Genomic DNA, 72,089 nt, shown 5'->3' on the forward strand with positions numbered 1-72,089 from the left:
TGTTCATCATGCTCATGAAGTAGGCAGGGGCGTTAGTCAGTCCAAATGACATGACCGTATATTCATACAACCCGTACCGTGTGGTGAATGCTGTCTTTGGTATATCCTTCTCTCGAATCTTCAACTGGTGATATCCTGATCGCAGATCGATCTTTGAAAACACCTTAGCTCCTTGAAGTTGGTCAAACAAATCATTGATCATCGGCAGTGGGTATTTGTTCTTGATCGTCACCTCATTTAACGCACGATAATCAACAACCATTCTTAGAGACTTATCCTTCTTCTCAACCAAAAGCACTGGGGCTCCCCATGGTGATGAACTTCGTCGAATGTAACCTTTCTCCAATAACTCCTTGATCTGCTTCTTAATCTCCTCCAGATCATTTGCGGGCATCCGATAGGGTCTCTTTGATATTGGCCCTGCACCTGGCAATAGCTCTATCAAAAACTCGATGTCTCGATCCGGTGGCATGCCTGGTAATTCCTCTGGAAAAACATCTGGGTAATCCTTCACTACAGGTACTTCCTCCTGAACAACTCCCGTGAGGGTATTTACTTGGCTCCTCCTAGGTGCATGCCTAGATACATACTTAATCCTTTTTCCCTCTGGGGTGGTGAGATAAATCGACTTACTTGCACAGTCAATGCTTCCTCCATACTTTGACATCCAGTCCATGCCTAATATCACATCCAATCCTTGTGACTCCAAGATTATTAGGTCGGACGGAAAAACATGGCTACCAATGGTTAGGGGTATCTGGTCGCACCATCGACTAGCCATATACTCTGCTCCAGGTGAACTCACTAACAGAGGGGTCCTAAGGGTTTGGGTTGGTAGTTTAAACTTATCCACGAATCCCCTTGATATGTATGAATGCGATGCACCAGTATCAAAAAGAACAAGGGCGGTAAAAGACTTAACCAAAAACTTACCTGTAACCGCATCTGGCTGCTCTTCAACCTCCTCCATGTTAACGTGGTTCACTTGTCCTTTGTTGAATGGATTGGGCTTCTTCCCAGCGCTCCCATTGCCGTTTCCATTCTTCACTTCAGGGCACTTCGTGGCATAGTGTCCAGTCTTCCGCACTTAAAGCAAGTAATGTGACTTAGATCTCTCTTGGCGGGTGTGGCTGGATTGGGGCGGTTCTGATTGTGGTTTGTTCCGTTCCCAGTCCCATTCTTAGAACCATTGTGGTTATGCGAACTTCCTCCGGTGTGGTTATGACCTCCATGGTTATGAACAAGTCCTCCCGAGTTCGGGGTTAGGCGAGGCTTCTGCTGAGCTCCTGAGTTATACCTCCCTTGCCCATACTTCCTCTTACGGCTCTCAATTTGCTGCTACTTCCCTTCAATCATAAGAGCCTTATCTATCAACTCCTGGTAGTTGTTGAATGTTGCCACCATCAACTGCATGCTCATCTCATCATTCAGCCCTTCCATAAACTTCTCCTGCTTCGCGACATCCGTGGCCACATCATCAGGGGCATAGCGAGATAACTTGCTAAACTCATCCACGTACTGAGCCACAGTACAGTTCCCCTGGCGTAAGTTGCGAAACTCACGCTTCTTCATATTCATAGCTCCAGTTGAGACATGGGTTGTGCGGAAAGCTTGCTGAAACTGATCCCAAGTGACGTTGGCTATGGGGAAAGTGGCCGTATAATCTCCCACCATGAGGCTGCTGGTCCATCCAATTGATGTGCGGCAAAGCGCACCTTCTCAGCATCTGTGCAACCTGCGGTGGTCAACTCCCTTCCAATACGGCGTAGCCAATCATCTGCAACTATAGGCTCGGTGCTACTGGAAAATACCGGCGGCTGCAACCTCAGAAAGCAAGCTAAGTTGTCAACTAGAGGTGGGTTGTTGTTGTTGTTGTTGCCTTGGTTCTGGACTAACAATTGCATCAAGGCATTCTGCTGCTGGATCAACTGGGTAAGCTCTGGCGGGAAGGCAAATCTGGTGTCACGTCTCGGAGGCATCTGGCGGGTTTAGAGGGAAGAGATTAGAATAGAAAAGGGGTCTAGTGAGAAAGCACTACCCATATGCACATGAGAAAAACACAATCATTTCACTCAATCAATCAAGCAAGGGCATACAAGCGGTCTAGAACTATCGTAAAAGTGCTCAACTACTACTATATACATGGGGGAATACTACTATTATTTGGTGGTCATCTAGAAATTTTGATCGGTAGAGGACTCCATGATGTCTGCTCCAGCTTCGTCTTCAAAGTCATCATCACTGGGGTCGGAGTCGGTGTCGTCGATGATGATGTAGTTCTCCGGGCAGGTGGAATCGTCGTCCTCTCCTCCCGGTGCGGGATCTCCCATGAATACTCCGATCTTCTTTATCAGGTCGTCATTCTTCTCCAATAGTGTTGCAATTTCCTCCTCATATCCATCGCGTGTAGACTTGAGTTCTTCTTCCAGCTCGATGATTCTAGTATTCGCCTTCTTCAAATCTATCATGTCTGCGCACATCTGATTCTCCTGGCGTCGAATGTGTTGTTTAACTCCTGGATAAAAGCTGCAATGGATCTGTCCTTCTTGGTGCTAATCATCTCCCATTGCTCATCTCGGCGCCCACATATCTGATAGATAGTGTCCTTAAGATCCTTGTTGTAGACTTCTCCAATGCGTCCCATGGTAATGTGAGCTGCCATGCTCTTGCCTAGACTCCAGGTGGGTGCTTCAAAAGAAAATTCTATGGGTTTGGTGGTTGGCGAGAACGTCCTTCCTGGAACTTGAACTTGAATCATCCAGCGCTCCTCTTCTGGTAAGGTGGCGTTGTACGTCCCGGTGAAGCTTGGTATTCCGATGTTCAAGTACCTAGTGACTTCCTTCAAGTGGCGTCCAAAGGGTGTGTCTTCATCCGGTTGTGCAAACTTGTTCTTCAAATCCGCCATCCTAAAGAGTAGAAAATGGAGAGGAGTCAGAAATGAGTAGAGAAGAGTGACCTATGGCTTATCTTAGTGGTCGTGTCCTACACTCAACATGTGCTCTGATACCATCTTGTAGCGAACCGACCTCAAATGGTCAAGTCTTTGTGCTTCAGTGTCATCCCTGGATCGGTAACGCTGACACACACAGTACTCGAAGAATTTATAATAGAGTAGCAATCACACACTTATTACATCGAATGTCTCAAAAGAGAACTTATTACAATAAATATGGCTTAAGGTCATCTAATACGATAACAGCGGAAGGCTTGGAAGATAAAGTGAGTCCATCAACTCCAACGGCATAGCTGAGCTGCACGGCAACGACCTAACGAACCTTACTCCCCGTCTAAAAAGTCTGCAACATAATACGTTGCAGCCCGAAAACGGGCCAACACATGGAATATGCTGGCAATATAACACAGTAGAGCAAGAACAGAATAATGCTATCACTACATGCATATTTGGCTGGTGGAAAGCTCTATGGTTATAGTTTTTGCGAAAAGCCAATTTTTCCCTACAACAAAGGAATATGTTTTATTTAACTATCATGGTAGTTGAAACATCATTGAGAAGGTTCCTCGAACTCAATCCCAATTAAAGTAATTATCAACCCAACAATATTAATTTAGAGTGATGAGATACTTAGGATACTCCAAGTACTAGATACTCAAGATTGTCCATAACCGGGGACATGGCTAACCATGATTAGATTGTACACTTTGCAGAGGTTTGCGCACTTTTCCCCACAAGACTCGATCTCCTCTGTTGGATTTCTCGCACTACAGGGTGTTTGAGAAACGGATGACCGAGACACAGTCTTTCAGAAACATTAACTCTTTACTCCGGGTGGACCATACCAAACCTACATCCCTCTACCTGCTGATCCACCTCTTCAAGAGCTCATGCAACTTACTCAACTATGCTAGAGCCCATAATAGCTTGTGGCTGCACACGGAAGTTTCTAGCATGAAAATATCTCATTTCCCTTTGAGCCTGGGTGGTGGACCTTAGGATGATCACACGGGTACTCCAGGATATCCTAGGACAACACTGGATTCTCCAGGTGCCCGACAAGCAATCCACCCAGATGTGTATTAAAGTTGCCACCTTAAGTTGAACCATTAATTAAGAATCTCACATCTGTCATGGATACACTCAAACCCAATCCACGTCTACGAGCATAGCATAGCAATATAAGCAATACGTAGAAGTAACTCCCAAGGTTTGAATATAATAGGGCAATAGGTTCTACCTCATCAACTACTTCCCAACCCACATGTTAATCACATCCTAATCATGCAATGTTTGAGGATTGAAACTAATGCATAAAAACTGGGTATGGAAGGAGTATGATCAATGTGTTACTTGCCTTGCTGACGATCCGCAAAACCTAGGGACTCGTAGTAGCACGCTTCGCACTCCGGGAATTCTATCGCAAACAAACAATAGCATACATAAGCAATCAAGCAAAGATGCACGGGCAAAACTCAAATAAGAAGAATTGACCAGAAAGTTCAACTTAAGAACTCCGGTTTGCAAAAAGAATCAAATCAAACGGAGCAACGAAACTCAAACTACGAAAGAAACAAGATCCATTTACTAATCTGAACTAAAGTCAAATTTTACATTACCAAAATCTTGTTCAAGTTGATTAAACAGAAATAGGGTTTCGAGACGAAGATCTAGGCACTTGAATCGCCTGATTCTGATAAATGAGCGAAAATATAAACTGAAACGAAAATCGGATCAGAAATCGCGATCGAAAAATAATCACGGAAAATCCGAGAAAAAGAAAACCGACGAACAAGCTAACGAACGAACGTTCGTTGTTTGTAACTAACGAGCGGAAATTGTTCGTTAAAATGAACGTACGGACGAACGTCCGCTATATAAACTAATTCGAGAAAACCGGCGAACCGAACGGCGGCGGTGGCGGCGTATACCTCCGGCGAGGCGGGGCGGCTCCGGCGAGGTGGGGTTGGCGGCTCGGGGTGCGCGGGGCGGCGCGGGGCGGCAACAGCGGCGCTAGGCGGCGGCAGCGGCGAAGGGCGGCGCGGGCGGCGAGGTTGCCGGCTCGGGTGGTGGTGGAGGGTGCGGGGGCGGGGTATTTAAAGGAGGGGGGCTGCTTGGGGGAGGGGGCAAGGCGGCGCGGGGAGGAGGAGTCCCGGCCGGACTCGGCTAGAGGCGGCGGCGCTCGCGGTCTCCAGGTCGGAGACGAGGCGCGGGGCGGTTGGGCCGGCTCGGCTGGGCTTCGGCCCAGTCGGGCGCTGAACTTTTTTTTAAAAAAATAATTCCGCCGAAACTTAAATAAATCCTAGAAAATAAAATAAAAATCTAAAAATACCAAAACAAATTTTCACCGTCTAAATAAAGTATTTAGAACAAGATGAACATTTTTTGGCCCTAAAATGCAATTTTGAAAAACGTGCTATTTTTCTAATGCAAATAAAATAGCAATAAAATCCGAATAAAATCAAATATTTGATTTTAATATTTTTCCTCCAATTTTTCAATTATTTTGGAGAAGTCATATTATCTCCTCTCATATATTTTAATATGAAATATTTTCGGAGAGAAAAATAATTAAAATCAAAATCCTCGTTTCAATATTTGATAAAATTCAAATATGAAAACAATGAAATCCCCAACTCTCTCCGAGGGTCCTTGAGTTGCTTTGGATTTCGAGGATCGCGAAATGAAATGCAATAAAATATGATATGCATGAATGATCTATGTATAACATTCCAAATTGAAAATTTGGGATGTTACAAAGATCAATGTAGTAGGCCAAACCAAACTGATAATTCGAAGAGACTTGCAAAGATAACCAATCATACATAAAAGAATTCAGAAAAGATTGAAATATTGTTCATAGATAAACTTGATCATAAACCCACAATTCATCGGTCTCAACAAACACACCGCAAAAGAAGATTCCATGGAATAGATCTCCACGAGAGAGGGGGAGAACATTATATTGAGATCCAAAGAGAGAGAAGAAGCCATCTAGCTAATAACTATGGAACCGAAGGTCTGAGGTAAACTACTCACACATCATCAGAGAGGCTATGGTGTTGATGTAGAAGCCCTCCGTGATCGATGCCCCCTCCGGCGGAGCTTCGGAACAGGCCCCAAGATGGGATCTCGCGGGTACAGAAGGTTTCGGGAGTGGAATTAGGTTTTTGGCTCCGTATCTGGTAGTTTTGGGGTGCGTAGGTATATATAGGAGGAAGGAGTACATCGGTTGAGCAACAGGGGCCCACGAGGGTGGAGGGCGCGCCCAGGGGGGTAGGCGCCCCCTACCTCGTGGCTTCCTGGTTGATGTCTTGACATAGGGTCCAAGTCCTCTGGATCACGTTCGTTCCGAAAATCACGTTCCCGAAGGTTTCATTCCGTTTGGTCTCTGTTTGATATTCTTTTTCTGCGGAACTCTGAAATAGGCAAAAAACAACAATTCTGGGCTGGGCCTCCGGTTAATAGGTTAGTCCCAAAAATAATATAAAAGTATATAATAAAGCCCAAGAATGTCCAAAACAGAATATAATATAGCATGGAGCAATAAAAAATTATAGATACGTTGGAGACGTATCAAGCATCCCCAAGCTTATTTCCTGCTCGCCCTCGAGTAGGTAAATGATAAAAACAGAATTTTTGATGCGGAATGCTACTTGGCATAAGTTCAATGTAATTTTCCTTAATTGTGGTATGAATATTCAGATCCGAAAGATTCAAGATAAAAGTTCAATATTGATATAAAAATAATAATACTTCAAGCATACTAACTAAGCAATTATGTATTCTCAAAATAACATGGCCAAAGAAAGTTCATCCCTACAAAATCATATAGTTTAGTCATGCTCCATTTTTGTCACACAAGAATGCTCTCATCATGCACAACCCCGATGACAAGCCAAGCAATTGTTTCATACTTTAGTAATCTCAAACTTTTTCAATTTTCACGCAATACATGAGCGTGAGCCATGGATATAGTACTATGGGTGGAATAGAATATAATGATGGGGGTTATGTGGAGAAGACAAAAAAGGAGAAAGTCTCACATCAACGAGGCTAATCAATGAGCTATGGAGATGCCCATCGATTGATGTTAATGCAAGGAGTAGGGATTGCCATGCAACGGATGCACTAGAGCTATAAATATATGAAAGCTCAACAAAAGAAACTAAGTGGGTGTGCATCCAACTTGCTTGCTCACGAAGACCTAGGGCACTTGAGGAGGCCCATTGTTGGAATATACAAGCCAAGTTCTATAATGAAATATTCCCACTAGTATATGAAAGTGAAAAAACAGGAGACTCTCTATCATGAAGATTATGGTGCTACTTTGAAGCACAAGTGTGGTAAAAGGATAGTACCATTGTCCCTTCTCTCTTTTTCTCTCATTATTTTGGGGGCCTTCCCTTTTTTTCTGGCCTTTCTCTTTTTTTATTCCTCACTTGGGACAATGCTCTAGAAAATGATGATCATCACACTTCTATTTATTTACAACTCAATGATTACAACTCGATACTAGAACAAAGTATGACTCTATATGAATGCCTCCGACGGTGTACCGGGATATGCAATGAACCAAGAGTGGCATGTATGAAAAATTATGAACGGTGGCTTTGCCACAAATACGATGTCAACTACATGATCATAAGCAACATGACAATGATGAACGTGTCATGATAAACGGAACGGTGGAAATTTGCATGGCAATATATCTCGGAATGGCTATGGAAATGCCATAATAGGTAGGTATGGTGGCTGTTTTGAGGAAGATATAAGGAGGTTTATGTGTGAAAGAGCGTATCATATCACGGGGTTTGGATGCACCGGCGAAGTTTGCACCAACTCTCAATGTGAGAAAGGGCAATGCACGGTACCGAAGAGGCTAGCAATGGTGGAAATGTGAGAGTGCGTATAATCCATGGACTCAACATTAGTCATAAAGAACTCACATACTTATTGCAAAAATCTACAAGTCATCAAAAACCAAGCACTACGCGCATGCTCCTAGGGGGATAGATTGGTAGGAAAAGACCATCGCTCGTCCCCGACCGCCACTCATAAGGAGGACAATCAAAGAACACCTCATGTTTCAAATTTGTGACATAACGTTTACCATACGTGCATGCTACGGGACTTGCAAACTTCAACACAAGTATTTCTCAAATTCAGAACTACTCAACTAGCACAACTTTGATATCACTACCTCCATGTCTTAAAACAATCATCAAGCATCAAACTTCTCTTAGTATTCAACACACTCATAAGAAAGTTTTTTTACTAGTCTTGAATACCTAGCATATTAAGATTATTTAAGCAAATTACCATGCTGTTTAAGACTCTCAAAATAATCTAAGTGAAGCATGAGAGAATAATAGTTTCTATAAAACAAATCCACCACCGTCCTCTAAAAGATATAAGTGAAGTGCTAGAGCAAAAACTATATAACTCAAAAGATATAAGTGAAGCACATAGAGTATTCTAATAATTTCCGAATCATGTGTGTCTCTCTCAAAAGGTGTGTACAGCAAAGATGATTGTGGTAAACTAAAAAATAAAGACTCAAATCATACAAGACGCTCCAAGCAAAACACATATCATGTGGTGAATAAAAATATAGCTCGAAGTAAAGTTACCGATGGAAGTAGACGAAAGAGGGGATGCCTTCCGGGGCATCCCCAAGCTTTGGCTTTTAGGTGTAATTAGATTATCTTGGGGGTGCCATGGGCATCCCCAAGCTTAGTCTCTTGCCACTCCTTGTTCCATAATCCATCAAATCTTTCACCCAAAACTTGAAAACTTCACAACACAAAACTTGAAAAAAATTCTCGTGAGCTCCGTTAGCGAAAGAAAACAAAAAACCAATTCAAGGTACTGTAATGAACTCATTCTTTATTTATATTGGTGTTAAACATACTGTATTCCAACTTCTCTATGGTTTATAAACTATTTTACTAGCCATAGATTCATCAAAAGAAGCAAACAACACACGAAAAACAGAATCTGTCAAAAACAGAACAGTCTGTAGTAATCTGTAACTAACGCAAACTTCTGGAACTCCAAAAATTCATCCAAAATAGGACGACCTAGAAAATTTGTTTATTGATCAGCAGCAATTGAAATAAATATTTTATCACGTTCTGATGATTTTTAACAATAGTTTTCGTGCACAGAAAGTTTCTGGAATTTACAGCAAGATCAAATAACTATCATCCAAGAAGATCCTATAGGTTTAACTTGGCACAAACACTAATTAAAACATAAAAACAAATCTAACCATAGGCTAGAACAAAGATTTATTCCTAAACAGAAGCAAAAAGCAAAAAACTAAAAATAAAATTGGGTTGCCTCCCAACAAGCGCCATCGTTTAACGCCCCTAGCTAGGCATAAAAGCAAGGATAGATCTAGGTATTGCCATCTTTGGTAGGCAATCCATAAGTGGCTCTCATGATAGATTCATAAGGTAATTTTATTTTCTTTCTAGGGAAGTGTTCCATGCCATTCCTTAACGGAAATTGGAATCTAATATTCCCTTCCTTCATATCAATAATTGCACCATGTCACACAATTTAGTATTATCTTGAGCCATCGTGACAAACAAGCAATCCAACACACGAGCAAACAAGAGACGGGCAAAAAGAGGCAAACGAAAAAGAGAGGGCGAATAAAACGGCAAGGGTGAAGTGGGGGAGAGGAAAACGAGAGGAAAATGGCAAATAATGTAATGTGGAAGATAAGGGTTTGTGATGGGTACTTGGTATGTTGACTTCTGCATAGACTCCCCGGCAACGGCGCCAGAAATCCTTCTTGCTACCTCTTGAGCACTGCATTGGTTTTCCCTTGAAGAGGAAAGGGTGATGCACCAAAGTAGCATAAGTATTTCCCTCAGTTTTTGAGAACCAAGGTATCAATCCAGTAGGAGGCCACGCACGAGTCCCTCGTACCTACACAAACAAGTAAATCCTCGCAACCAACGCGATAAGGGGTTGTCAATCCCTGCACGGTCACTTACGAGAGTGAGATCTGATAGATATGATAAGATAATATTTTTGGTATTTTTATGATAAAGATGCAAAGTTAAGAAAGTAAAATAAAAACGGCGCTAGAAATAGCTTGTTGTCGGGAGATTAATATGATGGAAAATAGACCCGGGGGCCATAGGTTTCACTAGTGGCTTCTCTCAAGAGCATAAGTATTTACGGTGGGTGAACAAATTACTGTTGAGCAATTGACAAAATTGAGCATAGTTATGAGAATATCTAGGTATGATCATGTAGATAGGCATCACGTCCGAGACAAGTAGACCGACTCCTGCCTGCATCTACTACTATTACTCCACATATCGACCGCTATCCAGCATGCATCTAGAGTATTAAGTTCATAAGAACAGAGTAAGGCTTTAAGCAAGATGACATGATGTAGAGGGATAAACTCATGCAATATGATATAAACCCCATCTTGTTATCCTCGATGGCAACAATACAATACGTGCCTTGCTGCCCCTACTGTCACCGGGAAAGGACACCGCAAGATTGAACCCAAAGCTAAGCACTTCTCCCATTGCAAGAAAGATCAATCTAGTAGGCCAAACCAAACTGATAATTCGAAGAGACTGGCAAAGATAACCAATCATACATAAAAGAATTCAGAAAAGATTCAAATATTGTTCATAGATAAACTTGATCATAAACCCACAATTCATCGGTCTCAACAAACACACCGCAAAAGAAGATTACATCGAATAGATCTCCACGAGAGAGGGGGAGAACATTGTATTGAGATCCAAAAAGAGAGAAGAAGCCATCTAGCTAATAACTATGGACCCGAAGGTCTGAGGTAAACTACTCACACATCATCGGAGAGGCTATGGTGTTGATTAGAAGCCCTCCGTGATTGATGCCCCCTCCGGCGGAGCTCCGGAACAGGCCCCAAGATGGGATCTCACGGGTACAGAAGGTTGGGGCAGTGGAATTAGGTTTTTGGCTCCGTATCTGGTAGTTTGTGGGTACGTAGGTATATATAGGAGGAAGGAGTACGTCGGTGGAGCAACAGGGGGCCCACGAGGGTGGAGGGCGCGCCCAGGGGGGTAGGCGCGCCCCCCTACCTCGTGGCTTCCTGGTTGATGTCTTGACGTAGGGTCCAAGTCCTGTGTATCACGTTCGTTCCGAAAATCACGTTCCCGAAGGTTTCATTCCGTTTGGACTGCGTTTGATATTCTTTTTCTGTGAAACTCTGAAATAGGCAAAAAACAGCATTTCTGGGCTGGGCCTCCGGTTAATAGGTTAGTCCCAAAAATAATATAAAAGTGTACAATAAAGCCCAATAATGTCCAAAACAGAATATAATATAGCATGGAGCAATAAAAAATTATGGATATGTTGGAGACGTATCATGACGACAAGAAATAAATGGACTAATACGCCCATCACCTTCGACGAGGAAGACGAGCCAAGGGCTCGCCCCGTCCGAGCACCTGCCGCCCTAGTCCTTGATCCCATAGTGGATGGCTTCTAACTCCACAAGGAGTTGATGGATGGGGCAGCGGTTTAAATCTCATTTATGAAGATACCCTGGACAAAATGCAATTTGATAGGTCATGCGTCGAACGAAGCCACACAATGTTTCGAGGGACCATCCCCGTAAAAGAGGCACGCTGCACCGGATAAGTTACGCTCGATGTAGTATTCGGCACCCCTGAGAACTACAGGTCCGAGGAGCTACTATTCCACATCTTGCCCTTCCATAGCGGCTATCACGCCCTATTTGGGCAGGACACATTCACAAGATTTCAGGCTATACCACATTACGGGTATATGAAGCTCAAAATGCTAGGGCCCAATGGCGTGATCACAGTTATAAGCGATCCGGATAGAGCTCTTCGGGCCGAAAACAAAACAACATCGCTTGCCCTCAAAGCATTGTCTGAGGCTCTCACAACCGAAGAATTAACAACACTGCATGCAACGGTGGACATGGATGATGTAATCCTCAGTAAAAGGCCCAAATCCACATCCTTCAAACCAGTAGATGAAATCGTCAAATTTCAGGTACATCCAACGGACCCCAATAAAATAGCATCCATTGGAGCTCAACTGGACACCGCGATCGATGAGGCATTGCGCACATTTTTGAGCAAAAACTGGGTCATATTTGCCTGGCACCCCTCAGATATGCCAGGAATCCCATGCAGACTAGTTGAACACAACCTGAACATAGTCAAAGGCTTTTAGCCAGTCAAACAGGCATTACGCCGATTTTCCAAACCCAAGCGTCAAGCTATTGGCGAAGAATTAGCAAAACTACTCGAAGCCAGATTCATCCGAGAAATCAAACACCCTAAGTGGTTGGCAAACCTGGTCATGGTGCCTAAGAAGGACAAATCCTGGCGGCTGTGTGTCGATTTCAAAGACCTAAATAAAGCTTGCCCTAATGATCCCTTTCCCTTACCTCGCATAGACCAGATCATTGACGTGACCGTCGGACACGACTCACTGTGTTTCCTCGACGCCTACTCCGAATACCATCAAATCAAAATGAAGGAGTCTGACCAAGCCGCAACCACCTACATCACCCCCTACGGGCCATTCTGCTTCAGCACAATGCCCTTCGGATTAAAAAATACAGGCACCACATACTAGCGCATGATTCAGACATGCCTGGAGAATCAAATCGGCAAGACAGTCGAGGCATACATGGACGACATGGTCATCAAGACCAGACATGTAGCTAGTTGGTGGACAACCTCTGTCAAACCTATGATAATCTGCGGGCTTACGATATACGGCTCAATCCGGACAAATGCGTCTTCGGAGTTCCCATTGGTAAACTGCTCAGATTTATTGTCCCCCATAGAGGAATAGAGGCCAATCAGGCTAAAATCTGAGCCCTATCCCAACTAGCGATCCCCACAGAACTGCAGCACATCCAAAAATTGGCAGGCTGCATGGTGGCCTTGAGCCGCTTTATTTCCCGTCTTGGTGAAAAGGCACTGCCGCTCTACAGATTGCTCAAGCAGACCAAAAACTTCGAGTGGACCGATGAAGCAACAGCGGCATTAGAAGAAATCAAAACGTTGTTGGCCGGCAACCCTATATTAGCAGCACCCGGCATAGGCGAACCAACACTGGTGCAGAGACGTCCTATATAAACAATTTTACCCCCTTTTCGCGACAGAGTTTTAAACCGTCGCCTCGTCAGTGTGTGCGATAGGGGCTCCTTCCCATACGACCCAGAAACCGTCGGGGATAGGCCCTCCGGTCACACACGCTACGCAAAATGAGCTCGTGTGCGATCAAAGGAGGCATCGAAGACTAATCATTTTCATTCGTATGTACATCCCACAAGTGAATCCCAGAAAAATGTTTCCGTTTGTATGTATATCACACACAATTTTTTATGTGGAAACGTTTGTGCAAGGTGGCCTAATGCAAACAGTTCACTGGCCGAAGTCGTGTGTGATTCTTCATTGATCTAACATGCCTACTTTCTAGAAACCATGTGGGTTGTTTGAGTTCATCACCCACGGTATTTTCTGAGAAACCGTCTGCAATATAAAACCCAAATAAGCAGTGTAATTGGCCTATTATTGACAATCCATGTAGTAATCAAATTGGCATTTCTTATAAAACACACCATATATTTGATATCCGTATAATGCAACCTGGATTACATAATCAAAATACATCAGATAGCTTCAGCACTCAGTTACACCATATAGGGATATAGCTAGCTACGCCATTACACAGCAGCACCAAGTTTCACATGCAGCATCGAAAACCTTTGGAAAGTAGCATCATACACGGTAAATAGACAGATGAATCTCGTCTGGGAAACTGCAGAAGCGGAAGGGGAATACTGAGCCTTCAGTGATGTTGAATGTCCTTGCAACTTTAGGCCAGTGGCTATGGATAATTGCCCGCCAAACCTTCGTCCTCTTGAGGAAGACTTCAATATTGTACCATGGGTATTGAATGAATACCTTCCTCGCCTCTTAACCATGCAGGTGGTTTGAGAGGTAATCATCGGTGAACTGCTTTGGAAAGTACTGGAAACAAACATATGCATAAATCGTTGTTATAAATTTTGTAATGGCACAAGGGGAAAAACAAGGTAAAAGAGTTAGTACCATCCTATAGTTGATCGATGTCTTCTTCATTGTGCAAACAAAGATCTTGCTATTATTCATCGCAAGTTTCTTTATCCTAACAATCTTTCTGAGTTTCTTGACTTGACTGATATTCATGGACATCTCATTTCCCCATATGCAAAATGGGTCGAACAGTGGGTCTAAGCCTCTGACAATAGGACCTACATGCGCAAGACCAAAATTTAAGGAACCTAAATATTAGAATGATTCCTGCAACTGCGCAATAATGTGCTATTAGCGAAAGGATCATGCATGATCAAACCTCGATGGTAAACCGCAGTGCCTCCCATTGTTTCCTTGCAACACATATAAGGAAGATCTTGATCAGGTAAACTGAGAGTTGCCATACTATCAGTAGAATATGTTAGTGAAAAATAAACAAATTGCAGATCCAACAGATTAACTTGAGACACATGGAAAGGCCAGTTAACGTAACCAAGCATGCTAAACGACATGGAAATTGAGCAATTATACATGTTTCTTGTGTATTGAGTACATCCAAATTCGATTTATTTCTCACATGCATAACAATACAAAATTGTACCCACAACAAATGAAAATCAAATTGCAGAATTGAACCAAACAGTGAACAGGACAGCAGAACAAATAAACCAAAACAGTTAACTCAGCATGACATTGCAGAATAGAACATATACTAGAAGATAAGACAGTTAATGAAACCAAGAATGCTTGAGAACTACTATGAAATGTAGCAATTCTTGGACCAAACTGTTAATTGAACATTACATTTCAGAATATCAGATTGCATATTGACATTACAGAGTATAAATCACTAGAAGGCACTGGCGGTGGCCTCGAGAAAACAACACAAACTGTATTTTAAAGTACACAACCGTGTGGCGGTGTCGACGGTGGCCACGAAGACAGGGTGCTCCTCCAAGATCTGGCGATCGGTACGCTTGGCAGCTATTGCGACCTCATCCGCGCGTGCGGCCGCGATTTGCTTCTCCGCTGCCAGATGCTACCGAGCTCCATGCTATACTGCGTGCAAAATGGCTGTGTGCGGCGCTTAATTGGAAGACAGGGCAGTGATTTGGGCAGAAGGTGTCGCATCGTCGGTCAGGGCATGTGGGATGGGGAATGAGGATGATGGTGTGGGTGGGGTGTGGATTACCTGACCATATCAACGAGGCCGCGCAGCAAGAAGAAGGGTCACCTGCGAGGAGGTGTCATTGCAAGAAGGGTCACCAGCGAGTTGGCAGCACTGCCAGTAACCAGCAGTGAAGGTTTGAACTTGGAAAGCAAGGAGGAACAGGGGAAATGTGGCTTTTGGTGGGGGTAGATAGATATTTCCATGGTGGCAGAATTTTTTTCGCTCGGTGCCATGAGAAACTAGCGCGCAGGTGTGGTTCAAGCACGGGCGGTGGACTGTAGACGATGAAGCTTCCTGGGTAAGCCAGACAAGATGGTACGCCAAGATATTTTATATTGCATCCCACATGATTCTTGCTAGTAAACTGTTTGTGGTATACCTGATTTTTTCATTCTGTTTTCAAAGACAAAATGGTGTTACGGAGGGAAAGGATGGTGTTTGAATTGCTAGAATATTTATCTGCAGTGAACATGCAACTATATGAGTGTCGTGTTAAAATTTGGAATTATTTTGGGTTCGTTTGGCCTTTTTATGCATTAATTGAGTTTCTAGGCATTTAATGTGCATAATTCAAATTTGAACCGCGAGCACATGCTCCAGTGCACCAAAGTTTGTTGAAAAATCACATGTGTGTCTTTGGGTGAATTTACAGGTCCCTTTCAAGAAATGGGAATGAAATTCAAACATCTAGGCGTCGTGGCTCGGCCGAAAACATTGAGAAACTTGGTTTTTAAATTCCTATAAATACAAAACTTGCCTGAAAATCATGAAACTTGGTATGGTGTCATGTCATGGCACCAACATGTTGTGCTGATTTTTGGCCGAATTGGGACAAGTTTTGGTATAAGCTTCTTGCAAACCTGAGCTTCTCTCAAGAAGGCTCATGGTTCCAAGAGGGAACGTGTCACCTTTGTGTGCGAAACGACATATGCTTCCCCCCTCTTGATTTTTTTACAGAGCCAACATAGAACTATATGAGTGTCATGTTAAAATTCAGAATTATTCTGGGTTCGTTTGGCCTTTTTTATACATTAATTGAGTTTTTGGGCATTTAATGTGCATAATTCAAATTTGAACTACAAGCACATGTTCCAATGCACTAAAGTTGGTTGAAAAATCACATGTTTGTCCTTGGGTGAATTTCTAGGTCACATGCAAGAAATGGGAATGAAATTCAAACATCTGGGCGTTGTGGCTCGGCCGGGAAACATTGAGAAACTTGGTTTTTAAGTTCCTGTAAATCCAAAACACGCATGAAAATCATGAAACTTGGCATGGTGTCATGTCATGGCACCAACATGATGTGGTAATATTTTTGGCCGAATTGGGGCAAGTTTTGGTATAAGCTTCTCGCAAACCGGAGCTTCTCTCAAGAAGGCTTGTGGTTCCGAGAGGGAACGAGCCACCTTTGTGTGCAAAATGACATACGCTTCCCCCTCTTGATTTTTTTTACAGATCCAATATAGAACTATATGAGTGTCGTGTTAAAATTGGAATTATTCTGGGTTTATTTGGCCTTTTTATACATTAATTGAGTTTCTAGGCATTTAATGTGCATAATTCAAATTTGAACTACAAGCACATGCTCCAGTGCACCAAAGTTGGTTGGAAAATCACATGTGTGTCCTTGGGTGAATTTCTAGGCCCCATGCAAGAAATGGGGATGAAATTCAAACATCTAGGCATCGTGGCTCGACCGGAAACATTGAGAAACTTGGTTTTTAAATTCATTTAAATCCAAAACACGCATGAAAATCATGAAACTTGGCATGTTGTCATGACATGGCACCAACATGTTGTGGTAATCTTTTGGCCGAATTGGGACAAGCTTTGGTATAAGCTTCTTGCAAACCAGAGCTTCTCTCAAGAAGGCTCGTGGTTCCGAGAGGGAATGTGTCACCTTCGTGTGTGAAATGACATACGCTGCCTCCCCCCCTTGATTTTTTTACAGAGGCAACATAGACCAATAGGATTTTCGTGCTAAATCTTGGAATTATTCTGGGTTTGTTTGGCCTTTTTTCTATTAAAAGGAGTTTCTGGGCATTTAATGTGCATAATTTAAATTTGAACTACAAGCACATGCTCCAGTGCGCCAAAGTTGGTTAAAAATCATTTATGTGTACTTGGGTGAATTTCTAGGTCCCATGCAAGAAATGGGAATGGAATTCAAACATCTGGGCATTGTGGCTCGGCCAGAAACATCGAGAAACTTGGTTTTTAAATTCCTGTAAATCCAAATTTCGCCTGGAAATCATCAAACTTGGCATTGTGTCATGACATGGCACCAGCATGATGTGGTAAGCTTTTGTCCGATTTGCGAAGGCGCACACATTAACAACCAACAAAGTCATTTTGGAACAAGTGTTGTCATGTTACAATCGGAAACACAAGTATTATTGAAACCGTGGGCGTTCTACTTACTATTTACGTGCCGCCACGCGTCTCCTTTTTTTATTGGCTAGGAGGCGCCGTGCGGGGTAGCTATTTGAGTACGGGAGGCGTGTGATCAGACCCCTGCGCGTGCTTATCGGGGGGAGAGCCCTTTGACCCCCATGTGCCGCCCACCTCTCTCCCAACGTCTCCATTAATGGCGCCCGAGCCCCTGTATGGTGTGGCTATGTCTCACTCGACTGAGATTTAAGAAGAAAAAAGAAAATTTGAAAATAAAATTTTGCCCGAATATTGATGTAAGATCTGACGGACATATATAGCATCGACTGCGACTTATAGCAAGACTGATATGAATATATAAGGACGATGATAGTGGATAATAATTGTCTTACATATTTAGGAAGATAATAAAAAATGCCACATGCGGCAACGCCCAAAATACACAAGGGCAAAAGAAGGAAGACACAAACAACGACCTGGCTCGCTGATCTTGATATGTCTCCAATGTATCTATAATTTATGAAGTATTCATGTTGTTATATTATCATTCTTGGATGTTTTACAATCATTTTATAGCAACTTTATATCATTTTTTGGGACTAACCTATTGACCTAGTGCCCAGTGCCAGTTGCTGTTTTTTGCTTGTTTTTACATCGCAGGAAATCAATATCAAACGGAGTCCAAACACCGGGAAACTTTTTGTGGATTTTTTATGGACCAGAAGACATCCAGTGGACCAGAGAAGTACCTGGGGGTGCCCCGAGGGGGGCACAACCCACCAGGGCGCGCCTGGGGGCCCAGGTGGGTTGTTCCCACCTCGGTGGCCTCCCACACCCCCTCTTTGCCCTATAAATTGCCAAATATTCCAAAACCCTCGAGGGTAACCCTAGATGAGAAGTTCCGCCGCCGCAAGCCTCTGTAGCCACCGAAAACTAATCTAGATCCCGTTCCGGCACTCCGCCGGAGGGGAAATCATCACCGGTGGCCATCTTCATCATCCCGGCGGCCACCATGATGAGGAGGGAGTAGTCCACCCTTGGGGCTGAGGGTTTGTACCAGTAGCTATGTGTTTAATCTCTCTCTCTCTCTCTCGTGTTCTTAGATGTCACGATCTTGATGTATCGCGGGCTTTGTTAATATAGTCGGATCATATGGTGTTTTCCCCTCTCTATCTTGTGATGAATTGAGTTTTCCCTTTGAGATTTTGTTTTATCAGATTGAATATTTTTATGGATTTGAGAGCACTTGATATATGTCTTGCAAATCAATACTCGTGGTGACAATGGGGTATCATATTGATTCACTTGATGTATGTTTTGGCACTCAACTCGCGGATTCCCGAGGTGACATTTGGGTAATCTATGCATAGGGGTTGATGCACGTTCTTGTCTTTGTTTCTTCGGTAGAAATCTTGGGGCACTCTTTGAGGTTCTTTGTGTTGGATTGAGTATTATGAATCTGAAATTATTTGGTATTATTTTAGTACGAACTCTTGGGTAGATTGATCGGAAAGAATAGCTTCGAGGTGGTTTCATACCCTACAAACGATTTCTTCTTATGTTCTCCGCTAGATATGAACTTTGGAGTGATTCTTCATTGCACATTGAGGGATGGTTATATGATCCAATTATATTAGCATTGTTGAGAGATTGCACTAGCGAAAGTACGGACCCTAGGCCTCATTTTCAAGCATTGCAATACCGTTTTTGCTCCGTTTTATCAATTTCTACCTTGCTATTTTTATTTATTCAGATTATAAAAATATATTTATACCATCAATATTACACTTTTATCACCATATCTTCGCCGAAATAGTGCACCTATACAAATTTCCATTGTATTTGGTGTGTTGGGGACAGAAGAGACTTTTTATTATTTGGTTGCAGGGTTGTTTGAGAGAGACCATCTTCATCCTACACATCCCACGGATTGATAAACCTTAGGTCATCCACTTGAGGGAAAATTGCTATTGTCCTACAAAACTCTGCGCTTGGAGGCCCAACACGTGTCTACAAGAATAAAGTTGCGTAGTAGACATCAAGCTCTTTTCTGGCACCGTTGCCGGGGAGGTTAGGTAAGCAACACTCACACCCCATCAACGAAGTTCTTTTCTGGCGCCGTTGCCGAGGAGGTGAGTGCTTGAAAGTATATCTTTAGATCTTGCAATTGAATCTTTTAGTTTCTTGTTTTATCAGTAGTTTGGATTCTAAAAATAAAACTAAATGGAATTGAGGTTGCATCATATTATTCATCTTTATAATGTCTTTCGTGAAAATGATGGAAATGAAAATTGTGCTCAATTGATAGAAGAAGAATTCTATAAAATGTTTGATAAAAAATCTTTGAATGATGAGCATGATTGCAATGTTGTTGGTATGAACTCTTTTAATATCCATGATGCTAGCGATATGCAAAGCCTTAAGCCTGGGGATGCGATATTTGATGAAGATGATATTTTTAGTCCCCCAAGATTTGATGTGCACATTTGTTATAATGATTGCGTGCCTCCTATTTATGATGATTATATTGATTAAAGTGGGTTTGGAAGAGTGTCAACTCTAGGTAATGATCCCACTATTTTGGAGGATGTTGAATCTTGTTACAATATTGAAAAAAGTGGATTTGGAGAGGTCATGACTTTATTAGTGATGAATCCACTATTTTGGAAGAGGTTTCAATTGATTATGACAACAAAGTTGCTATCTATTATGATTATGGTGATGACATGTATGCTATAAAGAATAATGATAACCATGAAACTTGTCATCATGATTTTGATTTTCAATCCCATGATATTTATTTTGTTGAGTTTGCTCCCACTAGTATTCATGAGAATAAATTTGCTCATGTGGAGAGTAACAAAATTTCTATGCTTATGTATCATGAAAAGAATGCTTTATGTGATAGTTATATTGTTCAATTCATTCATGATGCTACTGAAAATTACTATGAGGGAGGAACATATGCTTGTAGGAATTGCAATAATATCAAGTTTCCTCTCTATGTGTTGAAAATCTTGAAGTTATGTTTGTTTTGCCTTCCTATGCTAGTTGATTCTTGCTCCCAAAAGTTATTTGCTCACAAAATCCCTATGCATAGGAAGTGGGTTAGGCTTAAATGTGCTTGCCATGTGTTTCATGATGCTCTTGTAATGTTTCAATTCTTATCTTTTATGAGAGCATCATTGAAATCTTCATGCCTAGCTAAAAGGCATTAAAGAAAAGCGCTTGTTGGGAGACAACCCAACATTTACCCCTACTATTTTTGTGTGTTCACATTATTATGCTACTGTAATAATCATGTTTTATTGCTTTTGTTTTAATAAAGTTCCAAGTAAAGCCTTTGGGATAGTCTGGATGATAGTTGACTTGAATCTATGCAAAAACAGAAACTTTTGCGCTCAGTCTAGGAATTTTGAAAATTCACTGGAATGAAATTTTGATCTGAATTTTCTACAGGTGATAGATATACAAATCCCTATGTTGTGCTAATTTTCAGAATTTTTGGATTAGCAGAAGTATGGTTGGAGTACAGATTACTACAGACTGTTCTATTTTTGACAGATTATGTTTTCAATGCATAGTTTGCTTGTTTCCTAGTTTCTATGGCTTATATTGCTCAATATAAATTGTGGAAATGATATGCTACAGTAGGAATTTTGTGGAAACAATTATGAATCTTGTCTTCGATAGTACCAAAGTGAAATGGTTTGCTCTTTATCATACTAACCTATCTCACGAAGTTCCGTTAAGTTTTGTGTGATTGAAGTTTTCAAGTTTTGGGTGAGATGTCAGTATGAGGAGAATAAGGAGTGACAAGACCCTAAGCTTGGGGATGCCCAAGGCACCCCCAAGGTAATATTCAAGGAAGATCCAATCAACTAAGCTTGGGGATGCCCCGGAAGGCATCCCCTCTTTCGTCTCCAACACTATCGGTAACCTCACAGGGAGCTATGTTTTCATTCGTCACATGATATGTGGTTTAATTGGAGCATCATTTTATTTTGCTGGGATTTTATTCTGTTATTTATAATAATTTTTTCATCTTTATTTTCAATAAAAATGTCAAGAATAGCCTTTACCATGCTTATTTTGCAAGTATACATGTTGCTGTTTCAAAACAGAAAGTTTATCGCTGTTGCAAAAATTCCCGACAAAAGTCAGAATGTGATAAATTGTTGAAACTTTTTGCACAATAATATCTGATAAATTTTCTACAGTGTGTTAAATTTTCAGAACTTTTTAAGTTGAATAAGTATGGATCCTATTGCACTCTTTACACACTGTACTATTTTGGAAGATTGCTGTTATGGTTGCATTGTTTGCATATGTTTGCTTGTTTAATGATTCTATTTGAGGATATGAGTATTAAATATGTAGAGGCATTTAGTATGCAATGTTGAATAATAATTTTAGTGATTTGCTACAGTAGATAATGATAAGGTTTTTGCATTGGTTTATACTAACTTATCTCACGAGTTCTTGTTGAGTTTTGTGTGGATGAAGTTTTTAAGATTTAGGGAAACCGTGATATAAAAGGAATTAAGGAGACACAAAAGCTCAAGCTTGGGGATGCCCAAGGCATACCAGTTAATATTTCAAGAAGTCTCAAGCATCTAAGCTTGGGGATGCCCCGGTAGGCATCCCACCTTTCTTCATCAATAATTATCGGTTAGTATCGGTTGATCCTAAGTTTTTACTTCTTCACATGAGTTGTGCTATTCTTGGAATGCCATTTTGTTTTGTTTTGCTTGCTGTTTTAATAAAATACTTAGATCTGAAAGTTTCAAATAAAAGAGAGTCCTCAAATAGCTACCCATTTACATAACTACTCGCTTGATCTTCACTTATATCTTTTTGGGAGTAGTTTATCATTTACTCTTGTGCTTCACTTATATCCTATGAGTAAATTGTTGAATATATTGAATATCATGAAGTTGAAATTATATGTTCATATCATGCCTAGTGGTAGCTTCACATTGGGTTTAGAAAGTGAAATCTTTTGAAGCTTGACAATCACAATATTGGTCATACAAACAATTCATGAATGATTAGTAGAAGGAAGAGAACTTTCACATGCAAATACACTATCTTGGAAATCTTTTGTGATTGTGAGCCCCCATCAAAATATTATATGCCAAAATTGTTGACATTGGACAAGGAAGACATCGTAATGATTTATGTTTGTTCATATTCACATAGAAGTTATATTGTCATAGATCCTTCAACATGTGGTGCTTGCCCCCCATCTTTGCTAGCCCAAAATTCCGCACCAAGTAGAGATACTACTTGTGCATCCAAAAACCCTTAAACCCAAATCTTATTTTCAGGAGTCCACCATACCTACCTAAGGATTGAGTAAGATCCTTCAAGTAAGTTGTCCTCGGTGCAATAAGGCAATAAAAATTGCTTCTAAAAGTGTTAGATCATTTAGTGTAAGAGAAAATTGAGCATTGTACGAACTTGTGATGGTAAAGAATAAAAGCGATAGACTGCATAATAAAAGTTGCCATCACAAGGGGCAATATAACGTGACGTTGTATTGCACTAAGGGGTTGAGCATACAAACAATTAAGCGCATGGCAACCTCTGCTTCCCTCTGCGAAGGGCCTATCTTTTACTTTATGGATTTACTTTTATGCAAGAGTCAAAGTTTTTCTCTCTATTCCTTTCTCCTTTGGCAAGCATCATGTGGTGAGGAACGATCTAGGCAGATATGTCCAGTTGAATATGGGTAGCATGAGTTATTATTGTTGACATCACCCTTGAGGTGAATACGTTGGGAGGCGAAACTATGAGCCCCTATCTTTCTATGTGTCTAGTTGAAACGTTTTGCTCATGTGTATGCGGTGAGTGTTAGTAATCATAGAAGACTATATGATGGTTGGGTATGTGGAGCTCTTACTTAGACTCTGTTGAATAAGTTGAATTGCAATTGTTTGCTGACTAAGAATATAGGTTGTTGAGTTTCAAGAGAATTCATTGTCTGAACCTTAACATGTGAATTGGTTGCTACTTTAACATGATGAGTTCTGTGAGAAAGAATTGCTATTATGATGCTAGGAAAAGTGATCGAAATTATCGTTGATCAGACTTATGCACTTTGCTAGCATTCACACTTCATACATTATTTCCTTTATCATTTACCTACTCGAGGACGAGTAGGAATTAAGCTTGGGGATGCTGATACGTCTCCAACATATCTGTAATTTATGAAGTATTCATGCTATTATATTATCATTCTTGGATGTTTTACAATCATTTTATAGCAACTTTATATCATTTTTGGGACTAACCTATTGACCCAGTGCCCAGTGCCAGTTGCTGTTTTTTGCTTGTTTTTACATCAGAGGAAATCAATATCAAACGAAGTCCAAACACCGCGAAACTTTTTGTGGATTTTTTATGGACCAGAAGACATCCAGTGGGCCAAAGAAGCACCTGGGGGGGGGGGGTGCCCCGAGGGGGGCACAACCCACCACGGCGCGCCTGGGGGCCCAGGTGCGCCTAGGTGGGTTGTGCCCACCTCGGTGGCCTCCCGCACCCCTCTTTGCCCTATAAATTGCCAAATATTCCGAAACCCTCGAGGGTAACCCTAGATGAGAAGTTCCACCACTGCAAGCCTCTGTAGCCACCGAAAACCAATCTAGACCCTGTTCTGGCTCTCCGCCAGAGGAGGAAATCATCACCGGTGGCCATCTTCAACATCTCGGCGGCCACCATGATGAGGAGGGAGTAGTCCACCCTCGGGGCTGAGGGTTTGTACTAGCAGCTATGTGTTTAATCTCTCTCTCTCTCTGTCGTGTTCTTGAGATGTCACGATCTTGATGTATCGCGGGCTTTGTTAATATAGTCAGATCATATGGTGTTTTCCCCTCTCTATCTTGTGATGAATTGAGTTTTCCCTTTGAGATTTTGTTTTATTGGATTGAATACTTTTATGGATTTGAGAGCACTCGATATATGTCTTGCAAATGAATACTCGTGGTGACAATGGGGTATCATATTGATTCACTTGATGTATGTTTTGGCACTCAACTCGCGGATTCCTGAGGTGACATTGGGGTAATCTATGTATAGGGGTTGATGCACGTTATTGTCTTTGTTTCCCCGATAGAAATCTTAGGGCACTCTTTGAGGTTCTTTGTGTTGGATTGAGTATTATGAATCTGAAATTATTTGGTGTTATTTTAGTACGAACTCTTGGATAGATCGATCGGAAAGAATAGCTTCGAGGTGGTTTCGTACCCTACAAATGATTTCTTCTTATGTTCTCCACTAGATATGAACTTTGGAGTGATTCTTCATCGCACATTGAGGGATGGTTATACGATCCAATTATATTAGCATTATTGAGAGATTGCACTAGAAAAAGTACGGACCCTAGGCCTCATTTTCAAGCATTACAATACCTTTTTTGCTCTGTTTTATCAATTGTACCTTGTTGTTTTTATTTATTCAGATTATAAAAATATATTTCTACCATCAATATTACACTTTTATCACCATCTCTTCGCCGAAATAGTGCACCTATACAAATTTCCATTGTATTTGGTGTGTTGGGGACACAAGAGACTTTTTATTATTTGGTTGTAGGTTGTTTGAGAGAGACCATCTTCATCCTACACCTCCCACGGATTGATAAACCTTAGGTCATCCACTTGAGGGAAAATTGCTACTGTCCTACGAAACTTTGCGCTTGGAGGCCCAACACGTGTCTACAAGAATAAAGTTGCATAGTAGACATCAGATCTCTATTTTCTTGATGCGTTGCTGCAGGCGCGAAGACTAGTTCTGGCGGCGAGCGGCGATGAAATCTTTCGTGTCCTCAATACGCTGCTTGAGAGCATCCACAGATTCCTCCACCAGCCTTTCGCGCTCGATGTGGAGCATGGCATTCTCGTCCATAAGTTTCTTGACGATGACGCCCGCCCTCTTCAACAAGGCAGTGGTCTCCTCGTGCTGCTTCGTCCTTCCGGCGATCTTCGCCCTAAGCAGGTCGCGCTCAGTGTGGGGCTTCACCTTGTCCTCCCCTAGTCCCCGGATGAGGCCGGTAGCATTTTCAAATGAGGCATTCATCTCGTCCTGCAGCTTCATCCAGCTGGAGATCCGATCCATCAGGTCATCGAGCATAGCGCAAACGCGCCTGTAAGAGTGCTCGCCTGCCCGCGAGACATTTTCCCAGGCCGCCATGGCACGGGAGGACGTCTCTGCTGCATTCACGGTGTGGCGGGACATCTCTGCTGCTTCCGCAGCGCAGCCTGACCAGTCTGCTGCATCGACGGTGTGACGACACCTCTGTGCCGTTTCGACGGTGCTGCGGGATCTTTGTGCTGCTATGGCGGTGTGATGGGACATGTCGGCTGCTTTCGCGGCGAGGCGGGACATCTCTCATGCTTCCGCTTCCATGCTCGCCTCTCGGTAGTAATCTCTCGACCCAGAACTCATACGAACCATGGTAGACGCAAGGGAACGACAATGAAAGACTTGTTTGTTTTTGTGGATGAGGAGTTGAGGAGGAATGTGCAATCATCTTGGAGTAGATAGTATTTATATCTGAGTACTAATATGCTCCTTAGTGGGAAACCGCTTAGGTTTTGATTGGTGTGAACAGGTTTGCAATTAAATATAGCGTGGTAGTAATTTGGAGTGTGACGGGACATAATCTCAAAATTTATTGACGGTTCTAGTTTCGAAGTGCGGCACTATTCCTGGATGGCGTAACGTGGGCATGCGTTCTCGGCCGCGTACGTGGCATTTGCACCATAGGGTGCACGCAATAGGCGATGTCAGCACATGTCGTGTTCCATCAACCGTGCGCGCTCCTTATTACCATCGCACACGCTTATTTTAATTAGAATGTGTGCTCGTCTAGCGCACACACCTTGATATGTCTAACTGTTTCTGTTTGTTGTGGCTAATCGCAAATAGTTCATCCGTGTGAAGTGTATGCCGTTAATCACACACACCTTGATCTGGCTGACCATTTCTGTTATGTTGCCTAATCGCATACAGTTCATTTGAGTGAACTGTATACTGTCAATCGCACACACACCTTGATCTACCCGACCGTTTCTGTTGTGTTTCCTAATCACAAACGGTTCATCCGGGTGAACGGTATACCGTATATCACACATACCTTCATCTGGTCGCTCGTTTCTGTTGTTAAGCTCATCGCAAACAGTTCATTCGAGTGAACTGTATGCCACGCATCGCACACACAATTCTAATCTGAAACGTGTTTGTTGTCTCCTCCATCGCAAACGTTTTGTATCTTTTTTGACGGTTTTATTACATCACCATTTGTGATTAATGCATCGCACACAGTTTCGTCGAAGGGTCTCTGGTTGTAGTGTCGCATTAGCAACATCCTACAGTACTGCAATGATGTTGTAGATCTTGGCAACAAATCAAGTGGTAAGTGTGGTTCCCGTCGTAGAACGAGAAGCGGAGGGTCACAAGTTCCGGGTGCAGAAGCCAATCTACTACGTATCAGAGGTGCTCACCCCATGCAAATCTTGGTATCTGCATTACCAGAAGATAGATTATACAGTTTTTATGGCATCCCGAAAACTCCAACACTACTTTCAAGAGTGTTCGGTTACGGTGGCATTCAAAGTACCACTAAATGACATTATCAACAATAGGGACGCCACTGGCCGCATTGCCAAACGGGTCATAGAGCTCCTTCCTTTCGAAATCGCGTATAAACCACGCTGAGCTATTAAATCTCAGGTGCTCGCGGACTTTCTCGCCGAATGGACGGAAGCCGAGCTCCCCAGAGAATACAAGACATACTCACACTAGACGATGTACTTCGACGGCTGAAAGATGCTTGCCGGACTAGGGGCTAGAGTGATCCTTACATCCCCCACTAGCGAAAATATGCGGTATGTATTAGAAATCATGTATAACGACTCCAACAATGCGGCCAAATACGAGGCCCTGCTGCATGGACTTTGGATAGCAACATCAATGGGTGTACAATGACTCGACGTCCGGGGAGACTCTAACCTCGCCATTTCTCAAGTCAATGGCGAATTCGACGCTAAAGACCCAAAGATGGCAGCATATCAAAATGTCGTCCTTAAAATATCCACTCGGTTTGAAGGATTGGAATTCCTTCATGTCTCCAGAGATAGAAACCAAGGTGCCAATGTCCTCGCCTATATGGGTGCCAAACGTGACCTAGTCCCTAAAATCACCTTTCTGGAATGGCTCTTTAAGCCATCCGTGGTGTGGCAGGACGAGAACAAGGACGCGGGAGCCACTGGCCCAGAGCAGATCATCCCTCCTGCCATCGAACCAAATGAAGAAATTATAGGAGGCTTTGTACTAGAAGAAACGCCTTCGGCTCACAATGTCATGGCAGTAATCGCGCCTTGGACTGAGCCCCTCCTAACCTACTTGCTCCGTCAAGAGCTCCCTCGTGACCAGACCGAGGCCCGACGCATAATCCGGCGCCGTAAAGCTTATAATGTCCACGAGGATGAACTATGCAAGAAAAGCACAACCAGAGTCCTCCAGAGATGCATATCCGAAGATGAGGGGCGGTAACTTTTGGCCAAGATACACACCGACATGGGTGGTCATCACGCAGCAGCCCGGGCCCTGGTCAGCAAGGCTTTTTGAGCTAGGTTCTTTTGGCCCACCGCTCGCGTAGATGCCTACACGTTGGTCCAACATAGTGTCGGATGCCAGCCTTTTGCAAATTATAGCCACATTGTCGGTGTACTAAAGTTTGGGCCCTTTAGCACCCCATACTTGTGCCACAGGCAGTCATAGCCCCATGCACGGCGAGGCATGAAGAGGGCGATCAAGGATAAAAACGAGATACAAGGCGAAGAGAAGCGGCCAAGCCAGAGACTAGAGAACAGAGGACGAGCTGGACCCCCGACAAGATCCTTGCCGAGACGGCTTGCGAGACCCCGGCAAGATTCTTGCCAGGACGATTTATAGAGCACTAACAAGAGCACCACCCTTGATGTTGAGAGCTCTGACACCATCGACAACGTTAAGGCCCAGACCCAGGGGCGCGCACGTAGTGGCATGCAGATCTTTGTGAAGGCTAGAAGACAAAGTACCCAGCAAGATCCTTGTCAAGGACATCTGCGAGGCCCCGGCAAGATCCTTGTCGGGGACATTGGCAAGACCGCGGCAAGACTCCGCCACCCTGTCACCACTCCAGCACAGTGGCCGGCCAGCCAGCCTAGCAAGCACCTGCGTGGTGGCATGCAGATCTTCATCAAGATCCTGTCACCTCTCCAGCGCAGCAGCTGGCCAGCCAACTTGGCACTGCATGCCTATCGGCATGGACGCATGTCAAGACGGAGTGGGGCGGCGACGGACGGGACGGGTTCTCCTCCCATCCCCGATAAAGCTGAAGGGCACGTAAGCAACACATTTAATGCGTTTGTCCTAAGACGCCGATGATAAACATCGACACTGTAGCTACTTTACACCTCCTGTATGCCACTGTGGCAGCCCCTTGGACATATAAAAGGAGGCCTACAGCGTACTGGAGGGGGATTCAGACTTTTGTACCTCTCGGCCCAGCTCACATGCATAGCAGCTAGCCGAAGCTCAAGAACACAGAATATACACTCAAGCAGGATAGGGTTTTACGCTTCCGAGCAGCCCGAACCTGGGTTAAAATCCGTTGTGTTGATCATTAGATCTGCTCTTTGCTCTACCCCTCTTCCCTGCCAAACCTTAGAAGGGATCCGCGTGATCCCGTAGGTGTCGTTCTCCCCGACACACATGACCCCACGGCTCTTCGGACAATACCAATTACTTGGCCTTTTGTGGTATGGGGGTTGGACATGGTCGGACCACTTAAAGGGGGGACCAAGAAAAAGAAATACTTATGGGTCATGGTCGACAAATTCACTAAGTGGATAGAGGCGAAGCTAGTAACCTCGGCTAAGTCCGGACCGATCATTGCCTTTATATCCAGCGTGGTCCATCGTTACGGTGTCCCCCACAACATAATAATGGACAAAGGATCAAATTTCACAGCCCAGGAGGTAAAGAACTAGTGCGCTAACATGGGCATTAAGCTCGATTATGCTTCGGTATATCACCCACAGACCAATGGACAGTTCGAACGGGCCAATGGACTAATCATGAGCGGCATCAAGCCTCGCCTGGTCCGTTCCCTGAAAGAATCTGATTCTCACTGGGTGGAGGAGCTCGACTCCGTACTATGGGGTCTATGCACCACCCTAATCTATCAATGGGATACACACTGTTCTTTATTGTGTACGGGGCAGAAGCAGTCCTCCCCCGCGATCTCATCCATGACGCGCCTAGAGTGCACATGTACGAAGAAAAGGAAGCCGAGCTGGATCGGAAGAACAACCTTGATGCCTTGGAGGGAGAGCGCAACATAGCTCAAGCCCGCTCTACCTTTTATCAACAGCAGGCTCGGCGCTACCACAGTAGGGAAGTTCGGGCGAAGGCAAACAATGTGGGCGAACTAGTTTTATGCCTCCCCGAGAAGTAGAAGAATAAGCTCTTGCCCAAATGGGAGGGCCCCTTCATAATTGATGAAGTACTTGCAGGAGGAGCATATCGCCTCTGCAACCCATCGAACAACCGCCTCGAACCGAACCCATGGAACGCAGCTCGTCTTCGGTGATTCTACGGCTAGACCGGTGTCATCGCCCTCACCAATCTTTTCTTCTTTTTTAGTTTTACTTTTCTTTCCATTCTCTTGGATTGGTTAGCATTTCCCAGGCTATGATCGGTCAAATCGAGCTACATTAAGTTCCCCTCAGCATACATTTTCAAATGTACCACCCGGTTACACCCGGGGGCTTCTTTAACGAAGTCGACCACTATATCACTCGTGCATCTATTCGTCTCTGTCGTGCTTGCACCCTTCCAACGTCGTTTTAAGCCATTATATGCATCAATTTGACTTAAGATTTGGCCAAGCTAGGTTGCCTTGCTCCTATGCTTACCCTCTACTTTCTCGATTGTTCAGCTAGGGGGTAAAGGGAGCACCTCTGTGATTGCTACGACTAGATTACCTGGGTATGTACCTCAGACGGGTGAAGCCGAAAGCTAGCGTTCTTAAGAATATGATTGGTCGGCTACGAGGGAAGTGAAAATAATTGGAATTTTTTCGCCAAAACCCGGGGTTATTTTCCAGAAGTAACCATCACTTGCATTCTGTGGGTATTCAGTTAATGTGTTTATGGTCAACATAAAAACCCGAGGAAAGGAACCCATGGAGGAACTATTTTCTTCGGAAGATGTTTCTTACATTAAAAGTAATATAACATTAACTCCCCGTGCACATTCTGTCTGTTTGCACCAAATGGCTGGATTGCCTGGTTCTCCGAAACGCTTTCCTGTTACCTCAGGTCACATAGTACGGAACACTCACCGACCAATGGCGGGGGAGGTAGAAGCCGATGGCCGGTTAAGACAATGTTTGCAGTATAGATGGAGAACGCTTGATGCAAAGTACATAGATACATATAATCAAACACCCAGTTCCCAATCAAGATTATCTATTATGGTATCCAAGGAGCAGTCTTTTTGTGAGTGTCGGGTGGCTGGCATTACTTGGTCATATACCAAATGAAGTGGCACTTCCTACCCATCCGACCCTACCGGCCCAACTCGAGCCAAATGTTCTGGGTCGAGTTTGGTAAACCAGGTCTTTACCATTTCCCATGCCTCTCGCGCTCCTTCTTGACAAGCTGATATCTTCCATAGCTCGAAGCGACGGTGAGCTCCTTTAAATCGAGTGGCCAATTCGGCCATCCCTTCTGGAGGCGTCTCGGTAGGCCATAATTCCTTGACCATGCTCTTCATAGCTTTCCAAGCTCGCTCGTGCACGATGGACAGTTCCTTTAACAGGTTCTCTCCGAACAAGCTAGCCTCTTCTTCGGGACGCCTAGTTAGGAGACCTCACAAGAGACGTGGCATGTTTCTTACATTCATATGATATGGATACTCCACGTGATCACATGTTGAAATATCACTTACCGAACATGCCACCTTTCAATCTCTGGTTCTCCTCAAGGGCTTGTGACAGTTGAGCTTTCAATCTCTCAATTTCTCCGACTTGCTGCTGGTTTTCCGTTTTGAGCTTGTTCTTTTCCTCATGAGCTCGGGTTAGTACCCGATGGCCAGCTTCATGCTGAGATTCGGCGTACCTTTGAGACTCTTTGGCCGCGTCCAGGTCCTTTTGCAGTTGACTTATGGACTCAGCTGCTACAATGCCCCCTTTTGTTAAAAAAAGGGTGCCCTAAATAATTTATGTATGTTAAAAACTCTTTTGCTCACCATGTGCGTCCCTGGTGAACTTTTTAACCTCCTCCAGTTCGGCTTTCGCATCCACTAGTTGTGTTCGGTTCAGCTCAAGGTCCTCGGCCAGTTTCTTGTTTTGTTCCCTCAGGGCCTACACCATGTCACAAATATATGCATCTTAAGCCAAATTAAGGCTTGGGGGCTACCGGGTTAGGATTTATGTCCGGTTCTCAAAAGCCAGTCACACACTTGCATATTGTTCGACAAAAGGTTGGCAACTCCCTCAAGTCTGGTTCGAGCGGCTCCAAGGTATGCGTCTAGCGAGCTAGGCGCATTGAACTCATGTGCAGAAAACGCAGGATGGCGCAATGACTCACTACAAAGAAAAAGACACATTTGTGACATTTTGGGCCGAACGAATTTTTTCCTGTCATGCTTACGACACTTCTATGACGATAATTGTGACAAAACCCGGTATCATCATAGATGTGGTGGGCTCCTACTTCTATGACAAAAAATCATGACAAAAAACGGGATTTTCATCCTGGGCGGGCTGGAGACGCACCTGCATGACATTCTTTGGGCCGTCCATGGCGAAAAAATCGTGGTAGAAGCGAGGGCGAGGAAAATTTCGGGGAGTTTCCGGTCACGCGATGCATGGAGGGATTGCGCGTTTCTCTCGTACACGTACGCACATGTGTGCGAGGCGTTGGGCTCTAACTGAACCCGAGCGAGGCGTTCGCTTACTGAACCTGAACGATTGCACTAGCTACTTTACTGAACCCGAGCAATCGATCCCTTGGCTGTTAACTAAACTCGAGCGATTGATCGCTACTGCTGCTTACTGAAGCTGATCGAACCTGCTGCTTCTTGATGAACAGTGAACGTGGGGGTTGCGGTTGAATGAGTCGAGACGTATGTGGTTGGGGTTGGATGAACAGTTCCCGGTGGGGGTTGGATGAACAGGACCCCGTGGTAGTATATAGGTCGTTGCCGCTGGATGAACAGGACCCCGAGAGGAGGCCGCCACAGCCGAGCTAGTTGGGGGTGGATGAACAGGACCCCGTGGAGGGCTGGTTGAACAGTAGCCAGTGAAGGGCTGGATGAGCAGTAGCCCGTGGATGAAAAATAACTAGTGGAGGCAGGAGGAAGACGCGGTGGATGAACAATGCAGATGGAGGCTAAAGCAAGTCGACGGTGGGTGAACAGTAGCCCGTGGAGTCCCGTTTTGTGGTACGCCACACCCCTTCGATGAGCAGGACCCCCATTTCGACCATAGCGCTCCAACACAAGTCCGTTTCCTCCATTTTGCAGTACGCCACAACCCTCCCGATGAACAGGACCCCCGTTTCGACCGTAGCTGGTCGAACAGAAGGTCGTTTCCTCCGTACTGCGGTACGCCAAACCCCGTTTCGGCTGTTCCGTCCAAGCCGGTTGGCTCCCGTTGAACAGGGCGCATTCCGACCCAGTTTGTTGCCTCCCGATGAACAGGACGCTATTTCTCTGTTCCGACCCAGCCGGTTGGCTGCCTAATGAACAGGACGCCGTTGCTGCCGTCTGTTGCCTCTCCATGTACACGAGCCCTGGCCGTACATATGCGCGAGTACGCGTTCGAGACCCTGCCCGTATGTACGTACGTGGCCGTACTTTTTGCCATTCGGCTGTACGTACATGTACACGGTTTAGAAGGGACTGCCTGAACTGCTACGTCGGGGGCTCTACTACTACACGCGCCACTGCTTGCTCGGCCACGGTTCATCGTTGCAGAGAAACCGATCGACCAATATGTACGTACACGTTCGCGACAACGCTACGTACGCTTCGGCTGGGTGGGTACCAGCTATCAGGGAGGATAAGGATGCACTTCCTTGTGTGCGAAGTTATTGATGGTGGTTCCGAGCTATCAGGGGCAGGATTCATTTTTTTTGCGCTTAATATGGAGGCACTTTCTTTGCGTCCAAAGATATAGCTGGCGGGTCCCAGCTGTCAGTGGGAAAATGTTTTTTTTGCAAAATACAACTAAGCCAAAATACAGAGGCCCTTCCGGTAGGTCCCTGCTGTGAGGTGGAGGAATCATTATTTTGCGCGTAATAAGGAGGCACTTCCTTGCTGCTGCCGTGGACCCAGCTGTCAGCCTCTCCATGTGCAGTCCTCTTCCGATGTAAGTTGTTCCTTGACCATGTTGACCACGCCGCGCCGAGAGCACCAAGGCGGTGGATGAGGCGAGGCCTAGGAAGGGAATGACCCGGAGCCGGGGAAGACTCAGAAGTTGTTTCCCACACGGAGGGGCATACGAGGGCATACTGGCTGGGCTGCAGTGTGAGGCTGCTGTCGCTGGAGAATAACATGAGGTCTGGGTGAGTACAGGGATGGCCAGGCCAGCGATGGGAGTAGGGTGGGGCGGTGAGGCCTGCGCGGCAGCAGAGCCAGCCAGGAGAGGCAAGAGTAGGCGGCACAACTGGCGCTGGTTTGGGCGGCTGGAGCAAGAAGACCAGAGGTTGAAGAAGCACTACGGTCGTTGGATGGACATCGTACAGTCGCTGGAGCTAGAATCGTTCATATTGACTAAGTTGACAAAGCCCTCCGTCCGCGTCAACTTAGTAGGCTGATAAGTCTCCAACGTATTTATAATTTTTGATTGTCCCATGCTGTTATATTAACATTCTTGGATGTTTTACAATCATTTTATAGCAACTTTATATCATTCTAACATATTGACATAGTGCCTAGTGCCAGTTGCTGTTTTTTGCTTATTTTTTACATCGCAGAAAATCAATACCAAACGGAGTCCAAACGCAGCGAAACTTTTTGGACATTTTTCTGGACCAGAAGACACCTGTTGGGCCAAAGAAGTACGAGAGGGGGGCTCCGAGGGGAGCACAACCCACCTGGGCGTGCCTGGGGGCCCAGGCATGCCCTAGTGGGTTGTGCCCACCTCGGCTGCCTCCCGCACCGCCTCTTTGCTCTATAAATACCTGAATATTCCAAAAACCCTAGGGGAGTCGATGAAACACAATTCCAGCCGCCGCAAGTTCCAGAACCCACAGATCCAATCTAGACACCATCACGGAGTGGTTCATCATCCTCATTGGTGCCTCTCCGATGATGCGTGAGTAGTTCATTGTAGACCTACGGGTCTGTAGTTAGTAGCTAGATGGCTTCCTCTCTCTCTCTCTTTTGATTCTCAATACAATAGTCTCTTGGAGATCTATTTGATGTAACTCTTTTTGTGGTGTGTTTGTTGGGATCCGATGAACTTTGTGTTTATGATTAGATCTATGTTTTTATCCATGAAAGTTATTTGAGTCTTTTGATCTCTTATATGCATGATTACTTATAGCCTCGTATTTCTTCTTCGAATTTTATTTTAGTTAGGCCGACTAGATCGATTTTTCTTGCCATGGAAAGAGGTGCTTTGTGATGGGTTCGATCTTACGGTGCTCAATCCCAGTGAAAGAAGGGGAAATGACACGTATGTATCATTGATATTAAGGTAACAAGATGGGGTCTATTCCTACATGAATAGATCATGTCTACATCATGTCGTCGTTCTTATTGCATTACTCGGTTTCTCCATGAACTTAATACACTAGATGTATGCTGGATAACGGTCGACGTGTGGAGTAATTGTAGTAGATGCAGGCAGGAGTTGGTGTACTAATCTTGGACGTGATGCCTATATAATGATCATTGCCTGGATATCATCATAATTATTTGTAGTTCTATCAATTTCCCAACAGTAATTTGTTTACCCACCGTATGCTATTTTTCTCGAGAGAAGCCACTAGTGAAATCTACGCCCCCGGGTCTCTTCTTTATCATATTTGCCTTCAAGATCTATTTTTATTCGCTTTTATTTTCAGATCTATTAATCCAAAAACCCAAAAATACCTTGCCGCAATTTATTGTTATTTATTTTATCTCGCGTTCCCGCGAGATCTATTTATCCAATCTACTACAATTTTATCTATCTTTTTACCCAGGAGGGATTGACAACCCCTCTTTTACGTCGGGTTGCAAGTATTTGTTCTTTGTGTGCAGGTACAGTTTACATAGTGTTGCGTGGTTCTCCTACTGGTTCGGTAGCCTTGGTCTCATCACTGAGGGAAATACCTACCGTAGCTGTGCTGCATCATCCCTTCCTCTTTGGGGAAATACCGACATAGTTCAAGCCGCATCAAAAGGAATTTCTGGCGCCTTTGCCGGGGAGACATCATCAACATCTACCAGGTTCCTAATCACAAATCTCATCTCCTTGCAATTTACATTATTTGCCATTTGCCTCTCGTTTTCATCTCCCCTACTTCACAAAAAATTTCCGTTTTCTCGTCAGATCTGTTTTTGTGTGCAATTTTGTTTGTCACCTTTTGTCATTATGGATAGTTCTTCCTCTATTGCGTGCACTCCCGAGAATGTGGTTCTTAACTTTAAACAAAGGGGAGGGGAGAATTTAAAAGATGCTTGGGATAGGATTTGCAATGCTCATAATAGATCTATTCGTAAGCAATCTACCATTGTTCTCCTTCGTTGTTTTTATGTGGGCATCACCACCTGGTATAGATTCGTTCTTGATACAGTTACTGGTGGAAATTTCTTGATGTGTCCTTCTCTAGATGTTATTAATGCTATGGGAAATTTAGTGGGATTACCACCTCTTATGGTTAATGGAACAACTTTAACTCTCGAGCACGTTATGGAAAGGCTAGATGCTATTGAAAATAAAATGCTCAATAAAGAAAATATTGAAAAATTAGATAAAAGGATGCACAATCTTGCTAATAGAATCGGGTCAAAAGCGGGAGACGCTCTTAAAGTACTAAAAGAAAAACAACCCGCTTTCAACGAAAGAATAGAGGAGAGCCCCGCTAGAATTGATAAGTTAGAAGAAATTTTTAGTAATCTAAGAACGGCTTTTTCCTCCGCTAAAACTATTGAAAAAACTCCGGTAAAAATAGGCAAGATTACTCAAGTCACTAAAAACAAGGGTGCAACTTCCAATAGTAACAAAGAAGATCTTAAGATGATTAGTGTTCACCCGGATTTTGTTGAAGTTATAAGAGACCCTACGTGCAAGAATGAATTCTTCAAACTTGTTCCCAGAAGTATTGTTATTAAAAATTTGTATGCTAAATCCTTGAAGAATGTAAGTGTCTGATTGAGGAGTTGGAAAATAAAGATGACAACACTTAGACCTATTCATTATGCCTAGCTAGGGGCATAAAACGATAGCGCTTGTTGGGAGGCAACCAATGAGTAAAATTTATTTGTCTTCTCCTTTCTCTTCTTGAGTGTTTGCACAATTATGCTACTGTTATGATTGTGTTTTTATGTTTTAATTAGTGTATGTGCCAAGCAAAGCCTTTGGGATCATGTTGGGTGATAGTTGATTTGATCTTGTTGGAAAACAGAAATTTTTGCGTCCAGTAAAATTATTTTCAAAAAATCACAGAATTGACGAAAGCTTCTGAATTGTCTACACAAGATTGATATACAAATTGCCTACATCGTCCTATTTTCTCAAAAAAATTGGATTTACAGAAGTACACAAAGTTTTCAGATTGCTACAGACGGTTCTGTTTTTGACAGATTCTGTTTTCTTTGCGTTATGTGCTTATTTTGATGAATCTATGGACTCTATCAGGGGGTATGAGCCATAGCAAAGTTGGAATACAGTAGATATAATGCAAGAATAAAATATGAATGGGTTTGCAACAGTACTTAGAGTAGTAATTTGCTTTGTTATACTAACGGATCTCATGAAGGTTTTGTTGAGTTTTGTGTGATTGAAGTTTGAGATCACGATGGATGAAGGAAGAAGGAGTAAGAAGAGCCTAAGCTTGGGGTGCCCATTGCATCCCAAGCTATTATCTAAAAGAGAATCAAGCAACTAAGCTTGGGGATGCCCAAGTGGCATCCCCTTTTTCTTCTAACAACCATCGGTATTTTACTTGGAACTATATTTTTATTCGTCATATATCATGAGTTTTGCTTGGAGCATCTTGTATGACATGAGTCTTTGCCTATTTTCCTTTTTATTTTGTGTCATCTATCCTTGCTGGACACACCTATTTAAGAGAGCCAAAATTATGCTATGACTTGTTAGAATTGCTCTCTATGCTTCACTTAAATCTTTTTGAGCTATGGAATTGCTCTAGTGCTTCACTTATATCTTTTTGAGCATGGTGTGCTTTATTATTTTTTAAGAAATGCTCTCATGTTTCACTTAAATTTATTTGAGAGTTAGTAATTTTTTTAGAAATTTTCTCATGCTTCACTTAAATTATTTTGAGAGAAGAAAAATTTTATGCTCATGTTCTTCACTTAGATTTGTTTGAGCTATCAAAAGCAACATATGAAATTAGTCCCAAAGTGATAGATATTCAAGAGGGATATAATAAAAACTTTCATGATGATCATTGGACAAAATAAACTTGATTCTTTGTAATAGTTTTGTGATATGATGATATAATAGGTGAGTCATGTTGATGAGTAATTATGCTTTAGTAAGAATATTGGTGTTAAGGTTTGTGATTCCCTATGCAAGCATGAAAGTCAATAGTTATGCAATGAAATTACATCCTACTTCTGGTGCATTATTCGGTGTTAGTTATGCTTCATGCTCGCTTACGTGATTTTTCCTTTCTTGGTTAGATGCTTCTCAATCTTTTGCTAGCCTTCACTTGCACTAAGTATGATTACTACTTGTGCATCCAAAATCCTTAAACCCAGTTTTTGCCACATGAGTCCAGAATACCTACCCATATGCGGTATTTCAGGGCCGTTCTAAGGAAATTTGTATGTGCCATCTCCAATCTTCAAAATAAATTTCCTTTTTGTGTGCTCTACTGCTCATGAAACGGTAGGGGGTGGCTGATATTTTTCCATGCTAGATGTGTTATTCTCAAGATGAGTGTTTATTCACTTGTCATTGCACGAGAGTACGGCAAAGGTGTTAGGGATGCCCAGCCTGAAATGAAAAATGAATTTACTTTATGTTGTCAAATAATAAATTCCTTGGAAAGTGTTGGTATGGACGACACCCGTGGATTCGGTTAGCCGTGGAATGTGAAAGTATGGTGGAAAAAGGAATAAACTTTATTTTCTGTTTGGGAACCGCTTATGATATATCTAGCATGGAAAGTATTGGGAACTACTCGATCGTTTTCGTTGACAAGAAAGGCGTGCCACCCAAAATGTTTTATCTCTATCTTTTTCGCTTTGATCTCTAGCACCTCTACAAATCCCTACTTCCCTCTGCGAAGGGCCTTTCTATTTACTTTATGCAATTTTATTTTTATTTGAGTCTCCATCTTCTCTTATAAAGCACCAACTAAGGGGCACTATGATCGTACTTGAGCATTGGGTGTAGCTAATATGCGAGTGTGTTTCATGAATGGATCAATGATTGAGCATAATGGGCCAGGGATAACTTGCTTTAGTGTTGATATTTTGAAAGACATGGTTGCTTGTTGATATGCTTGAGTATTTAAATCTTCATGTTGAAACTAGACTATTGCTTTGAATCATATAAAAGTGCAAATGTCCATGCTACCAAGAAAAGAATATGTGATGAACATGTTAGGCAACATTCCACATCAAAAATTCTGTTTTTATCATTTACCTACTTGAGGACGAGCAGGAATTAAGCTTGGGGATGCTGATACGTCTCCAATGTATTTATAATTTTTGATTGTTCCATGCTGTTATATGATCATTCTTGGATGTTTTACAATCATTTTATAGCAAATTTATATCATTTTTTGGGACTAACCTATTGACATAGTGCCCAGTCCTAGTTGCTATTTTTTGCTTGTTTTTTATTTCATAGAAAATCAATACCAAACGGAGTCCAAACGCAGTGAAACTTTTTGGAGATTTTTTCTGGACCAGAAGACACCTGTTGGGCCAAAGAAGTACTAAAAGGGCTCCAAGGGGAGGACAACCCACCTGGGCACGCCTGGGGGCCCAGTCGCGCCCTGGTGGGTTGTGCCCACCTCGGCCGCCTCCCGCACCGCCTCTTTGCTCTATAAATACCCCAATATTCCAAAAACCCTAGGGGAGTCGACGAAACACAATTCCAGCCGCTGCAAGTTCCAGAAACCACAGATCCGATCTAGATACCATCACGGAGGGGTTCATCTTCCTCATTGGTGCCTCTCCGATGATGCGTGAGTAGTTCATTGTAGACCTACGGGTCCGTAGTGAGTAGCTAGATGGCTTCCTCTCTCTCTCTTTTGATTCTCAATACAATAGTCTCTTGGAGATCTATTTGATGTAACTCTTTTGTGGTCTGTTTGTTGGGATCTGATGAACTTTGAGTGTATGATCAGATCTATGTTTTTATCCATGGAAGTTATTTCAGTCTTTTGATCTCTTATATGCATGATTACTTATAGCCTCGTATTTCTTCTTCGAATCTTTAGCTTAGTTAGGCCGACTAGATCGATTTTTCTTGCCATGGGAAGAGGTGCTTTGTGATGGGTTCAATCTTACGGTGCTTAATCCCCTTGACAGAAGGGGAAATGGCATGTATGTATCATTGCTATTAAGGATAACAAGATGGGGTCTATTCCTACATGAATAGATCTTGTCAACATCATGTCATTGTTCTTACTGAATTACTCCGTTTCTCCATGAACTTATATACACTAGATGCATGCTGGATAACGGTCGGTGTGTGGAGTAATAGTAGTAGATGCAGGCAGGAGTCGGTCTACTAATCTTGGACGTGATGCCTATATAATGATCATTGCCTGGATATCATCATAATTATTTGAAGTTCTATCAATTGCCCAACAGTAATGTGTTTACCCACCGTGTGCTATTTTTCTCGAGAGAAGCCGCTAGTGAAATCAATAGCCCCCGGGTCTCTTCTTTATCATATTTGCCTTTGAGATCTATTTTTAAACGCTTTTATTTTTAGATCTATTAATCCAAAAACCCAAAAATACCTAGCTGCCATTTATTGTTATTTATTTTATCCAATCTACTATAATTTTATCTATCTTTTTACCCGGGAGGGATTGACAACCCCTCTTTTACGTCGGGTTCCAAGTATTTGTTCTTTGTGTGCAGGTACCGTTTACGTAGTGTTGCGTGGTTCTCCTACTAGTTCAATAACCTTGGTTTCATCACTGAGGGAAGTGCCTACCGTAGTTGTGCTGTATCATCCCTTCCTCTTTGGGGAAATACCAACGTAGTTCAAGCCGCATCATATATAGGCCCACAAGTCAGCCTCCAACTATGGTGTGTCCCAGATAACAGGGGGATTATTCATTTTTTGTGCATAATAAGGAGGCACTTCCTTGCGTGCGAAGATATAGCTGGTGGGTCCGAGCTATCAGCGGGAGGACGTTTTTTTCGCGAAATACAGAGGCCCTTCCGGTGGGTCCCTGCTGTCAGGTGGAGGAATCATTATTTTGCGTGTAATAAGGAGGCACTTCCTTGTGTGCGGCCGTGGACCCAGCTGTCAGCGGCTTCTTGTACAGTCCTCTTCCGATGGATGTCGTTCATTGACCACGCCGCGCCGAGAGCACCAGGGCGGTGGACGACAACGAGGCCTAGGAAGGGAACGACCTGGAGCTAGGGAAGACTCGGCAGTGGTTGCCCACACGGTGGGGAGTACGAGGGTTTACTGGTTCGGCTGTCGTCGCTGGAAAATAATAGGAGGTGTGGGTGAGTAGAGGAATGGCCTGGCTAGCGATGGAGTAGGGTGGGGCGGTGCGGCCTGCGCGGTAGCACAACCGGCCACGGGAGGAGGGAGCAGGCAGTCCCGCCGGCACTGGTTTGAGCGGCTTGAGTAGGAAGATCAGAGATTGAAGAAGCACGACAGCCGTTGGATGGACATCCGACAGTCACTGCTCTCGTGTGTTGACTAAGTTGACACGGCCTTGCGTGCGCGTCAACCTTTTTTTAGGAAAGCGTATGCGCCAACCTATAGTAGGCGCACAAGTCAGCGTCAAATCTGTGGAAAACAACATACAATCCATCTACCATTATTTCTAATAATTTACAACCCATTTTCTAATTCTTAAGGATTATTTTGGAGCCCATATTCTTTTTGTTAGCATTACAGCCCATATTGTGGCCACGGTTAAAAATTTCTACGAAATTTTGCATATTTCGGTGCGGTCCGAACTGTTTTTAATCCCGAAATTTCGAGTCACGTTCAAACTAATTTAAAAATAATAAATTTATATCAATTTAAAATCCAACATAATTTTCCCCGCAAAAAAACAATTAAATTCGAAATGTTGAAATCTTTAAAAAATGATATTTGAAACTAATTTCTGGTTTGCTGTGTTTATAAATTTACATCCCATTTCTTACTACTTCATTTTCTGGGCAAGCGAATACATCGCTCTTGTCTTGAAAGATTTGCAGCCCAGCAGGGCTGAGAAAGCAAGTAGGCCTCCGTTGGGTATTTCTTTAACAAAAGTAGAACTGGGCTAGCCATTTTAGCAAGAAAAAAACACAACTGGGCTCATCATGTGGACATAAAATAAAACCCTGGCTAGATGGGCCATGGCCCCCGCACAGTCCCGTTGTTACTCTGATTCGTCTCTAAAACAAGTATAAATAACAACAGCTTGTTCCTAAAAAAAGAGTAAATAACAACCGCGCGATCTACTGGGTCCCTGGTGTTAGCCACTCGTTGTGTAATTATCTCGTTTAATGACTACGTTGAAAATGGCGTGGGCCCCATATGTCCAACCATTAGGAGGAACCATTTTTTGGGCTTGTAATAACGAGGCACTTGCTTGCGTACTGCCATGAACCCTGGTGGGTCCCTACTGTCATCCTCTCCACGTACAGTCATCTCCTTGTTCCTCTTGGTTGTTGACAACGTTGACAATGCCAGACGGCGGTGCACCGCGCACGGCGAGCGAACCAAGGCGGAGGATGACGGCGAGGCCTCGGACGGAACGAACAGGAGCCATGGAAGATGCGCCAGTCTATTAGTAGGCGGAGGGGAGTACGAGGGTTGACTGGTTCGGGTGCGGGTGCGTGTTGGGGCTGAAGTCGCCGGAGAATAACAGGACGTGTGGGGGAATAGAGGGAGGGACTGGCCAACATTTGAGGGTACGGTAGGGCGGCGGAGGCGCAGCCAGCCGTGGGAGGCGGGAGCAGGCAGAACCGATGGGGTGGTTTGGTTTGGGTGGCTGGAGGAAGAAGACAAGAGATAGAAGATAAACGACAGATGTTGGATGTCAATCCAATGGCTGGTAGGCAGAATCGTTTGTTGAGTAGTAATTGAGTCAACACCACCTTGGATAGGATTATTCCTCATGGGTCCCAAATGTCAGAATCCAAATCTGTCACGGTCATGCAGCCTTTCTTACGGTGTGCTAGTTCAAAATAAGTTTGTGGGTGCTGGTGGGGGCTAATCACTTGGGTTCTGTAATGCACAGTGAGCTCAAGCAGCTGGCGAGAGTGATGTTATTTCCCTTGGTTGGGATTTGTTACAATATTTCACTCTTAATTAAACAAATGGCAAGCCATTTTCCTTGTTTCAAAGAAAATATGACAGTCACAGCCGAGTTGAAAAGGGCAACAACATCTAACTCCAGCTTACAAATTTTACAAAAGCACGAGGGTTAATTGTTCACCAGGTTTAGACAAAACCCAGATTGAAAAGGGCAACAACATCTAACTCCAGCACTGTTTTCGGTAGTCACAGTCAAATGGATCGGTCAGGTCCATAGAATGAACATCCTGGGTCGTAAAATTTACTGGATTATGACCATAAGATGTTGTAAATAGAATCCCAGCACATTCAGAAGCCCTTTTGTCCACCTGAAACTCCATTTTTTGCTCTTCGACATACCTATCTGTCAAAACCATGCCGCTGATAAACGTAAACACGATGGGCAATAGTAACCTTGCATTCAGCAGGAAGAATGTGGCAAATCTAGTGTTTGCATGGTTGGCCACATATCATTCCAGCGTTATTGTCTTCAATCGAATGTCATGCATGAGAAGTGAGAAAATCCCGGTGCTTACGAATCCACCGATTGGTTATAACTTTCTTACCTCGTCCTGTTGCCTAAATAGACATGAACATTGAAAACAATTAAGGTCTAAAAAAAGAGTGTCGAAAGAGCAATAGCTGAACGGTTAATTCTAGTACACTATATGCGGGTTTCCAATGTGCGTGAAATTATCACCTTTATATACAACTTCTCCAGACATGGAAAGCATTGTAGCAAGCCAATAATCTTGTTCAGATCAAAACTATTCATTTGGATCTATAAGATCTTGACAGAATCCAGCACCATTGATAGGCTATCCATGGAGAAACTCTTCATTGAGCATAAAACATAATATTAGTACGAAGTGTGTACTCCAAGATGATATAGAACTTATGCACAGAAATTTAAAATGCAGCTTATGATTGAAAGTGTAGATGATAATATGCAGTACCTGAAGAACTGTGGAGCCAAACACCATCTTGAAATGAGCACAAAGATCATGTATTACACCCAAGGTCTCCAGTTTAGGCGTAGAGACGACAATTATTTGCGACGGTGAATAACTAGAATCAAGGATCAACCTTTGAAGTGAAGGGGCATCTTCGATGATAAGTTGCCTTCCGTCAAAAGAAATTCCAATTCTTGCAAGGTTAGGCGACTTTATTTGGAGGCAACCGATTCTAACTATGAAGACAATCACCAAGCACTCTAGGGCGGGGCAACTTGAGTGGATGATGCTGTGCAATGAGGCCTCCGATATACGAACCCGCACAAGTGAAAGTTTTTTGAGAAATGGGAGTCGAAGGTTTAGTACCAGATTGTCTGGTAGGTAGCATAGCGCAAAGGTGGCGGTGTGGAGAGAGGAGGAAAACCGCGAGATGGACATCGATGCTGAGGGCACAAGTACATGGCGTTCGGCATCTAGTAGGTGATTTTCTGGGGAATAGTAGAACTCAAACAATAGTAGTTCTGTGAATTCAGGGGATTTCAGCCAGGCGTCCACCGTGCAGGGCATGCTATGCTTGCTCAGGTAGCATGACGCGCTGCAGAGGCTTTGAACGGAGCCCCATGGGAGGATATGATGGCTTTGGGGAGTTCAAAATCATTAAAAAGAGATAGCTGACGACAGGCGAGATTAAGGGGCGTGGTGCGCCATAGAGGGCGCCACCGAGTTGAGAGGACTTGGGTGCGGCAGCAATCCTTGGTGGGGAGAAGCGAGATGATCTCCCCAAGGATGGCGTCCAAGAGATCGCTGATGCTGTCCACCCGAGATTCTATGTGTTCCTGGGATCTAGTGGGAGCGGGCTCGCCGCTTCTCCCCGTGCTGCCGGCGCGGGATCTACAATAGGCGTCGCCGCTGGCGGGAGCCTCATCTTCTTGGCGCTGGGGTTAGCCGACTCCATTTTCCTCGAGGGCGTCGCGTAGAGCTCATGGATTTGAGTAGAGTAACGAATGACGAGCCTAGTTGTAGTAAGAGTGAAGAAGAAGGGGAGCTGGGGTTTTTCTATAGTAGTGAGGAAGAAGGGGAGCTAGGGTTTTCTGTAGGAGTGAGGTGAGGAATTTGTGAGTATGAGTGGAGCGAGCTGACGTGAGCTGGGTGGGAGTGAGGAGGAAGAAGAGCACCCAGGTTTTTTGGGGGCGCTGTGCTGGGTAGCGCCTCTCATTAAGTAAATATATGGGCTTTTGAATTGTTTTTATTATTTACTAGGGTGGATGGGCTGTTTTGTCTTGGGCCCAGAGAAACAATTACTACTAGTACAGTGGAGACACTCTACAGCTACCCAGAAAAACAATTACTACTAGTACATTGGATACACTACCGCTTCTGGCTCCTCCGAGATCATCAAAATGTCTCCCTCTACTGAATGCCGTTTTACTTTGGTTCACCGACATACGGGACATGCAGCGCGTTGGCCCAAATGCCATCCACCAAATTGGAAGGCGGTATGCAGGTGGAGAGTCACCTCGATCGTAGCGCGGCAGTAACGAGCCATCATATCACAAAACCTGTAACACCCCGCATGTAACTTGCCATATTTGTAACTCCGACTCTTGCCATTTTCGACTATGTGCTATGTTATTTCCTCCGTGGTCGGGTTTTGTTTTTCGTTTTGTATTTTGTTCATGTCATGCATTTTCATATCATGTCATCATGTGCATTGCATTTGCATACGTGTTCGTCTCATGCATCCGAGCATTTTCCCCGTTGTCCGTTTTGCAATCCGGCGCTCCTATCTCCTCCGGTGCACCCCTTTCGTTTTCTTTCGTGTGCGGGTGTCAAACTTTCTCGGAATGGACCGAGGCTTGTCAAGTGGCCTTATTACACCACCCGGAGACCACCGGTCAAGTTTCGTACCATTTGGAGGTCGTTTGGTACTCCAACGGTTAACCGGGCATCCGCAAAGTCCATTTGAGTGTCCAGCAAAACCCCCCTCTAAAACCAGCCCAAAACCCACCAAACTCTCTTCCACGCTCTAGGTCGTTCGATCACGATCGTGTGGGCGAAAACCGCACCTCATTTGGAGCCTGCTAGCTCCCTCTACCAATAAATATGTGAAATATGTGAGCATCCCAAAATAACACTCGCAGTCAAACCCTAGCCCTCGTCCCACTCCGCCGCCGGACATGTCCGGGCGGAGCCGGACGCGTCCGCCTCCACCGCCGCCGCCGCGTGGCGCGCCTCCATACGTCGCCGCCGCCGAGGCCCGCCGGCCCGCCCGCGGCCCTCCCAGCCCGCGCCGTCGCCCCCCGGCCCCGCGCGCCTCCGCGCCCGACCCGGCCGCTGCCCGTCGCCATCGCCGGCGCGGAGCTCCGCCGGCGCCGCCGCCATCCGCCCCCGCAGCTCCGGCCGGCCCCGCCGCGGCTCGCCGGCGCCGCCCGCCGGCGCCCGTGCCCGCCGGCGCCCCTCGCCGCCTCCGGCGCGCCACCGCCGGCTCCCTCCACCGGCGCCGCCTCCTCTTCCTCCATCGCCGGCGATGACCGAGCCCGTGCCCGAGCCAGTGCCTCAATCCAGATCCCGATCTGGTACTGTGACGTTGACTTTTCCCGATTCCAAAATTCTTCCAAGTATTTTTCTTTTACAGCAAGTGCTCATGTTCCTCAGTGCATAACTCCTTGCATATAGCTCCGATTCACGCGTGTAATATGTCAAATTGTTCTTCTCGTGATGCTCTCCATTTTATTCAATTGCACCATGTTTATTAGAGGTCATCTTGATGACCAAATCTCTGTTGGAAGAGGGCTAGTTGCTGTTATTCTCTGGTTCTTATCAGAACTTGGATATTTGTCATTTTTGTATCTTTAATTCTGTGCATCTTATGGGCATGAGCTCTACATGTGTTTTGTTTTATGCCATGCCATGTTTCCAAGGGTGTATTACATGTATTTTTATGATCTCTGTGGTGACTAGCCCAAGCATGCAAAGTAGGCTCCGTAATGTTTCTGATTTCAGGGACTTGGTGATTTCTCTAAGTCCTTGTCTGCTGTTATTTTATTGCCATGTAAACTTGATGCTACAGAGAGATCCATACATAGTTTCGAGATGTTTAGTAAGAATATTTTGTAGCTATAGTTGTAATTGATCAATTCAAGCCCTTGTTTGCAATTATGGAGTGCCATAGCATCACTCAATCTTGCTCTACTTTTTCTATAAAATATTTCTGGCAGATTCTTAACATGATATGCAATTTTGCCAAGCTTAGTGTAGTTGATCCGTACATGCTATGTAATTGTTCTTTCCGTGGTTAGCCTCATAGACATGCCATCTTGCTGTAGGTATGCTTGTTTTATAATTCATAGCTCTGTAGTGAGTGCATCAAGCTCACAAAGAGGCCTACATATTATTATTTCTGCCATGCTCTGTTTTCTGCGAAGTCTGAAACCTGATAACGAAACTTGCTATGTTTATATGCTTGCCATCATATCTTCTGGTCCTTTTTGGCTTATGGTCAGTAAGGCACTGTTGTCATATGCATTTAGTAGAACACTGCCATGCCTTGTTTTGCTATGTTAAGTTCCTTTAGCATGTTGAGTTCGTGCTCTGAACATTGCTACCTGATGCTGTTTTCTGCCATGTCCAGTTTTTCACCAAGTCTGTGATCCTGTTATCTTTTGCACTTTTGCCATGCTTGTTTGAGCTTGATATGTTGTGATCTAGCCGTCGCTCAGTGTTCATTTTTTGTCAAGCATCTCCTGTAGATTACTGCCATGTGCTTTGTTGCTATGTTGGAGTAATATAGCATTGTTGCTTGTTGCATTTTAAGTGCTATCATGCTGTTAATCGCAGATTCGTGTCATTCTTGTTTTGCTTGCCATTTGCAAACCGTGCATCCGTTTCCGGTGATTTTTATATCGATTTCGACCGAAATCATCTCATCTTTCCAGTGGCATGCTTGGTTTGCCAAGTTACTGCCATGGTCATCATTTTCCTTCCGGAGCACGCATATGCATCGCATTCATATCTTGCATATCATACATGTTTTGCATCATGTTGCTTGTGCATTTCTCGTGGTTGATTGTGGTTCCGTTTTTTTGTATTCTTGTCTTGGGTAGAGCCGGGAGACGAGTTCGTGTATGAGGAACCTGTCGAGTACGCTTACGAGGATCAAGCTTTCGACAACTCTGAGAACCTTGCAGGCAAGATGACCACCCCTCGAAATCACTTCTATCTTTGCTTTGCTAGTTGTTCGCTCTATTGCCATGCTACGCTACCTATCACTTGCCATATCATGTCTCCTATTTTGCCATGTCAGCCTCTAACCATCCTTTCCTAGCAAACCATTGTTTGGCTAAGTTACCGCTTTTGCTCAGCCCCTCTTATAGCGTTGCTAGTTGCAGGTGAAGTTGAAGTTTGTTCCATGTTGGAACATGGATATGTTGGGATATCACAATATCTCTTATTTAATTAATGCATCTATATATTTGGTAAAGGGTGGAAGGCTCGGCCTTATGCCTGGTGTTTTGTTCCACTCTTGCCGCCCTAGTTACTGATATACCGGGATTATGTTCCTTGAGTTTGCGTTCCTTACGCGGTCGGGTGATTTATGGGACCCCCTTGACAGTTCGCCTTGAATAAAACTCCTCCAGCAAGGCCCAACTTTGGTTTTACCATTTGCCGCCTAAGCCTTTTTCCCCCGGGTTTTCGCGAGCCCGAGGGTCATCTTATTTTAACCCCCATGCCAGTGTTCCTCTGAGTGCTGGTCCAAACTAGAGCACCGTGCGGGACCGTCCCTTGGCAACTTGGGTTATGTTGGTACCTGTACGCTTCGCTTATCCGGTGTGCCCTGAGAACGAGATATGTGTAGCTCCTATCGGGATTTGTCGGCACATTCGGGCGGCTTTGCTGGTCTTGTTTTACCATTGTCGAAATGTCTTGTAAACCGGGATTCCGAGACTGATCGGGTCTTTCCGGGAGAAGGTTTATCCTTCATTGACCGTGAGAGCTTATGATGGGCTAAGTTGGGACACCCCTGCAGGGTATTATCTTTCGAAAGCCGTGCCCGCGGTTATGAGGCAGATGGGAATTTGTTAATGTCCGGTTGTAGAGAACTTGTCACTTGACCCAGTTAAAATACATCAACTGCGTGTGTAGCCATGATGGTCTCTTCTCGGCGGAGTCCGGGAAGTGAACACGGTCTGAGTTATGTATGACGTAAGTAGGAGTTCAGGATCACTTCTTGGTCATTGCTAGATGACGACCGTTCCGTTGCTTCTCTTCTCGCTCTCTTTTGCGTAAGCTAGCCACCATATATGCTCATTGCCGCTGCAGCTCCACCTCTTTACACCTCCCTTTCCTATAAGCTTAAATAGTCTTGATCTCGCGGGTGTGAGATTGCTGAGTCCTCGTGACTCACAGATTCTACCAAAACAGTTGCAGGTGCCGACGATGCCAGTGCAGATGATGGGGTCGATCTCAAGTGGGAGTTCGACGAGGAACGTGGTCGTTACTATGTGTCTTTTCCCGATGATCAGTAGTGGAGCCCAGTTGGGACGATCGGGGATCTAGCATTTGGGGTTGTCTTATTTTCATTTGGATCTTGACCGTAGCCGGTCTATATGTTTGTATTTTGGATGATGTATGAATTACATTTATGTATTGTGTGAAGTGGTGATTGTAAGCCAACTCTTTATCCCATTCTTGTTCATTACATGGGATTGTGTGAAGATGACCCTTCTTGCGACAAAACCACTATGCGGTTATGCCTCTAAGTCGTGCCTCGACACGTGGGAGATATAGCCGCATCGTGGGCGTTACAAGTTGGTAATCAGAGCCATCCCCGACTTAGGAGCCCCCTGCTTGATCGAATCGCTGGCGTTGTTGAGTCTAGAACAAAAATGTTTTGAGTCTTAGGATTATATATATCGGAGAGTAGGGTTCTTTTTACTCCTCAGTCCCTTCGTCGCTCTGGTGAGGTCTCCTGACGTAGATGTTTTGACTATTCTCTCCTCAAATTTCACTTAAATTTTTTTTAGGATCACGCGGGTATCTTGGAATCGTTCCGATGGTTTTGTGACGAGAACATTGTTCTTGGTGCCTCCTGACATTTAGGGGTTGTGGCAGTGTCCCGGGGAGTTGAGCTCCGAGGTGTTGTCGTCACAATTCTATCGTTGCAGTTCTGGAATACCTGAGTTTTGCCGACATCGAAATCTCTTTTATGCAGTTGTTGGTGAGATCACCTCGATGCCACCCAGTACTGGGGCGGGAATTCGGGAGTATTGCCATAACTTGTATAACGGATGTTTTTGAAGGTTGAGGTAAACGATTTCCAAAGGTTTCTTGGTTATGTGTTGACGGATGGATACAGCTGGATCTAGGGATTGCTAGTTTGGGTGATATATTTTGTGTCCCCTGGATCCCCTACACCAGATTGCATAACCAGAAAGTTTCGGGAGTTTATAAGTGGGAATTCAAGTAGCCTTAGGATATCTTTCCGACAGACGCATGATATGAGATTGGGGTTCGACGTCTAGTGGTCCGCCTGTACACGGTTGATTTTATAGTGGTCTCGTAGTGTCTTAAAGAGTCCATGGCTATGCCGACTCGGGGACGCTTCGTATGTCATGTGCACAGCCTTGTACATGATGGCGCTGTACGATTGAGCCCGTGTGGGCCCCACCACGAAAACTTCGGACGAAATATCTATCATATGTTTGTTCCGGCTTATTCTGCAAGCCAATACTTTGTTTTGTTTTGAATTGTGGTGTTCGAGTTCCTTCGAAGTCTTATGTTGATTCCATATCTTTTCTAAGTGGCTTCTCAACTTATGGAACTGTGATGATTTACTACGGAATTCATTCGTTCATCCTCGTTCGAATGTTTATTGCGAAGACTATATGTTGCAATTTCTATCCGTTGATTCTACTTATCTATTTGTCTATCAAGATGCTAACGGATGTCACCCTCTTCAGGATGGCTCCGCCAACGCGTCAGAATCCGGATCGCAATGAAGGGAGTCAAGCGAACCCTCCGCCACCACCTCCACCTCCGGAGGCATGGCAGGCTATCATGGCAGCCACCAACGCCAATGCTCAGATGATTCTGCAACTCTTGCAAGAACGTACTCAAGGGCAAGGCAATCAAGGCAATCAAGGTCAAGGCAACAATCAGTTTCACTTTGCTACTCTCAACCAGTTTCTCGAAAATCAGCCCAAGTCTTTCAGCTACTGTGCCAAGGCCACGGATGCCGATGATTGGCTCGTGGACATCAACAAGCATTTTGAATGTAGCAATGTCAGGCCTGAGGACTATGTCAAGTTCGCTTCTTTCCAGCTCAAGGACCAAGCTGCTGATTGGTATCAACAATACAAAGATTCCAGAGGAGGTCGTGTGATCACTTAGACTGACTTCTGTCGGGACTTCAAAGCGCACCACATTCCACAAAGTGTTGTTGAGAGCAAGCGTGAGGAGTTCCGCAATCTCAAGCAAGGCAACATGTCTGTGTATCAATACAACATCCAGTTTCAGAAACTTGCTCGCTTCTCTAAACAAGACGTTCCTGATGAGAAGAGCATGATCTATCACTTCAGAGGTGGCCTTAAAGAGGATCTGCAGTTAGCTCTCGTTCTTGTTGAGCCTACTCAGTTTGATCAATTCTATAATATGGCACTGAAGCAAGAGGCTGCTCAGCTCAAGTGTGAGGCTTCTAAGAAGAGAGTCAGAGACGCAGTTCAGTCTTCTTCTTCCTCACTTGTGACAGCTAAGCAACATAAGTTCTGGTTGCCTCCTCCTCCTCCGTTTCGTCAGCCTTACCAGCAGAAGAACAAAGGTGGCCATGGTTCTTCCAACTCTTCCAACTCTGGCTATCAGAACAAGTCTCAGAATCAAGCTCCAAAGTCCAATGCTCCTTATCACCGTCCACTCTCAGAGGTGACTTGCAACAAGTGTCAGCAGAAAGGTCACTATGCTAACAAGTGCTTCAACCAAAGGCGTCTGCCTCCTCCTCCTCCTGTCAGATCTTCCAGCAATGCAGTGGTCAAGCATAATCCAAAGTCTGCAAAGGTGAACATGATGAATGCAGCTCAAGCGGAGGAATCTACTGATGTGATAATGGGTAATCTCTCAGTTAATGATATTCCTACAAAATTTCTTTTTGATACTGGTGCATCGCATTCTTTCTTGTCATACCCTTTTGCATCGAAGCACAATGTTGACACAGAGATCTTATCCAAAGTTATGCAAGTTGTTTCTCCGGGAAAGCTTTTGTCTTCTAGTTTGGTTGCTCCCGATGTTTCCATCAAGATGGGCGACTATAAATTTCAGTCTTCTCCAACTGTTCTTGGTGACTCGGATATTGATCTTATTCTCGGGATGGACTGGCTTTCTAAGCACAAGGCTCAACTTGATTGTGCTGCCAGGGAAATTCAATTGACACACTCGTCCGAGGATGTGATTATTTATGCCGCTCGTGATGAAACCATTCGGTTTTTCTCTCTCAATGAGAAGGGCGAATTGAATGCCATCTCTCAAATTCCAGTCGTTTGTGAGTATCAAGATGTCTTTCCAGAAGAGCTTCCGGGTATGCCTCCTCATCGGCCAGTTGAGTTCGTTATCGAACTAGAGCCTGGCACTGAACCCGTTTGCAAGCGTCCATACAAGCTTGGACCCAACGAGCTGAAGGAATTGAAGAAACAGCTCGATGAACAAGAGCGTCTGGGTTTGATCAGACCGAGTTCTTCTCCATGGGGTTGTGGTGTTCTTTTTGTCAAGAAGAAGGATGGCACGGACCGACTTTGTGTCGACTACCGTCCATTGAACAAGAAGACAATCAAGAACAAATATCCACTTCCCAACATCAATGAGCTATTTGAGCAACTCAAAGGTGCTAAAGTATTCTCGAAGCTTGACCTTCGTATGGGTTATCATCAGATTCGCATTCGTGAAGAAGATATTCCCAAGACAGCATTCAGAACAAGCTTTGGTTCTTATGAATATACTGTCGTGTCTTTCGGCCTTGTCAATGCTCCTCCAGTGTTCTCTCGGATGATGAATTTCATCTTCAACCCCTATACCAATGAATTCGTCCTGGTGTATCTCGACGATATCTTGGTCTTCTCCAAGAATAAGCAGGATCATGCCAAACATTTGCGATTGGTGCTCGACAAGCTCAGAGAGTATCAATTCTATGCGAAGTTCTCAAAATGTGAGTTTTGGCTCGATGAAGTTCTTTTCCTTGGTCACATCATCTCTGCCAAGGGCATCGCTGTTAACCCCGAGAAGGTGTCCGCAATTGTAAATTGGGAACCTCCTCAGAATGTAAAGCAGCTCCGCAGTTTTCTTGGTCTTGCAAGCTATTGCCGAAGATTCGTTGAGAATTTCTCCAAGATTGCAAAGCCTCTTTCCAACCTCCTACAGAAGCATGTGAAGTATGTCTGGTCTCCTGAGTGTGACGTTGCTTTCAACACTCTCAAAGAGAAACTAGTCACAGCTCCTGTCTTGACTCCTCCTGATGAATCAAAGCCTTTTGAAGTTTTCTGTGATGCTTCTCTCCAAGGTCTCGGTGCTGTGTTAATGCAAGAGAAGAAAGTTGTGGCCTATACCTCTCGTCAGTTGAAGCCCAACGAGAAGAACTACCCCACTCACGATCTTGAGTTGGCGGCAGTTGTCCATGCATTAATAACGTGGAGACATCTCTTGTTGGGAAGACAAGTGGACATTTTCACCGATCACAAGAGTCTCAAGTATATCTTCACTCAGCCCAACCTCAACCTCAGGCAGACTCGATGGGTCGAAATGATTCAAGAGTACAATCCGAGTATTGAATATACTCCAGGCAAGGCCAATGTCATTGCAGATGCTTTAAGCAGGAAGGCTTATTGCAACAGCTTAATTCTCAAGCCATTCCAACCGGATCTTTGTGAAGCTTTCCGCAAGCTGAATCTCCAAGTTGTTCCTCAAGGCTTTCTTGCCAACCTCATAGTCTCTCCTACTTTGGAAGATCAAATTTGTGATGCACAACTCCTTGATGTCATGGTGAAGAAGGTGAAACGTGGTATCGACAAGGGTCTTCCCAAATACAAGTGCTATCGCATTGATGACAGAGACACTTTGTTCTTCGAGGACCGGATTGTGGTTCCTAAAGGTGATCTAAGGAAAGTCATAATGAACGAGGCGCACAATTCTCTCATGTCCATTCATCCTGGAAGTACGAAGATGTATCATGACCTCAAGCAGTCGTATTGGTGGACTCGAATGAAGCGAGAGATCGCTCAATTCGTGAATGAATGTGATGTCTGCCGAAGAGTGAAAGCAGAACACCAACGACCAGCTGGTCTCCTCCAACCTCTTGCTATCCCAGAATGGAAGTTTGATCACATCGAAATGGACTTCGTGACTGGTTTTCCAAAGTCCAAGCGCGGAAATGATGCTATCTTCGTTGTCATCGACAAGCTTTCTAAAGTGGCTCATTTCCTTCCAATCAAAGAATCCATCACAGCAGCTCAGTTGGCAGAGCTTTACACCTCCAGAATTGTCTCTTTGCACGGCATTCCACAATTGATTTCTTCAGATCGTGGAAGCATCTTCACCTCTAAGTTATGGGACTCCTTCCAGAAGGCCATGGGCACAAACATTCGCTTCAGCACAGCTTTCCATCCTCAAACTAGTGGCCAAGTCGAGCGAGTCAATCAAATTCTTGAAGATATGCTCAGGGCTTGTGTCATTTCCTTTGGCATGAAATGGGAAGATTGTCTTCCATATGCTGAATTCTCCTACAACAACAGCTTCCAAGCGAGTTCGGGCAAGGCCCCATTCGAGATTCTCTATGGCAGAAAGTGCCGTACTCCTCTCAATTGGTCAGAGTCTGGTGAACGCCAACTTCTTGGCAATGACTTAATCACTGAAGCTGAAGAAATGTGTAAAGTCATCCGTGATAATCTCGAAGCCGCGCAATCGCGTCAGAAGAGTTACTATGATAGTAAGCATCGTGATTTGGTTTTCGAGATCGGAGACCATGTCTACCTCCGCGTCTCTCCAATGAAAGGCACTCGTCACTTCGGTATCAAAGGGAAGCTTGCCCCTAGATACGTGGGTCCTTTCAAGATCATTGGCAAAAGAGGCGACCTCGCCTATCAACTTGAGCTTCCTTCCAACTTCGCGAACGTGCACGATGTGTTCCACGTGTCACAGCTCCGCAAGTGCTTCAAGACGCCTGAGCGCACTATCAACTTCGAAGAGATTGACCTCCAAGAAGATTTGTCTTATCATGAGCACCCCGTGGCTATTCTTGAAGAAACTGAGCGCAAGACTCGCAACAAGTCAATCAAATTTCTGAAAGTGAAGTGGTCGCACCATTCCGACCGGGAAGCCACCTGGGAATGCGAGGACCATCTCCGTTCCGAATATCCGGAGTTCTTTCAGTCCTAGATCTCGGGACGAGATCCTCTCGTAGTGGTGGAGTGTTGTAACACCCCGCATGTAACTTGCCATATTTGTAACTCCGACTCTTGCCATTTTCGGCTATGTGCTATGTTATTTCCTCCGTGATCGGGTTTTGTTTTTCGTTTTGTATTTTGTTCATGTCATGCATTTTCGTATCATGTCATCATGTGCATTGCATTTGCATACGTGTTCGTCTCATGCATCCGAGCATTTTCCCCGTTGTCCGTTTTGCAATCCGGCGCTCCTATCTCCTCCGGTGCACCCCTTTCGTTTTTTTCGTGTGCGGGTGTCAAACTTTCTCGGAATGGACCGAGGCTTGTCAAGTGGCCTTATTACACCACCCGGAGACCACCGGTCAAGTTTCGTTCCATTTGGAGGTCGTTTGGTACTCCAACGGTTAACCGGGCATCCGCAAAGTCCATTTGAGTGTCCAGCAAAAACCCCCTCTAAAACCAGCCCAAAACCCACCAAACTCTCTTCCATGCTCTAGGTCGTTCGATCACGATCGTGTGGGCAAAAACTGCACCTTATTTGGAGCCTCCTAGCTCCCTCTACCTATAAATATGTGAGCATCCCGAAATAACACTCGCAGTCAAACCCTAGCCCTCGTCCCACTCCGCCGCCGGACACGTCCGGGCGGAGCCGGACGCGTCCGCTCCACCGCCGCCGCCACGTGGCGCGCCTCCATACGTCGCCGCCGCCGAGGCCCGCCGGCCCGCCCGCGGCCCTCCCAGCCCGCGTCGTCGCCCCCCGGCCCTGCGCGCCTCCGTCGCCCGACCCGACCGCTGCCCGTCGCCATCGCCGGCGCGGAGCTCCGCCGGCGCCGCCGCCATCCGCCCTCGCAGCTCCAGCCGGCCCCGCCGCGGCTCGCCGGCGCCGCCCGCCGGCGCCCGTGCCCGCCGGCGCCCCTCGCCGCCTCCGGCGCGCCACCGCCGCCTCCCTCCACCGGCGCCGCCTCCTCTTCCTCCATCGCCGGCGATGACCGAGCCCGTGCCCGAGCCAGTGCCTCGATCCAGATCCCGATCTGGTACTGTGAGGTTGACTTTTCCCGATTCCAAAATTCTTCCAAGTATTTTTCTTTTACAGCAAGTGCTCATGTTCCTCAGTGCATAACTCCTTGCATATAGCTCCGATTCACGCGTGTAATATGTCAAATTGTTCTTCTCGTGATGCTCTTCATTTTGTTCAGTTGCACCATGTTCATTAGAGGTCATCTTGATGCCCAAATCTCTGTTGGAAGAGGGCTAATTGCTGTTATTCTCTGGTTCTTATCAGAACTTGGAGATTTGTCATTTTTGTATCTTTAATTCTGTGCATCTTATGGGCATGAGCTCTACATATGTTTTGTTGTATGCCATGCCATCTTTCCAAGGGTGTATGCCATGTATTTTTGTAATCTCTGTGGTGACTAGCACAAGCATGCAAAGTAGGCTCCGTAATGTTTCTGATTTCAGGGACTTGGTGATTTCTCCAAGTCCTTGTCTGCTGTTATTTTGTTGCAATGTAAACTTGATGCTACAGAGAGATCCATACATATTTTGGAGATATTCAGTAAGGATGTTTTGTAGCTATAGTTGTAATTGATCCATTTCTGCCCTTGTTTGTAATTATGGAGTGCCATAGCATGACTCAATCTTACTCTACTTTTTCTATAAAATATTTCTGGCAGATTCTTAACATGATATGCAATTTTGCCAAGCTTATTGTAGTTGATCCGTACATGCGATGTAATTGTTCTTGCCATGGTTAGCCTCATAAACATGCCTTGCTGTAGGTATGCTTGTTTTGTCATGAATTGCTCTGTAGTGAGTGCATCAAGCTCACAAAGAGGCCTACATATTATTTCTGCCATGCTCTGTTTTCTGCCAAGTCCGAAACCTGATAACGAAACTTGCTATGTTTACATGCTTGCCATCATATCTTCTGATCCTTTTTGGCTTATGGTCAGTAAGGCACTGTTGTCATATGCATTTAGTAGAACACTGCCATGCCTTGTTTTGCTATGTTAAGTTCCTGTAGCATGTTGATTTCGTGCTCTGAACATTGCTACCTGATGCTGTTTTCTGCCATGTCCAGTTTTTCACCAAGTCTGTGATCCTGTTATCTTTTGCACTTTTGCCATGCTTGTTTGAGCTTGATATGTTGTGATCTAGTCATCTCTCAGTGTTCATCTTTTGTCAAGCATCGCCTGTAGATTACCGCCATGTGCTTTGTTGCTATGTTGGAGTGCTGTAGCATTGTTGCTTGTTGCATTTTAAGTGCTATCATGCTGTTAATCGCAGATTCGTGTCATTCTTGTTTTGCTTGCCATTTGCAAACCGTGCATCCGTTTCCGGTGATTTTTATATCGATTTCAACCGAAATCATCTCATCTTTCCAGTGGCATGCTTGGTTTGCCAAGTTACTGCCATGGTCATCATTTTCCTTCCGGAGCACGCATATGCATCGCATATCATATCTTGCATATCATACATGTTTTGCATCATGTTGCTTGTGCATTTCTCGTGGTTGATTGTGGTTCCGTTTTTTTGTATTCTTGTCTTGGGTAGAGCCGGGAGACGAGTTCGTGTATGAGGAACCTGTCGAGTACGCTTACGAGGATCAAGCTTTCGACAACTCTGAGAACCTTGCAGGCAAGATGACCACCCCTCGAAATCACTTCTATCTTTGCTTTGCTAGTTGTTCGCTCTATTGCCATGCTACGCTACCTATCACTTGCCATATCATGTCTCCTATTTTGCCATGTCAGCCTCTAACCATCCTTTCCTAGCAAACCATTGTTTGGCTAAGTTACCGCTTTTGCTCAGCCCCTCTTATAGCGTTGCTAGTTGCAGGTGAAGTTGAAGTTTGTTCCATGTTGGAACATGGATATGTTGGGATATCACAATATCTCTTATTTAATTAATGCATCTATATATTTGGTAAAGGGTGGAAGGCTCGGCCTTATGCCTGGTGTTTTGTTCCCCTCTTGCCGCCCTAGTTACTAATATACCGGGATTATGTTCCTTGAGTTTGCGTTCCGTACGCGGTCGGGTGATTTATGGGACCCCCTTGACAGTTCGCCTTGAATAAAACTCCTCCAGCAAGGCCCAACTTTGGTTTTACCATTTGCCGCCTAAGCCTTTTTTCCCCGGGTTTTCGCGAGCCCGAGGGTCATCTTATTTTAACCCCAGGGCCAGTGTTCCTCTGAGTGCTGGTCCAAACTAGAGCACCGTGCGGGACCGTCCCTTGGCAACTTGGGTTATGTTGGTACCTGTACGCTTCGCTTATCCGGTGTGCCCTGAGAACGTGATATGTGCAGCTCCTATCGGGATTTGTCGGCACATTCGGGCGGCTTTGCTGGTCTTGTTTTACCATTGTCGAAATGTCTTGTAAACCGGGATTCCGAGACTAATCGGGTCTTTCCGGGAGAAGGTTTATCCTTCGTTGACCGTGAGAGCTTATGATGGGCTAAGTTGGGACACCCCTGCAGGGTATTATCTTTCGAAAGCCGTGCCCGCGGTTATGAGGCAGATGGGAATTTGTTAATGTCCGGTTGTAGAGAACTTGTCACTTAACCCAGTTAAAATATATCAACTGCGTGTGTAGCCATGATGGTCTCTTCTCGGCGGAGTCCGGGAAGTGAACACGGTCTGAGTTATGTATGACGTAAGTAGGAGTTCAGGATCACTTCTTGGTCATTGCTAGATGACGACCATTCCGTTGCTTCTCTTCTCGCTCTCTTTTGCGTAAGCTAGCCACCATATATGCTCATTGCCGCTGCAGCTCCACCTCTTTACACCTCCCTTTCCTATAAGCTTAAATAGTCTTGATCTCGCGGGTGTGAGATTGCTGAGTCCTCGTGACTCACAGATTCTACCAAAACAGTTGCAGGTGCCGACGATGCCAGTGCAGATGATGGGGTCGATCTCAAGTGGGAGTTCGACGAGGAACGTGGTCGTTACTATGTGTCTTTTCCTGATGATCAGTAGTGGAGCCCAGTTGGGACGATCGGGGATCTAGCATTTGGGGTTGTCTTATTTTCATTTGGATCTTGACCGTAGCCGGTCTATATGTTTGTATTTTGGATGATGTATGAATTACATTTATGTATTGTGTGAAGTGGCGATTGTAAGCCAACTCTTTATCCCATTCTTGTTCATTACATGGGATTGTGTGAAGATGACCCTTCTTGCGACAAAACCACTATGCGGTTATGCCTCTAAGTCGTGCCTCGACACGTGGGAGATATAGCCGCATCGTGGGCGTTACAAAACCCCACCTCCCCGTAGTCTAAGTTTGACGGACGAAGCAACCATCATTTCACTCTTCACTGAATCCCCTTCTCCCTCACCGTCTTCAAGAAAGCCAACACTCGCATCTGCTATTGTTCTTCTCTCCCAACGAAGGGAAGGTAAGCGGATCCGTGATGTTGGTATATTTTCTTTTAGGAAAAAAAGAACTTCTGCAAAGCAGTAACCGATCCTCACTCTCTTTTTTGTTTCATTGTCATTGCGATTGCGTTTTCCTTTTAGTTGTCTCCTAGTATTCGTCAGTTTCATGATGGACCAAGGAGAACCAGGCAAAGATCTGCCGACGTTGGAGCAGACGCGGGAGGCTGATGCCCACGACACAAAGAGCTCCAAGAAGATGGAGGCAGCCACCGAGCCGACCCCAGATACGCTCACGGCCACTACTGAGATGGTCAACTCCCCGTTTGAGGCTACAGCCCCTGTGACCCTGCACGAGCAGTTTTCCCCTTCGCGGATGTGTCCCCCCCCCGCTGAGCTGCCTAAGGTGATTTTCTTCTTTGCCGATATCGATTGTGGTTTTTCATCTAAGTATGTGGTCATAAATAATGCAAAATTTTATTAGCTTCGATGCCATGCTACCTTCCCTGTCATGCATACTTTTGACTCTACATAGTGGTTTAAATAACTTGTGTTTCTTATATTGGAAAGTAATTCAGAATTTGTTTTTGTTTCAATTAGATCCCTGATGCAGGCAAGGATTGTGTGGTTGTACATGTCACTCGCTATGAGGCGGATGACCTGAATATACGCACTGGGAAAACAAAGTTCTTAGGCTGTTGGATCCTGGAAGCCATTTGCACTTATACCAAAGTTGAGATGTATTGCAGCCTCACTATTGTCAGGCGTGTTGTCCAGGGTGTACTGAAGCACAAGAAGTTCAAAGCTACTCCTTCGTTTGTGAGGCATACTGTTCTTGTCAAGCTTACACAGGAAGATGACGTGGCATGCCTCCACAAACAAGGTTATCTTCAGGAAGGTTCACAAGATTGAGCTACTACCGGATGTCCTCGATGATGTTCATGGCAAGGTCCGTCTTGTGTCCATCCCAAATTAGATCGAGGCATGAAATAGTTGCCCGAGCTAGTGTTTAGAAGTAGTTTGGATTGTGTCTAAATATCCGAACCTTGCCTATTATCGAGCCCTCTAGGGCTAGTACTCTGTTTGAATCCGTCTATGGGAACTACTGCTACTTTTGTGTGCCCGTGAATCATGTGAGAACCATCCTAATTGTTGCCAAAACAGATGCGTCCTCACAAGTTTTTTCATGTAATATGGGATGGTAAGACATAAGTTGTCACGGTTTATCATACGAGCAGTGTGTGTTTGATGAAATAGAGTACTTGTTCGACAACTGTGCGTCGACATATACATAGGGTACGTAAGGCTGGTTAAGTACTTGTAAACATTGTTGGTGCTACCCCACTTGTAAGCAGTTGTGCAAAACACGGCACATTGGCTCAGCTCGCTTCAACACTAGAAAAGTCGGCTATCGACCAACTAACAATCAATAATCTGCTCTCTGACATATAAGCAACTACGTATCTTGTTAGAGTGGTTCATGTAGTTAACTGAGGCCACAATGTAAATTTCAAAAGTTCACACGCTAGTCCAGCGTTCATGTGGAACATTCACATTAAACTCGGCTTCATAAAATACTTGAAAAGCACAAGTTAAGTAATTTTATCCATCTCAATGTTTCATACAACATAACAAACATTTACTAGTTTCTACTCTTATAAAAAACATAGTTGGCGATGATGGTGTGCCTGCCATCCTGCAATATAAGCCGTCTGATTTATATGTGATGGATAGGAAGGAAACTATGGCAATTTTGCAAAATGGTACCCACACCCCTCTCCACATTTGCAAATAAGGCCTTCCCTCGTTCATCCTTTTCTCTCACAAGATAAACTACTCATACAAATGCATCTTGATGTTCCGTGCAACGCACGGGCTTCTTGCTAGTTCACAGCAAAAGACAAAGTTGTGAGAAGGTTTACAAATCAGGAAAAATCAAGCAAGGCTTCTCTGACCAAAGGGCCTCCCTAGGCAGGCTTTAATTTCCTGGAGTTCACTCTGGTTTTTCTTGTTGCCACCATCCAGGGTTAGGTTCTCTCATTCCCAAAGGAAATATGCCCTAGAGGCAATAATAAAGTTGTTATTTTATATTTCCTTATTCATGATAAAGATTTATGATTCATGCTAGAATTGTATTGATCGGAAACTTAAAACATGTGTGAATACATAAACAAATATCGTGTCCCTAGTAAGCCTCTACTAGACTAGCTGGTTGATCAGAGATGGTTAAGGTTTCCTAACCATGGACATGTGTTGTCATTTGATAACGGGATCACATCATTAGGAGAATGATGTGATGGACAAGACCCACCCGTTAGCTTAGCATAATGATCGTTCAGTTTTATTGCTATTGCTTTCTTCATGTTAAATACATATTCCTTCGACTATGAGATTATGCAACTCCCAAATCCCGGAGGAATGCCTTGTGTGCTATCAAACGTCACAACGTAACTGGGTGATCATAAAGATGCTCTACAGGTATCTCCGAAGGTGTTTGTTGAGTTGGCATAGGTCGAGATTAGGATTTGTCACTTCGAGTATCGGAGAGGTATCTCTGGGCCCTCTCGGTAATACTCATCATAAGCTTGCAAGAAAATGACTAAGGAGTTAGTTACGAGATGATGTATTACGGAACAAGTAAAGAGACTTGCCGGTAACGATATTGAAGTCGGTATGAAGATACCGACGATCGAATCTCGGGCAAGTAACATAAGATGGACAAAGGGATTACATATGTTTTCATTACGGTTCGACCGATAAAGATCTTCGTAGAATATGTAGGAGCCAATATGAGCATCCAGGTTCCGCTATTGGTTATTTACCAGAGAAGTGTCTCAGTTATGTCTACATAGTTCTTGAACCCGCAGGGTCCGCACGCTTAACGTTCGATGACGATATAGTATTATATGAGTTATGTGATTTGGTGACCGAATGTTGTTTGGAGTCCCGGATGAGATCATGGACATGACGAGGGGTCTCGAAATGGTCGAGAGGTAAAGATCTATCTATCTATTATATATACTAGCAAAAGAGCCCGTGCATTGCAACGGGAGAAAAAAACACAACACACATTCTTAACTGAACAACCATCACTCAAGACCACAATAGGTCAATCTCCTTTATTTTAGCGATGCATCATATTTGTATTGCCGCTTATCCTTCTTCTCACCCTCGCCGGCGGTGGCCTTAGTGTTCACACAAACCAAAACGTGTTAGAATGTGATTAATCCTAAGACATCTCTCTCTCCCTCTCTCCTCCCTCTCCCTCTCTCTCGCTTTCTCTCACACTCGCGATGAGAAATCTGTTGTTTTCCCCTGCGACGTATTCAGAGGTATGCATGTGTAGTTCTCGATGTTTTCTTTTCCCTATATGATTATAGTGGGTGTTTATTTGCAATCCGGATCGCCGCCTGTATGAAAAAAAATGGATCGTGTGCTATAGTTATAAGTTTGCTTCCAAAACAATATTTAAAAAATATTTAACAGGTAAAATTAACATCATATACAGATTTCACACATTTTTTAATCAAATTTCATATATAACATATTAAAATCGGAGTTACGGTTTAAAAGATACGTATAATGTAGAAAACCATTTGTTTGAATTAAATATCTTCCAAAATAATATTTATAAATACTTAACAGGTTAAAATAATCTTATATCCATATTTTACATATTTTTCTAATCAAATTTCATATATAACATGTTTAAATCGGAGTTACGGTTTAAAAGATATGGATGGTTTAAAAAAGCATTTGTTTGACTTAAATATGATCCGCGGATGGAATACCTAAAATGTCAGTTTATTTTTTGAAAAACTGTAAAATAACGGTTCGGCGTGACTTAAATCTGGACTGCGGGTTGATTTCATAAAAATGCAGGGGCTTTTTTGCAAATTGGTGCGACGGAGGGGCAGGGACCCTACGTGCTTTATTATTAGGTAGAGATGTTAGAGAAGTCAAACAGGCCATCACGTTCATCCACATAGATTAAATTATCTTGACCATCAATTATATATATTAACGGTTAAGATTTAATACATGTAGCGTTATATACAAATATAGGTGCGTCCAAACAGTTTGGCATGACACGTACAAATAATTCAGCACATCTTTCGTGCAAGTCATATGTTTTTCTATTATAAAAATCTCTCCTAGACAATTGAAAGTGTACGTTCGCTGGGATCGTAATTAAAGCAACGCTGCCATCTGCCATAAAAAAGCACGACTCCTAAACAGCTAGAAAAAGGCACTGCCAACTATAGAGTCCGAGCGCCACTCCAAAAAAACAAAAGTCCGATCAGAAATTCCGTCCAAGTCATATGTTTTTTCTACTAAAATACTCTATCCTAGAGAATTACTCCCTCCGTTCCATAATATAGGACATTTTTAACAATAGTGTAGTGTCAAAAACGTTTTATATTATGAGCCGGAGGGAGTAGAAGTGAAAGTGTGCAGGATGTGAAAAAAAAGTGAACGTGTGTTGGGGATTGTAAAGCAAGGCCGCCCGCTCGTGTAAAAACAGCATGGCTACCCAACAGCTAAAATAGTCACGGCTTTCAACTATAACAAGTCAAAGTGCACCGGAGAAAAAACAAGAGTCAAATATTCTCCTTTTTTTTCTTTCCTTTTTTCTGATTTTGAGGGGAAAAGCATCAGATCACAATTCTCCATTTAGTGACATCATTTATGATCTCAGCCAAAAAAAAATTAGGATATGATTATATGAAAGTAATCAATTTGGACGGCTATATTAGTGCTTCACTTGGGATAAGAAACTTTCTCTAAGTCTCAAAAAAAACTTTCTCTACCCATGGGCGATAACAAGCTTTCTCTACCCAAATAAAAAAAAGTGCATGTGTACATACATAGCGTAGAGTTCCGGGCAAACTAATTCTGAATGTACTTTTGTTTAATAATGAAATATTTCTACAATAGGATGTTAGCATCAACAAAATTTGTATGGACAACACATACTCAAAATATGTGAACATCTAAATAAGGGCCGAAAATAATATTCTTATTTTGAAACTATAAATAATTATGTGATTTTCTATAGCCAGAAAAGACCGGTCATGAGCATATCCACGGGATCCAAGTATATCATGTTGATTCGGATTGTTGACCTCATGAAGATACGGTATTAAGGAGCTGCTGGGGCAGATGACTAGGGAATAGAGAGAACATAAAAGAAATACTAGAAAATACATTGGGCCACATGGGCTAAATAATTATTTATGTTTATTATATGATGGGTCCTAATTCCGATAGTTGAGATTAAAAACTGGAACTAAAAGTTATATGTGTATTAGTAGCCAAATCAGCTATGATGGAAATTTGTCTCAAAAAAAAGCTATTATGGAAATCAATCTGAAGCAATCCATATTGCATGAAGCGCATGCAATACCATAATTGCAAATGCCACCAGTTAACCAATTAATCATTCTAATCGGCTTTTTATAGATTATGAGAATGATTCTTATTTGATAGCCATAAAATAACATCTGAAGATGGTTTTCCCCGCAAGCAAGAATGCAAAAATAAAGTTACTTATATGGCATCTTGCAATTTTTTCAAACAACAAAAAACACTACTAACTGAAAGACAGATGTGGTAGTAAATAGTTAGTAGAGACTCAATAGAAATATAAGTATGATTTTCATAAGGATATTAAAATAGTAGTGCCGTGAACAGAAGACTAAAAATGATTATATCAAGCTAAGTAACACATCTCCTTGGAATTCAATTTTGTAAAACTTCCCTAAGGACAATGTATAGGTGAATATAGTCTAATACAAATTAGCATTGCAGGAAACATTATTGACAAAAAACTACGTACAACAATATGTAATAAATTTACGGCCACAAATACACGAGCCACCACACCGGTAACGTTGAGTCCCGTGGAGGACGAAAACCCATGATAGGATGTAAGACATTCATATTTATATTTATTCCAATATTGGAGTTTATTTATATATTGAAAATACCAAAAAAGACTCATGCCTCCTTTTATGTCATTGCAAGTGGACGATGAATATAAAATAGACCGAGAGCGAGAAGAATGTGTGTTGCCTAACTTTCCAATATTAGCTGCTAATATATTCATGATATTTTGATGGTCAATGAAAATAGTGTCCATTTATCATTTATTTACTTAATGTACAAAGATCCTATATGGCATATCCATATGAAAGTAACGAACAAATTAGTTACAAGTTAAAAATCTAGCCGCGCAAATGCGCGGGTCACTCGGCTAGTTGATATATAGGACAATAGTATTCGTACACCGGATGTGTTTTGAGGGGTACCAGGTACTTATCGGGTCACGGGAAGGGGTTCTGGGCACCCCGGCAAAAGATATGGGCCTTATGGGCCAAGAGGGGAAACGCACCATCCCCCATATGGGCCGGCCTAAAGAGGAGAAGGAAAGGGGAAAAGTGAAAGGAAAGTGTGGATTAGGATTCCCACTTCCTTCCCTCTCCCCCCTCTTGCTTCCCCCTCCGACAAACATGGCAGGGGGGCGCGGCCAAGGGCAGGAGCCCAAGTAGGATTCAGACCTACTTGGGGCGCCCCCTGGCCTCTCCCCTCTCCCTCCCACCTATATATAAGGAGGTGGGTGCCATGCACACCCCAGACAATTGCCTAGCCGTGTGCGGCCCCCCTCCACCGTTTACGCCCCCGGTCATATTTTCGCAGTGCTTAGGCGAAGCCCTGCGGAGATCACTTCACCGTCACCGTCACCACGTCGTCGTGCTGACGGAACTCATCTACTACCTCGACGTCTTGCTGGATCAAGAAGGCGAGGGACGTCACCGAGCCTAACGTGTGCAGAACGCGGAGGTGCCGTGCGTTTGGTACTTGATCGGTTGAAGCGCGAAGAAGATCGACTACATCAACCGCGTTGAGAAACGCTTCCGCATACAGTCTACGAGGGTATGTAGACACACTCTCCCCCTCGTTGCTATGCATCTCCATGGATAGATCATTTCGTGTGCGTAGAATTTTTTTTGTTTTCCATGCACGATTACCAACAGTGGCATCATGAGCCAGGTCTATGCGTAGATGATATGCACGAGTAGAACACAAAGAAGTTGTGGGAGGTGATGTCCATACTACTTACCACCAATGTCTTATTTTGATTCAGCGGCATTATGGGATGAAGCGGCCCGGACCAACCTTACATGTCCACATACATGAGACCGGTTCCACCGACTGACATGCAACTAGTTTTGCATAAAGGTGGCCGGTGGGTGTCTGTTTCTCCTACTTTAGTTGAATCGAATTTGACTGCGGCCAGTCCTTGATTAAGGTTAAAACAGCAAACTTGATAAATCGCCATTGTGTTTTTGCCGTAGGTAAGAACGGTTCTTGCTAGAAACCCGTAGCAGCCACATAAAACTTGCAACAACAAAGTAGAGGACATCTAACTTGTTTTTGGGGGGTAAGTTGTGATGTGATATGGTCAAGACATGATGTGATGTACATAATTGTATGAGATGATCATGTTTTGTAATTTATCTGCAACCGGCAGGAGCCTTATGGTTGTCTCTTTATTGTATGAAATGCAAGCGCCATGTAATTGCTTTACTTTATCGCTATGCAAGCGCTATGTACTACCACTTACTCCTACTACTAAAGGACATATATTTCAAACAATATGATAATCTCTCTAACCAAGGTAGGGGAGTATATGTCTAACGGAGGGAGTAGTAAATTTTTATCCTCGTCCTGGAAGCCACCACGCGCGTGGCCGTGGGAGCGGGCGTAGGCATAGTAAGCAAGCTTCTCCTCGTCCTGCGACTCTACGAGCCACCGCACCCATGGGCGGGGGAGAGGGTGTAGCAAGCTTCTCCTTGTTCTGTGAGTTGACGGGACACATCAAAAGTAGTACTACAGAGCATCTCCAGTGTATAGAGCCTTGCCTCTAAGGTAGGCCCCACATGGTTTGCCTCTTATCAAATGAAAAAAGCACAATGTATGGAGACTCTAACCAGCCTCTAAGGTGGGCCCTAGCAGAAATTTAAAAAGTATTGATTAGCACCACATTGGTCCAATCAGAACTATTTCTCTTGTACTCCTACTTTCTTATGCTTCCTAAGGCTGACAAGTGGGACCATATGGATTGTTACATTGTTAGAGGCGGCCTCTAAGGTTAGATGCGATGCTAGCCAATTTTTTGTTAGAGGCAATTCATACAATGTATAGAGGCTTGACTCTAAGAGGAGAGAGAGGGCTTAGAGGAAACATAAAGCATACATTGTGGATGCCCTAAGTGCCTACTTTCCGGTCTATATGACTCAATTTGAAATCCACAATGTATCCATAATAGATGTTGAGTGGTGGAATAAATTTGTTACTTCCATAGTTCGCAAAAGTATTGAGCATGTGAGATGGTGAACGGAGGGAGTGTTGGTGTACAAAAGTAGGGGTCCTTTTTGTACCCCTCTCCTTGTGCGCGGGCAGTCGCAGCCATACACCCGCAGCCGCGCTTGGCGGGACAGAAGAGGAAGCAAAGACACAAGACTACCAGAGCCGTGCTCAAGACCAGAAGCATGAGGAGCAGAGGGGCGGGGTGAGACTCCCCTGGCAAGGCCCTTGCCGGGGCGGCCTTCACGGCCCCGGCAGGAGCCTTGCTAGGGCAACTTGCCCAACACCAGTGGGGCCGCCACCCTTGATCCTGAGAGTTCCGACACCATCGACAAACATTGGAACCAAGGCTCGAGAGGCGCCTCCATGGTGGCATGCAGATCTTTGTGAAGACAAAGGGCCTGCGAGGCCTAGATAGGAACCAGAAAACAAGACAACAGCGAGGCTCCTTGCCGAGGATGCCCACGAGGCCCTGGCAAGACTCTTGCCGAGGGCGCCCACGAGGCCCCGACAAGACTCTTGCCGAGGGCGCCCACAAGGCCCCAGCAAGACCCTTGCTGGGAATATCAGCAAGACCGCGGCAAGGCCTTGCCACCCCGTCGCCGCCCCAGCTCAGCGGCCGACCCACCAACTAAGCAGGTACCCACGTGGCAGTACGTGGCTCCTAAGCCAACTAGTCAAGCACCTACATAGTGGCATGCAGATCTTTGTGAAGACCCTGCCACCACACCAACTCAGCAGCCTGCCAGCCTACATGGCGCCGCATGCCTCGTTGGCCTGGACGCATGTCGGAGCAAGGCGAAGCGGCGACGGACGGGACGGGCCTCGTTGCCATCCCCGATAAAGTAAGAGGACACCTAAGTAGCACATTTAATGCGTTTTGTCCAATGGTGCCAGAGATAAACTCGACTACTGTACAACTTTCCACCTCCTGTGTGCCACTGTGGCAGCCCCTTTGACTACAAAAGGAGGCCCACAGCATACTGAGAGAGGGTTCAGACTTTTTGGACCCTGCACGCCTTGTAGCTAGTCCAAGAACACCAGATAAACACAAGCCACAGGAGTAGGACATTACGCGTCACCCGCGGCCCGAACCTGGATAAATTTCCCGTGTTGATCTCTTAAACCCGCTCTTTCCACAGTCCCGCACTCGCCGACCCTAGAAGGGATTCCCCGTGATCCCATAGGTGTCGTTTCCACCGACATCTTTGGCACGCCAGACAGGGGGTGCGCAAGCTGTGGAAATCCGGTTTGAAGGTCAGCGCACCGACTTCATCATCACCATGGCCCCCAAGAGAAAGGGGATCACAGCGATCGGGTCGCCCGGAGCCGGCCCGTCCACGCCAGCGCGGGCAGGCGACCGGGTGGCCACAGATGGGGCCGGAGACGTGGCCCGTGAGCATCCACGACACTCTGGCGATCGGAGCCAGGCGAGCGGCGTCGTTCGAATCCGAGACGACGAGCCACACGCCATTGGGTCCGGGGGCGGGGCCGTGCTACCCACGGGCGGCGCGGCAACCTCTACGGCGCCCCAGCTGGCACCCACGCCGCGCGGGCAAGAGTTCATCATCGAGGAAATCAGGAAGTTGGAGGTGGCGGGCTTGGTTAGAGGAGTACTCCACCCCACGTGGTTGGCCAATCCAGTGGTGGTGCGTAAGGAAAATGGGAAATGGAGGCTGTGTATTCACTACACAGATATCAATAAAGCCAGTCCAAATGATCTTTCCCCTCTGCCACACATTGACCAGATTGTGGACTCCACTGCCGGGGGTGACCTGCTGTCATTCCTCGATGCCTATTCAGGATACCACCAGATCTTCATGATGAAGGAAGACGGAGAAAAGACCGCGTTCATCACCCCATGTGGTACGTACTGTTTTGTACGAATGCCTTTCGGGTTGAAGAGCGCTGGTTCGACGTTTGCCCGAGTGATCCAAATTGGTTTTGAGCCCTAGCTACATAGAAATATGGAAGCTTATATGGATGACATAGTGGTCAAAACCAAGGACAGGGCCACGCTCGTGTAAGATCTGGAAGAGACATTTGCAAATCTGCGCAAGATCAACCTCAAGCTCAACCGAGAGAAGTGCGTGTTCGGTGTCCCCTCCGGCAAGCTTCTTGGGTTTCTTGTGTCACAGCGTGGGATCAAGGCGAACCCCGACAAGATCAAGGCAATTGAGCGGATTGAGGCGCCAAAACGGGTCAAGGACGTCTGTAGGCTCGCCGGCTGCATTGCTGCCCTAAGTAGGTTCATCTCCAAATCTGCTGAGCGCGCCCTCCCCTTTTTCAAAGTTTTGAAAAAGGCAGGTCCAGTAAAGTGGACTCCGGAGGCAGAGGCAACACTGCAAGATTTCAAGAAGTACCTCTCCTCCACGCCAATACTAGTCGCGCCTAAACCACAAGAGTCGTTGTTGTTATACTTAGCAGCAATGAATCAAGTCGTTAGTGCTGCGTTGGTGGCGCAGAGGGAACTTGCGGAAGAAACAACAGTAATCGCGGAGCCGTCAGATGGTGGGCCGGAGCCCTCCCCGGCAAGGCCCAGCCCCGACGAGGCAGAGTTTGCGCAGTTGGGCGAAGTAGAACAGAAGAAGAAGGTGGTGCAGCACCCAGTTTATTTTGTCAGTTCCCTCCTGCAGAGGGCTAGATCAAGATATTCTGGTATGCAGAAGCTACTTTTCGGCCTCCTCATGGCCTCAAGGAAGCTGCACCACTATTTCCAAGCACATGAGATCACCGTCATCACCCGCCTCCCATTGCAACGAATCCTGCACAACCCAGATGCAACCGGGAGGATTGTGGAGTGGGCTTTGGAATTGTAAAGCTTTGGCCTCAAGTTTGAAGTACTTCGACAATTAAGAGTCGAGCCTTGGCAGAGTTCATAGCAGAGTGGACCGCAACACCCGACGAGGAGATTCAAGAGACCACCCTTCCCGGCAAGGAGATGAGCAGTGAGTGGGTTATGTACTTTGATGGAGCTTTCTCACTCGAAGGTGTTGGTGCCGGCGTACTACTCGTCGCACCCACCGGAGAGCGCCTCAAGTACGTAATCCAGATGCACTTTCCTCGGGCAAAATCAACGAACAACACGGCGGAGTACGAGGGATTGCTGGCTGGTCTCAGGATCGCGGCAGACAACGGAATCAGGAAGCTCATCATCAGAGGTGATTCGCAGCTCGTCGTCAAGCAAGTGAACAAGGATTACCAGAGCCCGTTGATGGAGGCCTATGTGGATGAAGTGAGGAAGTTGGAAGAGCGCTTTGACAGATTGCAAGTAGAGCATGTTCCCCGAGCAGAGAACGGCGTTGCTGACGACCTGTCAAAACGTGATGCCCTCAAGTTGTTGGGGAACGTAGTAATTTCAAAAATTTACCTACGCACACGCAAGATCATGATGATGGATAGCAACGAGAGGGGAGAGTGTCGTCCACGTACCCTCGTAGACTATAAGCGGAAGCGTTATGACAACACGGTTGATGTAGTCGTACGTCTTCATGATCCGATCGATCCAAGTACCGAACACACGGCACCTCCGAGTTCAGCACACGTTCAGCTCGGTGATGTCCCACGAACTCACGATCCAGCAGAACTTCGCGGGAGAGTTCCGCCAGCACGACGGCGTGATGACGGTGATGATG

This window comes from Aegilops tauschii, chromosome 4 (genome assembly GCF_002575655.3).
Source record: "Aegilops tauschii subsp. strangulata cultivar AL8/78 chromosome 4, Aet v6.0, whole genome shotgun sequence".
NCBI lineage: Eukaryota > Viridiplantae > Streptophyta > Magnoliopsida > Poales > Poaceae > Aegilops > Aegilops tauschii.